Here is a 70895-nt window from a genome sequence, read left to right as displayed (position 1 = left end):
CTCTGCTTGGAATTCTGTTGTGCAATCCCATGCTCTCCGCAGCCACGGAATTTACTGCCTCCCCGGGCGAGCTCCACCGTGACATTAAGACACAGCTGCATCTACCTCCCTCCTGGGAAGCCCTGTACGTGTAAGGGGAGTCGATAGACTCAGGAGTCAGAGGCAAGTCCAGTGATGCAGGACAGGACTGCGCTGGAGAGGCCGAGGGAGAGTTAGATGGTGCCATCTCAGCACAGGGAGATGGGAAAGGAGCTCTGCTTTGTAAGAAAACTTCAACAGTTTTCATTTGCTAAGAGGAGCGAGTCGGCAGAACAGGTACAGAGAAGCGTTTCGAACTGCTGCTCTAAAGGCCGGAGGGGCTCGAAGACACAATGCACTCATGCGGTGCGGGAGGCAAACACACCTCCTCTTCCACCATAGCCGCGGCAGAATCACAGCAGAAAGAACCGTGCCAGACAGCAAAGTGGTTCATTGATCTGGGCTGCGCAAACCAGAGGGCCCGCCCAAGCCCCCGGCATGGCAAAGAACTCTCAGCCCGTCTGGAAGACATTTCACTGACAGGAGGAAAGGACGCCCCTGGCAGAAGACAATTACCAGGCCGTGACACACAGTTCTAGACGGATGGCGACGGAGGCGTGTTTATACTACTCAGCCACTCCTCAAGGTGCTGCCCACCCACTTACCAAACCTTGCGAGCGTCGGTACTTTTATACCCCCACTGATCCCCTCACAATCTCTGACATACGTATTTATCCTCAAAACACCCCTGGGAGGTAGACGGTGCTGTTATCCCCATTTTACTGCTGGAGTGGATGGAGCAGCTCACACCAGACCTAGGTAACGGTGCGATAAGCAGCTGCCCTGCATCCCCAAGAGGCCTGAGTTCTGCAGGTATCCATCCAATCCTCCCTCTTTAAAATCTACCAGAGACCCCATCGGAGAGGCGGGGAGAAGCCACAATGCACTGACAGCACCCAGCTCCACGAGCGCGCAATAACTGACTGGGATGGCAAACTGTTTGGGGTGGGGAGTGTCTCTTTACTGCGTGTTTGTACAATGCCCAGCACCATGGGGCCATGATGGGGGTCTCTAAGCGCTAATGCAATACAAATCATAAACAAGAACCATGCCTGCATAAGGTTAGCCCCTCGATGAAGAGAACAGCCGGGTCAAAGGGAGCTGAAGCAAGACTGAAGTGGATCCAGCCATGACATCAACCTCTCCCCTCCATTTATCAAAGTAACTCCAAGTACAGCTTCAGCGTGGCAGGGAACTATGCTCCGTCCTCTCAGATGGGAATCTAGCCTCAATGATTCACGCACTGAGCATCTCCTTTCTGGAGTCAATGTATCTCAGGCTGATGATGGGGCAACGGAAACTTCAGTTTGGGAAGAATTTTGCAGCCCACTTCTTTAGCAGGAAAAGCCACAGAGAACACACTTTCCATAAAAAGCAACAGAGGGTCCTGTGGCACCTTTAAGACTAACAGAAGTATTGGGAGCATAAGCTTTCGTGGGTAAGAACCTCACTTCTTAGCCCTTGCATCTGAAGAAGTGAGGTTCTTACCCACGAAAGCTTATGCTCCCAATACTTCTGTTAGTCTCAAAGGTGCCACAGGACCCTCTGTTGCTTTTTACAGATTCAGACTAACACGGCTCCCCCTCTGATACTTGACACTTTCCATAAGCTCCCAGGTCATTTCTGGGCTCAGTCCAAGCCCCTGGGACAGGGTGGATAAAAATTTAGGATTTTTTTTTTTGGAGGAGCAGCGGGGGAATCAGCTTTTTTTCTGTTATTTAAATTATAAGAAGTTTTTCTTTTTAAAAATAAACCTGCTTAAAATGCAATTTGAATTTAATACAAAATGTGTTAAGGCCTAAATTTATTATGATCTTTTAAAACAAATAAAAAATATGCTGAATCCGAGTCTCTAGGAAAAACTTTGAGTTAAAGGCTGCTTTTCTATATAAAGAAAGAATCTGGGGAAAACTTCCAGCTTTTGAGGTCAAGCTTTATAAATATGGCACACTAGGTCATGTACTGTATTAAGGGCTTGTTTTGTTTAATAAAAATAAATTGTATATGCTGTTTTGTGTGTTTAATTAAATTTCAGTTACCATCCTAATGCAACTTGACACAAATCATGAATAAAAAATTATCTAGTAAAAAAGCAATATATCCTTCACCATGTTCTGACATACTCAAAAGGTACAGTTAATAAGAATCTGAAAATATTAAGCTAAGTAACTGCACAAATAAATGTATATAACTATAATAGCATATCCTCCTAGGGAGCAAAAAGATGTACCAAATCTAGTGTAAAGGCTCTCTATTTAGTTGTAAATCAACATGTTTGAATGGTTATATCAATGAATGAGAATGCATCTTGCTTTAGAAAATTACAGAAGTACAAATGGAAAAAGGTGAAATCAAGGCTTTCGATTTGGGGATTTAAACCATGTTTAAATCAATCCAACCTACTCTGGGGCTGGAATCTTTCCAGGCAAAATTTACCCGACACCTTCTAGCCAGGTAGCCTTGCTGAACTGTCACGGCAGCCCTGCCTCAACTCAAAGACTATTATCTTACAATGCTACATTTATCCCTCCTTCCCCACAGCATCGTTCAAAGGCTGCATGGCAATCCCATCCCATCCTCTATAGTCAATCCTGAACGGTAACGCTGGTTAAACCAGCTGTTCAATGCTTATTTATGGATGTTGTTGCTTTTACTTTAACTTTGCATCATGGTACACCTCTACCCCGATATAACGCGACCCGATAGAACAGGAATTCGGATATAACGCGGTAAAGCAGCGCTCTGGGGGGGCGGGGTTGTGCACTCCGGCAGATCAAAGCAAGTTCGATATAACGCAGTTTCACCTATAACGCGGTAAGATTTTTTGGCTCCCGAGGACAGTGTTATATCGGGGTAGAGGTGTACCTCATTTAAGGGCCATGTTCCATCCAGGCTCATGTCTTCCACAACTTTCCAACTGAAAAGTTTACGGCACAACTAGGCTCCAAAATTTAAGCTTTAATTAAAATTAAACACCATGATTGCAAAAAGAATCTTCATAATGTAAACCAAACGGGACCCAATTCAGCCATGCCTGGCTGCCTGCATTTGCAAATAAGACAGCCTGAAACCATAGTTCCAAGAGCTGTAAACCATCCCTGTTCACTCTGGATCATAACGACAACAATTAATATGTCACAATAATGAATTTTTTCACTGCTGATCATTTTAGCAGAAACATCCCGCTAGCGTTCTTAGCCATCATTTTTGAATGCAGCAGTGGATACTGGGACAGTGAGGAGGGTGGTTGCTGTCAAGGATGAGGAACTAAGAGTTGATGCCCTTCACCAAAATTACACATCACTTCTGCCACTGCCCATTACATGAAGGTAAAAGCAAAAACCTCTCCCCAAAAGTAAAACCCTCAACTGTGCTCCTTGGTGCTCAAACCAGCAGATTCACTGGGCACCAATGCCCCATGTTTTCACCACCTGTGTGTCGAAGCCTCCAATTCCTCACCCCTCTGATAACTCCTACAACACAGTTCTGTGCTGCCTGTACAAAATCCACAGCACAGTAAACTGAACGCTGGGAGGTAGCAGAAAATAGTTTGGTTTGGTTAGTCAATTTCCTACTCAATAACCACACTTTTAAAAACGTTTGGTGCTTGCCACAAACCTGTCAGGCTGCTGCATAATTCAGCACTAGGATGCCACCGAAATCAGGAACCATTGTGCTAGGAGCTGTACAAACATAGAGCAAGAGACAGTTCCTGCCCCAAAGATCTTACAGTCTGACAAGCTAGGACAAAGGGTGGGATGAGAAACAGGAGCAGAGAGCCAAAGTTACTTGCCCATATCACACGACAGAGTAGTGATAAAGCTGGGAATAGAATCCAGATCTCCTGACTCCCAGCCCAGTGCACGCTATGCACTAGTCTATGTTGTCTCTCTACATTCCCTTCCCTCTATTTCACACAGGGCTGCCTGCAGGATTTAGAAAGGATTGGACGAGAAATTGTCTCATTGCTGATGATTGTGGACCATGTGGAAAGGCAGGAAAACGACTGCAAGAATGGGAGGTGGAGAGTGAGCTCGGTGGCGTGTCCACTCTTTTGCACTTTGAGAGACACCCCGTTATAACGAGAATTGTTTGTGAATTGGGATGTTACATGAGGCCATTTTTTCAGACCTGTCACTGTTATGGTGCTTTACAGCACCCGTCTGTCTGTGTACAGCCCGCTGCACTGGGCTGTTACCCTGTGTACATTTTTTAGCAGGGCGTTAATATGGAGTGTAATTTGTGCGTTCGCACACATCTAGACAAATTGCATGAGGCACTCGGTACGCCCCAGGAAACACAACGCAGCAATCCTCCTTTACAAGGGTCAGTCACAAATTTTGTTTTATTTGATTTTTAGCTGCAATATTTATACATTTCTCTCCCGGCCCTTTGAAGAAATTCCACTGTCCAATACATCTCACTGGAGCTGAAAGGGAGCGTCTCTATTTCTCTCCTCAAATGTACCTATTTTTAGATTTCAAATGCTGGCAGAGTGCCTGTGACCTTGTTAACCTGCTTTGCAGCAATCTCGGCTTCTCTTTAAGGGGGCTTTGCAGTCAGGCAACCTTTGAAAGCCACTCTCTTTTTGGTTTGCTGGTCGACTGAACCTTTCCCATTGCGATGGCGGCTGTTTCATTTGACAGTGAACTCGAGCGGCAAACACCTAAATCCACGCAGCAACCCAGACTCAATCACTCGCTAAGCTGTACCAAAAACAGCTCCCGGACCCTACTCTTGAAACCTGATTGTTCCAAGGAAAAGGAAGCTGCTAACCACGGAACAAATGGAAATAGGGGATGGCCTTATAGACAACCTTGCTCAGCTCTCCTGTCCTTGTACATGCAATAACTAAGCCAAAGCTTCAATACGATGTAGAAAAGTAATTATCCACTAATACAAATACGTTGCTTCCCAACAGGGTAGCGGCTCCCAGCAAGAATGCAGCGCTCAGACCCTCTAATTACAGCCAAACGGGATGATGTGCAGGAACAGAGTAAACACGAGGAAACCCGGCTAGCCCAAGTACTTGGAAAGCTTCCCCTTTAATCCTAAAAAAGGCCTAGTCAGCTACGCATCTGCCCAGCTCCACTCCTCAGTGGGCCCAGAGGTGCGTGGGTGCGTCAGAGAGCAGGGCATAGAGAGGAGAGCGCCGTGGCTGGAGAGCATGTGAAGAGGAAAGCTGCTGGGAAAAGGAAGAGAGAGGGGAAGATGGCATTCGATCCTTCTGGGCTGTGCTCTCCTTCAACCTCCTGGGCTAACTCCAGCCAATGGCTTTTAGCGTAGGCCTCTGTTTACACTTGCAATAACCGAAGCTACCAATGAACTGAACGCTGGGCAATCACAGACCCTCTCTTCATCAGCTCCCGCTTCTCGGATTCGGGGCTCTCCAGAGATCCCTCGTCTCGGGCTCGTGAATGAGACGAAGCACGTAGAACCAGAGAGGCCGAGAGGGAAGCAGAGTGTGTGGGTGGGTGGGTGAGGGTGGGGCTGTAGAAACCCTGCGTTGGTTAACCAGAACCTGGCTCCCAAGGGCGGCGAGCATAAATGATGATCAGACCTGGCTGGCGGGGAGCATCGGGCAGTGGGCAGGAAAGCTGAGGAGAGCCAGGGGAGAGGCAGCTGGGAGTTTCCTCTCTTGGGTGAAAGGCAGAGAGAAGCCTGCGCCTAAGGGGCGTTTGAACTGAAGCCTGAGGGAAGCTGTGCTGGCAGTTCCTCAAGGGACTAGAGAGAGCAGGTCAGGCTCCTGCACGAGGCCCGGAGGGAGGGTCTGGGAGAAGCAGGGAGAGACTCAGCCCAGGCACAAGGGGAGACCCAGCGGGGAGCCGAGCAGGGGTAGCACTCCCCGATGGAAGGGCCAGGGGTGGAATGCTGCCGGGGACTGGCTCACAGGAGCCCTCAGGGGGGAATATGGCTGGTAGGAAGAGGGGGTCAAGGGAGGCAGCAGCAGGACTCTGGCGGTGCAGACCATGGCTGGTCAGTAAAGGGTCTTTGGCCTCCCAGCGTAGTGGGAGGGCCTGGTTCCCTGGCCCGCCCTGGGGGAATGTGGCATGAACTCTCCTGATATAAGGGACAAGGACTTTTGAAGGCCCTGGGATGAGAGGCTGTAAGGACCACAGGGCCCAGAGTCAGGAACAAAAACCTGATGGAAGGACTCTGGACTTTGTTACCCTGGAAGAAGTCGGATATGAATGTGTGTTGGCTAAAAAGGTCGAGTCGCAACAGGAGACAGGCTAATGTTGGACCGCCATGAGCATCGGCAGGGGGCGCTAGAGACGGAAGCGCTGCCACGCTCCACCCAGCCACGAGGGAGCACGCCTATGGTGAGTGCAACTCTTCCACTAGGAGGTCCATACTTTTAGAACTCACATACATTTAGTATGATTAGTACTGCAGTGGCCAAACAGGAACCCTATTACGGCCCATTGTGCTAGGCGCTGTACAGACCCTGAACAAAAAGGTGGCCCCTGCCCCAAGCAGTTTACAACCCAGGTAGAAGCAAAGAGACGACCGATGGATACAGACAGAGGGAGGGAGTACAAAGAAACATAGAGACAACACTGGTCAGCACGATCGGGTCTGGGCACATCAGTGGTCTAATGGCAAGAGAGCGTTTTCCGGAGGATAAGCTTTGTCTTTGCTGATATCCGAACAGGTACATGGGCTAGTGCAGTAAAACGAGTCCAGTTCTAAACCCGTCGGATTGTAGGACTCAAAACTGAGCTTCCTGACTAGACGACATGGGGTGGAGAAGGGCCTGGGGATACTGAGAAACAACAATGCTGAGGAGAGCCAAGAGGAAAGTGTCTTAGGAACACTGAAAAGCATTAGGGACTTTTTTAGCAGGAGAGTCATGGTATATTTAACCCCTTCTGTGCTGCACGATGTACAAGCTACAGCCTACAAATATGTGATTCTATTGCCTGCTGGATGGCGCCGTCTAGCAGGGCTGGTCAAAAGATTTCAACGTTCTTTCACCAACAAAGGCGGGGCGAGCGTAGGGTTTGGTGGGGGTTTTCGGACTAGCTTTATTCTCGTGTGCCGACAGGGTGGGCTGTTGGCAAAACATTCACATGCAAGATCCCCACGTTCCTAGAAAGTCAAAGCAGGTGCAGGAGCGAACGGGTCAGAGTAATCCACAAGGGAGCACAAATCTTTGGGAACCCCTCCGTGGGCATCGGGGAGCCCATACACTCGTACAACAAGGCAGGTGTACAGAGCTCACTTGGAGGCCCTGTGCAATGCTCACACCCATGCAAGACTCTTTCCAGACCTGTGTCACACTGTGCTGCACATGGAGGGCAGAAGATGACTATTTGCTTTCGTTAGGTGGCTCAGAAGAAACTCCTCAAGCCACCTGCAGAGGAAGCACTGACTTGCTCTCAGCGGAGCCCTGCTACAGTCCCACCAGGAGCAGAAGAATAATGGCCGCTGGGAATGGCATGGGACATAAAGATAGGAGGAAATTCGGGGATGAAGAAGGCCTGGAGGAGGAAAAAAAGTGCACTACCCATGTCAGGTCACATACCGGTAGTAACAAACCAGATTCCCTCCTGTCCCCATCACATGGAATTTGGAAGGGTAGCGGTGTGGCATCTGGAATCCCATGGAGCAGGCTGCAATGTCATCGGTGTACCCTAGTGTATAGCCCCTGACTGGTGGGGGGTCGGAGGGGAAGGGAGGGATCTTGCTTTGCAATGCAGCTGGAGCGTTAACTCCTCTCACAGCAATTGCCGGCACATATTTTACAGGGTGTTTATGGACATATTACACAGAGCTGGCAAAAGGCACAATATTAAGCAGTGCAGAGACACTAGTGCAATTCATAGAGAGAGGCCACACTACAGCACACAGAAGGAAGTTCAGCTAGGATAGCTGATGCCAGCAGTTGGAGTTGAAATACTTTGTCTCAAGAGCCTAGGAGAGGGAAGACTGTGGGCAAGAGACAGAGAGAGATAATTCTGAAAAGAGGAAGACTTGAACAAGGGAGATTTCCCAAGCAGACAGAATAAAACCTCCCTTAAAGGGGCCCTTGCTCATTTCTGACAAAGCTTCCCAAAGCCCAACATAACTAGCCTTTTCCCAGCAGTGCTAGCTACCCAGCTGTGTGTCTGTAAAGCACCACTTCTGCCTCTCATACCCTTACTTTGCCATGGTCCCCCGGGCTCAGGGACGTCAGAATCTAGTGACTCTGAGCATCAGAATTCACTGCTGAGGGCCCAGTTCTGATGCCAGAAATTCTGAAGTGTGAAGAGGAGAAGGAGAGCGTGTGCATGTCTGCATGTTTCTGGAACAGATTTTCAGGAGTTTATGAGTTTCGGTTTTGGTCTTCAAAAGTCCACACCAAAGGGTGCCCCCGCCCACAGCTCTGGGTGTACAAAGTAAATTTAAAACATAACAGCGTGGGACTTGGGCATGTAACCGTCTTTGCAAGGTACGCATACAACTGCATGCTGAATTTGGGTGAGCTGTTACCACACATACATTTGCAGTGACTTAAGTGTGCAGCCAAGTGGCTAGTTAGATACATTTTGTATGAACAACTGCACATTCTGCATTGGTAGTCACAGCAACTGTGCACCTGAACTGGGACATCTGGGTCTGTATCTCAAAATACACGTGTCTTGGTCATCAGTAATAAAAGGGAATAAAGGGGTCATGGGTGGAAAATGTTTTTAATAAAGTCTGGGAGCACACGGGACCTTGACACTGTCCCCTCACCATTTTTAAAGCCTAGAGAGGGCAGGTCTTTACAATTTAAAAATTCAAAGTCGACCACTACCACTGAGAAATACTATTCCTCCCCAAGAGCCACAGTTTTCCCTGGGATATAAATACAATGTGTGAGCTTCCCAAACAATGAACACTGATGCCACATGTGTGCGCATTCCTACCTCTATCTAAGACAGAAGAGTCTGGGGCACAGACACAGACAGACAAAAGCCATGTTAATTTCAATTTCATCAGGAGAGAAAATTGTACTTTTGAACGATACAGAGGAAAAAAAACTGTATAGAAAAGTTATGTATTTCTTTTTTAACTAGAAGCAGATAAATGAGAACAGAGTTCTGCCTTTCCACAGAGCGTTTTCCTGTAAATTCACATAGCAGACTACTGCTAAGTCAGGTGTCCCAAGTTGGGAATATGTCCGTTCGATGATCTGTTTGTCCAACACCGTTGGGAGGATGCAAATTTGCCTCCAAAGTCACCATTATTTTACAACCCACTGATGTTTTGATGCACCGAAACATCACTCGGCAAGGCGTCAGTGCAGTCATGACATCAGTTTGTCCCAGAGAAAATGACAAAGGTGGTAACTGTAGACTGAAATAAACTTAATATGGCACCCACACACCCTCCATCTATATTTTATGGCTTGGGGTGGACTCCTAGATTGGTACCAAAGAGCACACAGTTGCTATCTACAACATTCACAATCCTGGAGACTAACAATCAGTCCACCAAGTTAAGTAGGAAGGGAGAAACTACACTTAGAATAGAAGCAGACCGAAGTATCACCTTCGGGTGTCACATGAAGAGAGAGAGTATGAGAACTTAGGGGGTTACCAAGGGGGAACCGAGAGGTGGCCGAGTTGAAAAGTTTTGGGCTGACTTTATCTGCCAGGCAGGGATTTCACATGAGCACAGGCCATATGGGGAGTCATCACATGGGAAATCTCTAATAAAGTGATCTTTTAAGAGCGAGTCCTGCACATCCCGGGCTCCTGCAGTACTGCACGAGTCGAGAAAGAGCAAACTTAATTCTAAATGATCTAGAGGAGGAACTGGGTGCTTCCAAAGAGCAGTCATGAGATCAAACAGCCCTTCCCCCCTCCCCAGGTTGTTGGTTCAAACCTCAGCCCCAGTTGAGTTCTGAGTGCAAGTCATTACCAGATGCTAGCTCTATCTGAAATCAGCTTGACAGCTTTGGAGGCACCAAGATTTGGATGGGCACAGAGAGTGATTTGCACCCTCCTTGTTGCTAGAGGTGGTTAGGTCTGATTCTCAGTCTTTTTGTGCAAAGCAGCTGGGAAGTTGGCTTCTTGAGGGCTGCCCCTTTAAATCTCAGTCATCCAGAGCCACCTCCCAACATAGTCATGACATAAGAACGGCCATATTGGGTCAGACCAAAGGTCCATCTAGCCCAATAGCCTGTCTTCCAACAGTGGCCAATGCCAGGTGCCCCAGAGGGAATGAACAGAACAGGGAATCATCAAGTGATCCATCCCCTGTCGCTCATTCCCAGCTTCTGACAAACAGAGGGACACCATCCCTGCCCATCCTGGCTAATAGCCAATTGATAGACCTATCCTTCATGACAGTGGTTCTCAACATATTACACATTGCAGGCCACATATGCGGCCTGCAATGTGTAACCTGGGCTGCAGGGGCCGGGTGGCAGGGCAGTGGCAGCCCAGACCCCTCCCCTGGACCCCCGCCGCGCGGGCTGCCGTCCCTGGACCTCGGAGGCCAGCCGGCCGCCCCAACACCAGCTGGGAACCTACGACACCGGGCATACCCGCGGCCTTTAGCACACATGCTAAAACAGCATCCCTGCTCCATGAATTTATCGGATTCTTTTTCAACCCGTTATAATCTTCGCCTTCACAACCGTCTCTCGCAAGGAGTTCCACAGGTTGACAGTGCGTTGTGTGAAGAAATACTTCCTTTGGTTTGTTTTAAACCTGCTGCCTATTAATTTCATTGGGTGACTCCTGGTTCTTGTGTTATGAAAAGGAGTAAATAACACTTCCTTATTTATTTTCTCCACACCAGTCATGAATTTATAGACCTCTATCATATCCCCCCTTAGCCGTCTCTTTCCCATGCTGAAAAGTCCCAGTCTTATTAAACAACAAAACACAACACAACACACACACACACACGTCACATACAGCTAAGAACAAGAGAGCAGGCCTGTCACTGCTCTAAATTATGTTCGCCGGGGTGGGGAGCTGCAAAGAGGACGTAAAGCTACCTTTCCCCGCTCCTCTCGGATCCCGTGCTGAGCACAGCTCGCCCAGACCAGAGAATCTGGCGGGTGTTTTGAATCAATTCAGCAAAGCAGCAAAGGAGACGCCTGTATCACTGCTGTACCTGTTCTGTGGATGGAAACCTTCAATCTGGCCATTCTGCGTGCCCCTCCAGCAGCAGCCCAACTATCGTTCCTGATACAGCATCTCAGTTTACGTGAAGCATTTAAACAGACTTGCAGATCTGAAGAAAGGAATAAAAACCTGAGTACCTCCTCTAACAGGAAAGGGAGTGGCAAGGGAAGTGGCAGAATCAAATGAAGAGTTCAGACCTTTTTTGGGAAAGCACCATCAATGAGTTCTCCCCTCCGGTGAGCCTTCCTGTTCAGAGTGAAAGCTGACAGGCCTGTCCCCGGATTGCTCCCATCTGTGTTGACGTGGTCCAGGAAACTCAGAGCTTGTGTTTCATACATTTACTAGACAAATGTTTTGCTGGGGAGTGGAAAGATATATACCCCGATGGAATTACTGCCTGAGTTTTTGCTTTTCCTAGGAAGGATTATGTTAAAAAAACAGCGCTGATCAAAATCAAGGACAGGAATGGTGCAAAACTTACTCCACTAGCATCTCACAATCATCTTTTCTTCCCACTTCAAGCGCCTCGGAAGGCTGAAGTTTGTGCTCCCATTAGGGTGACCAGATGTCCCGATTTTATAGGGACAGTTCCGATATTTGGGGCTTTTTCTTATATAGGCTCCTATTACCCCCCACCCCCGTCCTGATTTTTCACATTTGCTTTCTGGTCACCCTAGCTCCCATGTCTGTCATAGACTGTCACTGCATAGCCAGCGATGGGCATAGCTATAAAGACAGATACTCTGAGATAACAACATCCTGTGATACACAAGCAACTTCCCAAGAGTTGCCGCCATTTAAGCTAAAAGCAAGGTGTTATGCCTGAGAGCTTATCACCCCCAACAACTGGAAACCAAGAACAATCGCAAAGTTGCCCCTACCTGATCTGACCCACAGACGCACAAGTTTAGTGCTTTCTGGAGATACCTGGAATGTCCTGGCATTCCTGCTGGTGAAATGGATTTACTACAGCTGCTGAGGATGCACCAGTATTAATAGGGTTAATGATATGTTGATTTTCCTCTCCTGGAATGGGCATTATTGAATGATCGGCAAAGGTCTCTGGTAGTCACATGGCCACTTTCACAGTAACAAGCCAGGGTAACTTGTAAGAGCCAAATTTTCAGCCCGAACATACCTTATACATTGCCTGTCCCTTCCACAAGCAGCACACCTAACAGCTAGGCGTGTGATACTGCTTCTAACCTTCTGTCACTCTAAGCTGCGGTCATGAATCAAGGGTCTCTCACGTAAAGCACCCGTTACCAACAAAAGTGAAAGAACTTTGTTCTCAGCCTACGCAAAGGGCCGTCACTTTCTGATTCATCCCAGACTGAGCTGAGTGCTGAGTTACAAATTGTTACCTGTGTATAACCAAGGAGGAGCCATTCCCGCTTTACACACAAAGTAAGGTTGGTTCTTTAGGGTTTTCTGGCCAAGACTGACTCACAAAGTAAAACACAATCAGAAATGCAACCTCAGTTTCCTTTTTTCAATGAAATGCTCCACACTGTCACCGGCTGAGAGCCCTGCACCCAGAGTGTTAACCTAAGACTGAAGCAGAGTGAAAACTGATTTGAGATTGCCACGCTTGGGCTTCCCCTACTCTGCTGATGTCACCTATTCCAGCATTTTCCAGAGGGGGAGGCATACCCAGAGGGAGACCCTGAAATGCCAGCACCAACCAAACCCCATTTTTTCAGTTAATACTGGGAAGAAGCAATCCCACAGCACAACGGGCAAAAACAGGATTCAAATGAAAGTGAATGACACAGAGGTTTGTGAGCAGGAGAGCGCATGGGGCATGGTATTTCTAGTTTTTCAGGGGTACGGGCCCCTGAGCGATGAGATCAACAGGGTGGGAGTGTGCTGGGGAGTGGGTGTCCTGATCTGAATAGCCAAATTAAACCTGGGCTGATTCTCCAGATCTCCAGGTGCCTGTGCTTGGAGAGCACCTCCCGCAGCGCAAGCACCACTGGGTTATCAGTCAAGTGCAAGGCCTAACGCCAGCTGTTTTCTTCAGCTTCAAAAGGGGGCGAGGGAGCCCAAAGGCCAGTTATCTCCCCTCTACTCCATGACACACCCATGCACTTAAGACCCAAACCAGCTTGACAGCAGCCATCCCACGGCTCAGCCCAGGCAAGCTATTCAGACAAAGGGTTCCTTTTGCAAAGTCATTCTCTTTCACTGCGCCGGAAAACCAGGGGTTCCCCTTTTCAGTGTGACAGCTTTCCGGTTAGGCCCACCCGCTTCTTGCATTTGCCAAGAAGGCACCTCCCTTCCCATGGCCATAAAGCGCCGCACCCATCCCCCAGGACGGCACTGCCTGTCCTTGCCCCTTAAGGCAAGTATACTCCTGCTTCTCTTCCCAAAGAGACGCCACTCAGATTATGTCTACAGTACGGAGACTGTACCAGCACAGCTACATCGCCGTGGTTATGCTGGCTTAACTCCATCATGGAGACGTAACATAAACAGAGGGGTTTTCTGTCAGTGTAGTAACTTTACCTCCTTGAGCAACGGTAGCTAGGCTGACAGAAGCATTCGTCCATCAACCTCCCTGTGTCTACAAGGGGGGTTAGGTTGGAATAGCGACACTGATCAGGGGGTGGATTTTCTCCATCCCTGACCGATGTAGCTATGTCGACCGTAGGCCAGCCCTAAGAGAGAAGCAGGACACTTCTGAATTAGCTGGTGTGGGGCAGAAGAGGAGGGAGCTGGGATTTTGGCCAGACAACTGAATTCCCCAGCCCCGTCACACAGACCACATGGTGTAAAACACAGGAACAATGGATGAGACACAACCCAGGGGAGTGGAGCTCCAGAGAATGTGTCTGGGAAGTTGTAACTGTGGCTCCCCCAATTCAAGCCAGCAGAGACCGCTTCATACATCATCAACCACTGTTTACACAGGGGAGGGACCAGATGAACCACTGTCCCCCCCGCAGAGGAAAGCAGCAGTGTTTAAAAAAGGACTTCTCCTAGAGGACATCTATTTTTTTGCCAGTGTATCATAAGCATGAATCTAATTGCCTTTCGTGTGGGTTTCCAGGACTTCCCTGGCTGTTTCTGCTAATCATCAGAGACATCCATTTAGAGCAGTGGTTTTCAAACTTTTTTTCTGGTGACCCGTTGAAGAAAATTGCTGATGCCCGTAACCCAATGGAGCTGGGGATGAGGGGTTCAGGGTGTGGGAGGGGGCTCTGGGCTGGGGCAGGGGGTTGGGGTGTGGGAAGGGGTCAGGGCTCTGGGCTGGGGGTGCAGACTCTGGGGTGGGGCTGGGGGATTGGGGTGCAGGAAGGGGCTCTGGGTTTGGGGGGGGGGTCAGGGTTGGGGCAGGGGATTGGAGTGCAGACTTACCTCCGGCTGCTCCCGGTCAGTGGCACAGCTGGGGTGCAGAGGCAGGCTTCCCGCCTCTCCTGGCACTGCGGACCGCGCTGCGTCCTGGAAGTCGCCAGCGGATTCGGCTCCTAGGCGGAGGCACGCAAGCACCGCCCCCAACTATCCCAGACTATTATCTCTACCAACAGGATCCATGCCTCTCCTTATCACCAATTACAGCCCAATCTGAAGTCTAGTCCTAACCCCATCTGAAGTCGGTTACTACATTCAAGCAATTGAAGCTGTATTGTTCTATAACCTCCTTCAGTCTGGGTCTGTCATGACCTTTTACAGAGCTAGAAAGGACTGAGGTCAACACCAGACTCACTGCAGGATGCAGGAGAAGTTGAAACTACATGTGTGGGTGGGAGACTCTGATTCAAAACGCTGACACCTTCAGTGCTAACCAAGGAAACACCATAAGCGGCAAACAGCTGGACAGTCAGACTTCACAAGTTCACACCGCGGCAATCCGCAAACCCTTGCATTCACATGAAAGAAACAGCAACTCACAACAGTTCCAAGGACTGATACATTGAAGATCCCGGACGACCACTCTGAAATGCTTTCAGTTTTACATTGGGCACCTAGTGCTCTTGCTAAGTGCGTTTTGAACACATACTAACAGAGGAGGGAGGAAAAAAACATCACGCTGACAAAATGCCAACACCACGAGCGGATTCGTCCTCCGCCCTCCCGGCAGCAAAAAACAAAACAAAACAAAAAAGAACCTTCCTCTTTTACCCTCTGGCCCGGAGGAAGAGCCTGAACGAATAGGCTTCTCAAGGTGCCTGGAACATCAGCAAATCCGCACTCTTTTAGATCAAGTCGGGGGAAATTCTAGACAGAGGGTCTTCCCCCACAGCGGGTGGGGCCGGAACATGAGGGGAAACCCAGTTTAGACCTTTATAAAGCAAAGTCAGCTTCTTGAATTTCACCCCGAACTGAGCGGGAAGCCCTTGCAGATTACAAAGCACAGGTGTCTTATGCGCCACCATTAAACGGCTATATAAGCAGGGCAGCTGCACTCTATATATTTTTAGACTCAACAAATCCTGCATCTTGGCAGGGGGTTAGACTAGCTAGATGACCCTGGCGGTCCCGTCTAACCCTATGATATTGGCTGATGTTTTTGAACGGGACTGAAATGCGGACCCCAAGCAGAGCGCCTTCCTGCAATCCAGGGCTCTCAATCCAAGGATCTCAGTGCACTTTACCAAAGGAGCTGGTAATGTCCCCAGCACACAGATTGGGCAGCAAAGGCTCACAGACATTAAGTGACTTGCCCCAAGTCACACAAGTTAGCAGCAGGGTTTCACCAAGACTTCTCTACTCTGACCACTGAACGGCCTCCCACGCAGCATTTCAACGACGTTCAGCTATGCTCTTCACACCAATTTGCATTGTACAATAAAGGTGTGTGTGTGTGTGTGTGGGTGGGTGTTATGCCATACCCTAGGGAGAAGAGCTCTCGACACTCCAGTCAAAATGCCTGTTTGCTTACTTGCTAACTCGTGGCATCAGGTAACATAACCAGGCTCAGAGACATTTCTGCACTCAGGACAGCTTTATTAAGTTCCCCCACCCTGTCCCTAATAGGCAGGAAAACGCTGCATTTGCTCTTCAGATCAGTCCCGCGTGCTCTTGCCGCTTGCACAGGAACTGTACCTCTCCTCCGATCCCCTGCCCGGTCCCCTCGCAGCAGTCAGATTACTAGGAGCTCAGGGCCCATCTTCCAGGCACTCAGAGAGCGGTCCCACTGTGAAATGAATGGAGCAGGCAGAAGGTCGCCGGACTCAGCTCTAGGTTATTTTAGAACACTACACTGGGACTGGACTTGATGCTTTAAAAGACAGAGAAGCCACAGCGCTTGGAAACCGAGTGAGTCAATTTAAGGGAGGGGGAAGAGAAAGAAATCCCATATGATGGCAAAATTCATGCTGGTGAAGCCCGTTTGCTGCAGGACAGGGTGAAGCAGTTAGAACGCTCCAGGCTCTAGAGCAGTGGTTCTCAATGTGCGGCCCATTCAGCACACGTGTGACATCCTCAGAGAAGTAAGGTAGTATAGCTATTGTGTGGATGTGGCCCACACAACACACAGAGAGCTGCATATGCATCCCACAGTGGTAAATAGATGGAGAACCACTGCTCCAGAGGGACTCCCAAAGCCGCTCTCTGAAACACCTGGCACGTCTCAGCGCAGCCAACAGCGCTCTGCCTTCTCAGACGACGGCGCCCCACACCGTGACGGCTGTCTCACAGCCTCGGCACCCTGCGCTTGCTACCTGGCAGCGGTACAGGAAGTTGTACAAGCTATTATTAGGATTGGTGTTTTTCTTTAGCAATCTGGTTTAAAAAAAGAATAGAAGGTGGCGCTTGAAAACATACCAGACACTTACAGGCCAGCCTGCAGGAGAGAAACCCAGCGTGCTCCACCTTCTTGACTGCTTGGGGCAACGGTGCTGCCATTGGGTTGCGCTGTTCTCCTCCAATCCTTAGCGGACAGGAACTCCAACTAACGGCCCAGAATAGGAACCGATCATTGCCACGCTGCTGTCATTGCAAGGGATCCCCAACTAATACCCAAACCAGTCCAAGGGCCAGGCCCTGAGCTTCAAAGGCCACCATGAACAGGGACCAAGCTACTCAAGGGGCTGCCTCTCCCTACACAGCCATGACAGCCGTGCACCTCAGGAATAGTAGGTTGTCAGTGATCCATGCAAGCCCCCAACCACCATTCTGCCCCCAGGCCCGCTCAAGTATCTGACCCTTAGTGATCATGTAAACTCTCCGAGCCTCCATCTCCCCCCATTCCTTAGTGGGGAGTAATGCATCCCTGCCTCACAAGTTGAGCGGTGAAGCCTAATTCCTTAAGGTTTTTGAGGTGCTTTGAGATCCCCATATGACCAATGCAATTGGAGTGCAAAGCAGTATTGTTAATTTCCCCTCTGCATTTCATCACTCTTATAAATTCAGCTTCCAGCAACAAATGCAGATGAGTCTGTGCAGCTGGTGGGAGAGGAGAAACAGTTTTATGGGATCCTTTTACCATCCAACAATTGTGCTGGCATCCCAGAACACAAACTAAAAGGCAGACACTTATTTTAAACTTGGGGTTGGGAGGGAGGCGTAGGCCTTAACCAGAAAAGAAGGAGAGGGCCAAGTTATTTCCAGTCATTGCTGGTGATAAAGAATGGGTGTTATTTCTCACTGTACCTCCAGCCTCTCTTGCTGCCCCCTCTTTTCACCTAATGAACCAGGCACTGGGACAGAGCTTGCTTTAGGAGAAGGGGGAGCCAAGGAGACCAAACCTACCCAAAATGAGCACGTGGCATCAGAGCTGAGCCAACAGTGGAACACGTTTCCCCATGAATATTCACTGACATCTGAGAGTAAATTTTGATTGGGCCACGACTCTAAAACCCTTTCACTTTCTCATCAGCAGTAGAGCTTTCTCAGCGGTGAACACTTGTGTTAATCGCAACTTAAGCAATAATACTTGTCAAAACTACATAACTAATCAACACAACAGGGACTGTGAACGTCCAGAGAGCAACAAAAATAGTACAAGGTTTAGAGAACCTGACCTATGAGAAAAAGGCATGTTCAGTCTTGAGAAAAGAAGACTGAGCAGGGACCCGTTAATAGTCTTCAAATCTGTTAAGGGCTGTTATACAGAGGACGGTGATCAATTGTTCTCCATGTCCACTAAAGGTAGGACAAGAAGTAATGGGCTTAATCAACAGCAAAGGAGATTTAGGTTAGATGTTAGGAAAAACTTTCTAACTACAAAGGTAGTTACACTCTGGAATTGGCTTCCAAGGGAGGTTGTGGAATCCACATCATTGGAGGTTTTTAAGAACAGGTTGGACAGACACCTGTCAGGGATGGTCTAGGTTTACTTGATCCTGCCTCGGTGCACGGAGCTGGACATGATGCCCTCACAAGGTCCCTTCCAGCCCTACATTTCTGTGTTTCACAACAGACTGTCCATAAGTGACCTTATGTGAATCTGAATAACATAAAGCCCCAAAATGTTCAAGAATTCGGACACCCCTCTGTGAACAGAAATAAACAGGCGGAGGTTTCAATTTTCCACCACACCAAGCATTGTCATGTATGCCTGTGCAAAGGGACATAAAACACTACCAGATCAGGATTCTACACCACAGGCCATGTTCAATGCCTGCTTTGCACAGGTTTAAGTGACTAACCAAATTGCAAGGCAGTGGAGATTGATGCTCAACAGTCTGTCCAAGAGGTTACATGTTCCAAGTTATTTGTTTCCCTCCCTTCCACCTGTCTAAACACCCTCCTGGCTTGTTAGTTCACCTAGAAAGCCAAGACATTTCCTACTTGTTCAGTGATTCTAGCCAGGTGACTGAGTTTGCAGTATTCTGCCTTGGCTGAAGCAGGTAGTGACCTTTTGTACCTTCAGTGACCATCCCCTCACTAGCCCTAGTCGTTCCCCGGACCTGGCAGCATGACTCTCAGCTCCACTTCTTCAGTGGCTGCCGTCTCTACATCAGATTTTCAATCTGCAGCACAGATTTCCCCCCGGGTTTCATTCTTACTGACGTGTGTTCCTGTTCATCGTTGGATCCAGGCTTCAGCACCATGGAAGATGAGAAATCGAGAGATGGCAGCAGGGAGCATCATGGGCCGGGGCAACCTGTAGGACTCAACGGCAGACTCATCCCGTGAGTAGGCAGCCGTAAGAATTGCTGCAGGCCTCTTCCTCAGCACAAAACCCACAGGGATGGCTGGATCCGGGAGGAATATGAACCCAGAGGCTCGGCAACCCGATCTGTGTTAAAACCAACAAAATCTATGGAGGGGAGAGAGACACACACACAGACTCCCTGGGGTTGGGTGTACAACTGCTGCTAGTCTACCTGTCTGCTGGAAAACCAGCCCTCTCCTTTGCGCTGGTAGCAGACCGATCCCAGCAGAGCTGTTAAAAGCTCTTCTCTTCCTACTCAGGTGTCTCCTCATCAATGATGTAGCTCAACAGCCAATGGCCAGATTTTAACCAGGAGAGATAAATGCTTCTTCCTTCCAGCCCTTCACCATTTGGAACCCTCATCCAGCGGGGGGCGGGGAGGGGAGAGCGCTCTGTCATCGGATCCATCTTTCCCAACCCAAATGTCTACGTTGGTCTGCTGATAACGATCAGATTGCTACAGGGCTCCCAGCCATTTTCACCGGCTGGATTTGTAGAGGGCATACGGCTGTGGGAACAGTCCAACACACTCACCCTAACCTGGCCTCTGTTAACCCTTCGCTAGCACAGTCTCTGTGTGAGGATAGCACAGCATGATAACTCTCTTCCACGTGCTCACAGCTCCACCGCGCAGAGTGCTGCAAAGCAGATATGCCTACCTGGGGGGCTTTACCCCACATCCCACGCTAGGCAGCACTTAAATGGCTAAAAGCCTGGAACTGATTTGCACAGCTTGTGTGCTGATGTGAGGGCAAAACCCATCGCTCACCCTCATCTGTAGCAACTTTCCCAGAGATTCCACCTGCGCTGATTGAAAGCACAGGATAACAAAGTATATTTCAAACCACATAGATTCTCAGCTAGTGTAAATTACCACTTTAACAGAGCTGGGACAATCTACCCCAGCTGAGGAGGGGCCCCAAATATTTTTTGTATCCATTGGCGTGGTGGGAATTTAGTCGCATGTTTTACTCATCCCACTTTGAACTCCTTCAGAATAAAAAGGAAAGGAATTAGCTGCAGTTTGCTCATCAGCAACTTGTAAAAACAGCTTGTGAAGTATCAGCATGCAACTGTACTGCTGTATGAACAACACACCCAGAGGGGGCGGGGGGACAAGTTGTAATCGACTGCCTTGTCCTAAATCTGTCCACAGCCATACAGGGTTATATAAAATGCCAAGTATCTGAGCCCTTTTTAGCTACAGTAGCAACAGAACAGAAGCACCAAACTTCTAAGGGTAGCAGGCAGGGAAAGGGAATGGCTATCTTTAAAATCTACCAGAATCTTGTAAGGGGTGAAAAGCTACAAGTGTGGCTAATATCTTGCAAAACTGTTTCAGCTGGGGTGCCAAATTTCAGAGCGATCCTGTCCCCTGAACCAGCGAAGACTGAGCAAACAAGAGGAGGTGTACAGAACTTCCAAATCAAAAGATCTGTCTTAGCTGAAAGGTCTCAGCCATAAACATGTCTCAGCACTGCGGAATTTGTTTTCCTCTGGGGACTTGTTGGGTTTCCTCAGCAGCTGTGAAATTCTACGAGGTACCCACATATTAGGTTATATAGTTATTAACTGCACAGGGTCCCCAAAGGTATTTTGATCCCTCTGCTTAACACTATCCAGAAAGCTGTGACATCCCTAGAGTTCGATGAGCTCCAGCCAACTCAGGGCACAGATGTGAAGTTAAAACAGTGGCCCAAAGAAGTAGGTCATGTTATAAATTCACTTCCCTACACACATCGAATGGGAATCTCATAAGGGAGTTACAGTTTGTTAAGCGTTCAATAGAAAAACCATGTACTGCAGTCTAACGATGCAATCCATACATGGCTGTTACAGCGCCTTCCCATAGCCTTACACTTCCATAAAAACATAAGTCATTATTAAGTAGAATAAAAGCAGCACACACAAGAACCAACCCTAACGGAAAATTCTAAAAGACTAGTGGTGGAGGTTAAAGAGCATATGTATAGGAGGAGTAATACCACCGTGATACACAGGCAGCTATTAAACAATCCTTGATGCCGCATAAAAGATGCCTAGCAAGCCATAATTATTTGTTTAGCATCTGCTTACACCTGAGTCGAAGGCATACTCAAACTCTCTTCCAAAGGCATGGCACCATCTACCCATGCGGTGGTCCACAGAAAGAGAGAAAGGAGAAAAAATGAAAAACAGGATGCCCAAGATAAATGTGGATCCAGTTAGGAGACAATGGTGAAAGCTAAAGCAACATGCAAGCTAGCCACAAATAACCCTGCTCCTTCAAATCAATCCATCCCCCAAGAGAGGCTGAACTTGTCTTTTAGCTCAAACAGTACAGGTGCAGGCTTTGAGACCCAGAGAAGTTGTATACTATCATTGAACGGCACTTCCTATTTCCCCTCAGGGTTTTACTTCAATCCAGGAATGATCAATTTGAAGAATTTAATACCTATATAATGTTACTGCATGTACTGTGCACAGACTGGAAATGTGGGATGTCATTTGCTGTAGGATTTAGACCAGTGGTTCTCAAACTAGGGCTATCGCTTGTTCAGGGAAAGCCCCTGGCAGGCCGGGCCGGTTTGATTACCTGCCGCGTCCGCAGGTTCGGCCGATCGCGGCTCCCACTGGCCGCGGTTCGCCGCTCCACGACAATGGGGGCTGCAGGAAGTGGCGTGGGCCGAGGGACATGCTGGCCGCCCTTCCAGCCCCCATTGTCGTGGAGCGGCGAACCGCGGCCAGTGGGAGCCGCAATCAGCCAAACCTGCGGATGCGGCAGGTAAACAAACCGGCCTGGCCCGCCAGGGGCTTTCCTTGAACAAGCGGCGGCCCTAGTTTGAGAACCACTGGTCTAGACCTTAAGAAATCAATCAGAGTTATCCAGTAGTTAAATCCTGGACATCTCGTTGAAAAATGAAGGAGACCCAGTTTTTATTCAATTCTTCCAGTCCTGGAATTAATATTTTGGGGGTGAACCCAGACACGCATTGCCAATTATAACATTCTCAACGTTGGTTACAATTGTAAATATTCGGGGCAAGAAATGGATCTGACATTGCCACTTTAAACCCACCCCCTGCCCCCAACAACCAGGAGGGGGAACAAATCATTAAGACCGATTTTTGTCATTTGAACTCAAAGACAAGAAGGTGACTAAGCGCACCTTCCAAGGAAATGAGCCACCAGTGAGAGGGAGACTCAACCCATATGAACGTTTAGAAAAGCAAACCCCACATGCAATTGAGAAATGCTGACATCAGGCAAGAATGCCAGAAACCACTGACATTTTGGCTAAGCTGCTGTTATCCAAGTACGCGAGTTTGATCAAGGGTTTTTTTTTTTTTTTGCTGGAATAACAGTGGGCTTGCACTCTCTCTGAGATAAGCAACATTTGTTTTCTTTCTTTAAACATTTATGTGGGGCTGCGTCCCTTTTAGGTGATTATTTCCAGGATAGTCAAAGGAACCTAAGGGGTTGAGGCACCTGATTCTCACTGAATTGCCAAGGGGTGTTTGAGGGCCAAACTCCTTTTGATGCTTTTGCCAGTTGAAGAAGTTTCCCATCCAGTTTAACCCAGGATTTGAAGCACCCGGAGAGCATACCTGAAGTCTTCATATCAACACTGGATGCCTTTCCCGAAGATACGCTTTAGTCAAACACTCGTTACTGGGCTCAAGACAGGAATGACTGGAAGAAACTCTATGGCCTGTGTTCTGCAGGAAGTTAGACGAGATGACCTAATGGTCCTTTCCGGTCTAACTATAGGTTGGGGAGGGGCAAGGGGCTTTGAACAGGGGCCTGCTCTTATTAATTCTAAGAGGTTCTTTTATTTTTTAAACATGCACAAAACAGCGCCCGTCTGGCCCTTTAGAAGGAAGTCACACAATGACGAAAAACACTTAATGAAGAGCCTCCGGGAACTCTAATCCCTCCTCCAAGGAAGAGGGCGCAAATTCAAAACCGTTCGCAGTGAGCACCCGCTCCAGAGGGAGCACCTTACACAACACTTCCAGTACCTAGCGAGGACAACACTCTGCTCTCAGAACCACGCCACCCCTCTCCACTCTGCCCCCTTTCCAAGGGGCAGAATTCCCAGCCATCACCGCTGGGTGCTCGGCATGGAACACACCCAATATGTCAGCCCATGGGCCAGACAGCAGAATTCAGCCCTGCATGCTGCTTGGAACGCCTGCTCCAAGCAGCTTGCAAAGCAGGTTAGCAAATGGTGCTGTGGGTTGTTTAAACAGGACGGCAATTCCCCTTCTCCGGACATGTTAGGGGATGCGATCATTTCTTCAGGGACTCTTTGGTTTAAACACGTTCAGTTGTATTAAAGCCTGCCCATGCCCCCACAGGCTTCCGTAATGGGATGCCCACCACCCCCCGCATCCCTAGCATAACCCTGACCAGTCCTTCATTTCCCTCTTCTCCCCACGCGACTAGGCAGGATGCTGGCCTCGTAGTGGGTCTTCCCTACCTTGATCAGCCAGAGGGGTCGCTGTTGAGCAAAGAGGCGCTCCCTCCCCTCACAAGGGGAGAGTTAGGCGGCCCAGACCCTGGCACATCTTGCTTCACGCAGAAGGCAGCAATATATAAAACATAACTTGTATGCCCCACCCCTGGGCAGTGCAAGGAACGGGATTAGCCTGAGGTGACAAAGCTCCCTTGCTCAGTGTGTCTCTGATGACTACATTCCTCGGCCTGCTATCACCCAAACATGGCCAGTGTGTGACACACCCACCCTGGGGGCCATGCAATACATGAATCCTGCCGGGAGCTGGACAAGCTGCGGGATTTGCGTAGGTGACTCTTTCCTGCAGCGGTAAGGAATTCTCAGCGATGAAAGCAAGGGGACGCAAAATGCATGCAGAACATAGGGGACCGAAAGGAGGGTGTGGGGGGTTGTCACACCCTGGGGTGCAGTGTGGGAGCTGTGGGAACTGCTGTGTCTCTCTAAGACACACAACTGGGTGAGGCTGGCTGCGTCCCCAACCCAGTTGTGTGTCTTAGAGGGGAGCAGCGGTTTCTCACGGCTCCCAGACTGCACTCCAGGTGGGACAACCCATCACAGAGGGGCACTGCACAGGCATGCAATCAGTGACTGTGTCCAAGCATGGGAAAATTTCATTTAATAGGCTGAAATGAAAAAAAAAAAAACCCCACCACAAAAACAAACACATCCCAACAGCAGACAAACGGGAACTCTTAAAACTTAGCTGAAGAACACTGCCCCAAATCTCTAATTAAACAAGACCATCCCATTATTCTCTCCAGAACAACGAGAACCAGAACTTCGATTGTCAGCTCTTTGGGGTGCGGACTGTCGTTTGGTTCTGTGTTTGTACAGCATCTCGCACAATGGGGTTCTGGTCCACAAATGGGGCTCCTAGGTGCTATTGTAATACACATAATAACCAAATAAAATCTCCCCCATCAGCTCCATATGGTTAAAGCTATCTGCTTAGCTTCAAGCTACCGCAGCCTGACACAGGAGCTCTTTTGCCCTAACATCTCAAGTCTCCTCTTTTGTCACTGATGTTTTCACCTGCCAGCACCCATCGTTAGTCCCTGAGCCCGTGTTTCCTCATCACAGCAGTTTTCGGCGGGGGAAGTCAGAGGGAGAACTGACAGACCGGGTTTTCCCAGGTGCCCTCTTACTCCACAAGGTGTATTGTTGCTGCAGGCATCAGAGCTCTCCCCTATGTCCTCAGACAGCGGAAGTCTCTCTAGGAGAGGGTTTCCCTGACTGTTAAAAGAAAGGCCAGAGGGCAGCTGAGGTTGGGGAGGAGAGGTCAAGCCAAACTCTCTCCAGAAGCAAGAGACGCTTGGAAACTTCCAAGAAAGATGCAGGCTAAATGGGTTATTTACAGTTATCTTACGCTCATAGCTCACAGATGCACAAACAGTTCAGGAATATAGATGGCGAATATCATCCTGGGGTGTGTTAACAAGAGTGTCAGACACGGGAGGTAAATGTCCTGCTCTACTGGTGAGACCTCAACCGCAGTCCTGTGTCCAATTCTGGACAAACTGGGGAGAATCCAGAGGAGAGCTACAAAAATGATGATAAAAGGTTTGGAAAGCCTGACCGATGAGGAAAGGTTTTAAAAACTGGGCATGTTCAGTCTTGAGAAAAGACAACTGAGGAGGGACCCAACAACAGTATTAAAATATGTTAAGAACTGTTATAACGAGAACCGATTGTTCTCCATGTCTACTGAAGGTAGGACAAGCAGCAATGGGCTTAATCTGGGAGATTTAGGTTAGATATTGCGAAAATCTTTCTATCTATAAGGACAGTTCAGCTCTGGAATTGGCTTCCAAGGGAAGTTGTGGAATCCCCATTATTGGTTTTTAAGAACAGGTTGGACAAACACCTGTCAGGGATGGTCTAGATTTACTTGGTCCTGCCTCAGCGCTAGAGGCTGAAATAGATGGCCTCTCAAGGTCCCTTCCAGCCCTGCACGTCCATGGTTCCATGTAGGTGGGGTAGAAAGAAAAATGGAGATTTTATTCCCGCGGGAAGATGCAGATTATTTTTGTTTTTTCTCTTCTCTTCTATCAGCATGTGCTGCTCAGGGGAGATGAACTTCTTCTCTTCACCATTCCTATTTGTATGCATCTGTTCATTCCCCACCTGCTTTTGCCATCACTGTGACCTCCACAGAAAGCAGCAGCAATGTCGGAAACAAGGGGATTGTAACTTTGAGCAGCGGAAACCGATTAACTAATTCTTCATAACTAGGAACAAGCGAAGCAAAGCACAGAAGATACACAGGGCCCCGCACGGGCATAATGGCTCTGTACTCCACAGCGCTCTTTCCCAGGAGACATCAGCTACTCTGTTAAAGGGCTGTGGTTAGCACCAGATTTGCAAGAGCCTAATACTATACCCATGTTCCGGAGAACCTTGCTGACCCTGAATCAATAGGTCCAATCTCCAGCATTTGGTTTTATTCTCTATTGCTCTCCACTCAGAGGCTGCCTTTCAATTCACTGGTGGTGTTAAGCGAATCCAACCCTCTGACTTATGGAAATAAACTACACAAAATACTCCAAGTGGACTCCCTTGCAACACCACCATTCCCAGACTAAGTGAGACTATAGCAGTTAGCATGGGCCCTGCCTCCGGGAATGTGCTAGGTCGGTTCAATGACAAAAGCACTCCCTTCTGTGTCTCTTCCCCATCTAGGTCCTGGCAGCATTAGCAACATTCAATACCCCGGGTGGAATTCTGGCCTCCGTTTACACCTGGCCATGTCTGCAGCCTCCGAGGATCTGCCCTCCAGTCTTCAAAGTGTTTCCCTTTCATCAGGACAAGGATGAAGGGAAATTAGAACGGACAGCCACAGGCTTAAGGACCACCCCTTCAAAAGGCACCCCAAGCCGTCCAAATGGCCTTTCCTTCTCTCACACTCAGTCGGAAACGCGCGGCGTATGCTAGTACCTCTCTTGATTAACCCAAAGGCCTGGATGCGAGTCACTTCTACGCTCACCAATCACAGCACAAGCACCTCTTCACTATCACCAGCACGTGCAGGTATCAGTCCAGCTCCCAAGGGCAAGGATGAAATAAGAGCCCTTCTAGCACCATGCAACACCCCCGTGTGCAGAACTGAAGGTGGGGGACGCAATCTTATGCCACTTCTCCTCTTGTAAGAAGTTAGAGCCATGGGTGGGAGAGAAGAAGGACTACTGGGCAGCCACTCTTTGTACACTGCCGTGCGATGTGTTAGTAAATGCTGCCTCCTCTGCTGACATGCTGCTTTCCATGGAAAATTCTAGTTACATTCACTTTGACTAACACATGGGAGCTGTTCTGGAAACTTGTTGTAAACATCCAGGAAAGCATCCTCCATGTTTAATCATACGGAGGAGTACCTAGTTAAAAACACTTGGGTCTGTTTAGCATTTAAAAGGCTTTCTGATAACAACAACAACAACAACAAAAACTAAGCAAACCACTCAGCTGGTTTGAAAAACAAAACAAAACAAAATAATGGACCAGGTGGCAACCCCAAACTCCCTGCAAAGGAGAAGGAATCAGATCTCATAAAAAGTTTTGAGCACTGGCTGGAGAAAAAGCTCTCTCTACAAGGGAGGTCACGTTTTAAATAGAGCAACTGACTGTTTGGCCATCCTCCATCCCAAATCTTGTTCTCAATTAATGCCCAGCTCACTAGTCCCCCGCACACCACACCTTTTCCTCTTGTGATTGCTATCTGTGCATTTTCTAGCAAACGAACCGTTAGGAACATTCACAGACAGAACATGTTTTAAGTGAATACAAGCAAAAGTGAATTGAACTTGTAAGTGTCAGAATGCACACCGAAAAACAACAACAACTAGTTCTCAATTATAATCAGTCCAATCACAATGTAACGAATGGTTTAGAGAAGGTAGATTGTTCATTAAAAGGTGGCAAGTGCATAACTGATGAAAGGAGACAAGTTTCCCAAACAACACAAAATTAGCCTGTGGAACTCACTGCCACAAGTTGTCTGAGGCCAAGAGCTCAGCAGATTTCAGGAAAAGACTGGACATTTCTATGCATAACAAGAGTATCCAGAGTTCATAGCAAATATTAATGAAACAAACAAGAGTTTTGGAAGTTCTATAAAACCCCACATTCAGGGCATAAATCAACTTCTAGCTCCTGAGAGTTCAGAGGAAGATGATCTCCTAGGTTCATCTCATCTGCAAGGCTTCTTCCTCTGAAGCAGCTGGTGCTAGCCACTGTCAGAGACAGGCCACTGAGCAAGACGGAACTTGGGTCTGATCCTGCCCAGGAATTGCTACGTTCCTAGAAAGAAAAGCTCAACTGGCTTAATGAGTTATTTGCTATGGGGGAGTCTCTTGGTTCTCTGAAGGCTGCACACAGGAGTTTAACACACAGGTGTCATGAGGATGTGAGAGTTAACCTCCTGCGAACCACAACCCCTAGAAAGCAATAAGACAGCAAGCGAATTAACCCAACACCCAACTCCCTCCTCTATCTCTATCCTCGTTCATTTTCTACCTAGACATGTACGGGGGGCGCCCATCGCCAGAGCACGTGAGCACATGAGGTAGGGAAGCATTATCCACATTTTACAGGTGAGGAAACCAAGGTACAGAGACCAGGTGACTTGCCCATATTCCCACAGGGGCTGTGGCAGAGCCAGGAGACAACAAGACCATTCTTCCTCATGTTTTATGGTGCCAGGCTCTCCACCCAAGACCATCTATCCAGACGGATCACATGCCCCCCATATCACCATAGTTTCTGAGCCCCTCCCAAGGACTGAGAGCGAGCGGGAACATCTCTGCCTCCTCCTGCTTAGCCTGCAAACACATACCCACGGGTAACTGAGGACCCTGCCCTCCGCTTGCACCTCTGAGCTAGGCAGGTCGTCAGACACGACACTGTTATAAAATGCTAGTACTGAAAAGGGAAGAGGCACCATGGTTTAACTGCTGCCCAGGTAACAGGAGTTGGGAGTACTACAAAGGCATCAGCCTCCAGAAGAGGACTGCCGCGCCGGTCACGTCGCTCAAGCGTCTACCTGAAGGCGATGAAAAAGCAGTGCAGGTGGGTGAGAAATGGCCTCTGGCCACTCCCGCCCCGATCTTGAATCTTTTTGCAAATGTGCAAGTGGTTGGCTCGGGGGATGGGTGATGAATGGCACAGAGAGCTTTCGACCCCGAGCGTCATCTGTCTCGCTCCACCTCATGTCGCTAACGTCTGGAAGTCGCTGCTTGCTACAGGCCTGAGCGAGACGATGGGGGAAAATGGCATCAGTATCACCAACGGTCAACACAAAGAGCTGTGCTCTGGGCTGCACGGGTCTCAGCCCATGTTCCCAGGGGACGGGGGTTCACACTACAGTTGCAGCCCTTTCCGGCAGTCTCAGTGGAGGCCCAGGATTTGATAGGCCACGAAGGGCCCTTCACAAAGAACTGAGAGGGGCTAGGTCAGGCTGGAGAGTGGTCTTGAGGAGCTGACACTGCCCGGGCTGCACCAGTTCTGAGTTCAGTTTCCAGGACTGTCACTAAAATACCTCTTGCTAGCACTGAAGTCACTCTCACAGCAAGCAAAAGAAAGTTCTCTGCCTTGGAAGCTGCGTCCGTATCACCGAGTTCATTTTCAGACAACTAGCTTCAAACTTTCCTTGCCGGTGAACACTATAAGTTGGGGGGCTACGTACCCATCGGCTCGTCTCTGCACTTTAATCCAAAATAGTGCTTGGACATTTGCTTCCTGCTGGAGGAAACTGTTCAAGGACTAGTCAGTCTTGTGTCTGTGCATGAGACAGAGAAGGGGAAAAGAAACCCTTCTTGTTGGCTGTCTGACTTCCCTTCTGATACACCGCGTTAACAGCCAGGCTCAGCTCCCACGGAGCAGGCTGTCTACACCAGCCTCGCTAACACAAACCTGCCAGCTGCTTTTCCTTCGTCGGGGCTATCACCATTAACATGGATTTTGCAGCCCCACACAGCAAGAAGAGGGTGACTTCCCACTCACAATATAGTACCAGCGTGGCAAACTTTCAGCACTGTTGAAAAGGAGAAAACTTGGTATTTAAAATTTTGCATGACATAGTCTATGCAAAAAACTTTTAAAAACACACAAAAGCCCGTGGTATGTGAACGAAGCACCTTCCAAGGGTCAAACCACACCTCTCAAACTCTTGTCTGAGGATGGAGGATGGCTGGAGAATTGGATGGGCGAGTTGTTATATAACCCAAACCCCAATACGCAGTTTCCCAAGGTCAGGAAACCCCTTTTTCATTTCTATGGGTCCCAATAACATTTTTTGTTCAAGCTAAATCCTTTGATTTCACAAAATGTCCAAAGGCACAGGCTTGGCAGGGCCAGGTGAGGACTCGAACAGTTCCCTGCAATTTAGGGCTAAACCCATTACTGTCGGTAACCATGACATGACTTGTTTTCTATGAGCCAATCACACTGAGTGAGAAGGTTTCACTCTCCGGAATGCCCATAACCCTTAGACAGTGGCAGAGTCAGTGTTCCACTGAAATAACAGTCCAGCTGTGAAGCATCCGTACCATACAAGCCCAGAAGTTGGAGGCATCTCCTGCAGAGCTTGGGGGAGGAAGAAAGCACCTAAGAAATGGAAAACAAGCTTCAGAAAGGCTTAATATTCCCAGTTCACAGTACCAGGCGGATCACAGTTCACCAGACACACCTGTGGAGGAAGATGCCTCTTCCTGAGCCAGATTTGTGTTTTGCAGCCATATAAACAAACAATCTATCAAACAATAAGGCCTTCTTTTCCGTATCCAGCCGGGAGGACGCAAAATCCCCCTACCACATTTGATGTGTTTCTACCTCTCTTTCCTGAAGCAGGAGGGAGAGGGGAAACAATGGATTTCTAGCTGAACACAAGTGGAGAAAAGATCTATCCCCCATCACGCCGTGGGGATCGAGAAAGATAGCTGACTGAGCCCAAATTCAGAGACGACTTTTTATGAACTGCAAGCTGCGGAGTGTTTTAATTACCAAACGTTTTTCATAAGTACAGTTTTATCCCCAGTCCCATTTGACTACATACTACTGACTCTGACACAGTATTGCTAGATACATTTGATAACACAAGCTAACTCGCTAACAACTTTAGGAGTGGCATGAGCATGTTTGGCTTCCACATTAATGCCCTAACCTGGCAAAATTTAAGTGCATGCATAATTGATTTCAACGGGATTACTCACTTGCAAAAAGGTTACGTGTATGTATAAGTCTTTGCAGGGTCAGGGCATTTTCCATTTAGTCTGGAAAAGAGAAGACTGAGAGGGGACATGAGAACAGTTTTCAAGTACATAAAAGGTTGTTACAAGGAGGAGGGAGAAAAATTGTTCTTAACCTCTGAGGATAGGACAAGAAGCAATGGGCTTAAATTGCAGCAAGGGAGGTTTAGGTTGGACAATAGGAAAAACTTACTGTCAGAGTAGTGAAGCACTGGAATAAATTGCCTAGAGAGGGTGTGGAATCTCCATCATTAGAGATTTTTAAGAGCAGGTTTGACAAACATGTGAGGGATGGTCTAGATAATACTTAGTCCTGCCATGATTAAGGGGGTGAAGGATAGCTCAGTGGTTTGCACATTGGCCTGCTAAACCCAGGGTTGTGAGCTCAATCATTGAGGGGGCCATTTAGGGATCAGGGGGGAAAAAAAAAGTTGGGGATTAGTCCTTCTTTGAGCAGGGGGTTGGACTACCTGAGGTCCCTTCCAACCCTGATATTCTATGAGTGCAGGGCTCTAGACTAGATGACCCCTCAAGGTCCCATCCAGTCCTATAATTCAATAAGATGGTGTAGTAGAAATGCATGTTATACACAGTGAATTTGAAACATTCAGAATTGTTGCTTTTCATTCTTAATTGGCAATTGCTCTCATTTTCATAGTATGTCAGTAGAAATTTCAAGGAGAAATGGGCCCTGGATGTTAAAACTGCTTTGTCCACAAAAACTAGTGATGTATCATAATTTCCCTATGTTTTTACAGCCAAAAGTTACCTTCCCAAAAGTGTGAAAATTTCAGGCAGGCAGGCAGGCGGGCGGGCGGGCAGGGGGGGGAAGGAAGTCATCCGGTGTGCAGTATGTTGAATAGAACTGGAGAAAGGTCAGGTTTCTGGAGGAAACTACTTCGGTGTCCTCCAGGAGCTCAGTAACACATACTGAGCCCAGACTGCTAGCTCCCAAACTCCGGAGCCTCAGCATACAACAGTGTCCTCTCTGCATGCTCAGTAAAGATCTCTTTCCTACAACTCTGCCTCATTACTTATTGCTAGTGAAGCATCGTGCTGGCGATCTGTGTATGAGACTCTTCAGAATGCAGCGGCTACCCTACCAGCCTGAACCATGGCCCATGGCATGACGCCTCTAGGAACTCTGGATTTAATTAAACACTCTGCAGCCCTGGTGTCTAGTGACACCCAATGAGGGTACTGAGCCCTAGCAAAAGCACAAGAACTCCCCAGCGCCTGCCTGGCTTGGATTTAAAGAATTAAGAAAGAACTGACCAAAATGAGCAGAATAAAACACTTCTGTTGCCAATCAGAAGAGAAAAGGCAGAAGCGGAATGGACTGGAATGAAATACAAAGCAGTGACAAAACCGTGATGGAGAACACTAAGCAATCAGGAAAATAATTTGATTGGCTGCCACAAATAATTTAAGCACGTATCTAGAGCTAGGAGGGGCCCTGGTATCGTTCATAATGGTTACAATTCTGAATGCAGTTTGATCTTAAAGAGGATACTCCTCAGATCAGAATTTTTCAGAAGTCTTTGGCAATGGTAGGGTGATGACAGTTATAATTATCCTGGGCAGGTAGGTGGTTCAGATATTTCACACTTCAAGTTTCCTGGTCACTGGCCACCAATAACTCCTGAAAGCTTGCTAGAATTCCTATAAAGTTACTTGGTGCACAATCCGGCTTCCAATTTTACACCACCATGAAATGTTTGGGGGATTCCCACCCTGGTTTATCCTCTTCCTCACCCTGTTTCTTAGTAATTACTGGTACCATCCAACATTAAAAAATATATATATTTACTGAAGTATCTAAATCACTCGCTTTAAAATACTTCCTGTGAACAGCTCTAAGAATGCAAGTGCCTATGCAAAGCCAAGTAAGGAACCGAACAAGTGAAAGGAAGCCTCGTGGACGAGGAGTAAACTCTGGAGCATACAGAGTTACAGCAGGGTGGAAAGATGCCCTGAACCCCAGGAGAAACTGAGTGCAAAGGGAACAATAAAACTGCATTGCCTCCCGCTTTCCTCTTCATAGGCCTTGTGACAGATCTGGAGCTGCTCTGTAATAATTTATGAATAGTGTATGTTGACCTGGTTATTGGCATGTGGACACTCACACATTGGTTTAGTTTAATAGGAAAAACAAGCAGGAAGGAAGAGAATGACTCAAGATCAGCGCTCCTCAGCAAACATCTGAAAGTGAAGGAACAAGGCCCAGACTGTCAGCTTTGAAGATTTTAACCCCTTCCCAGCCAACCTGCAAAACTAGTTTTGTCCTGAAGGGCCCAAGCCGGGAAATGCAGATGAACTGAACAATTCTGGAAGTTTAAAATGGGTTTCTCTCAAGAGAAGGGGGAGTTGTTCAGGGAGCAGCCACTGGCATGGGGGGTGGGGGGAGTCTGAAGAAATTAGGCCTGTCTAGGCTGCCATCAGGGACAGTACACCTCTCGGTACGACAGACGTGTGCAAGTGCAGACCACACGTTGTATCAAAATCCTGTTTCTCTAAATGCTTTGTTCCTGTTGTCAAAACAAACACCACTTGGGTTTTAAGAAGGCTGTTCTGGCCACTGAATACCACTGGTCACAGACTCCCACAGGAAAGAACCCCTGGGACCCAAACTCAGGTGGATCTGCTGGGTAAGCACCATTGATACGCAGAGGACCCTAGCCCAGACTTGGTCTCAGCATGGGAGAATGGTGTAGTTGCATCCCAGGATAGGCAAAGACACGAGGCCTGATACCCACGGGGGTGCCCTCAGAGCCCAGGAGGGGAGAGAGGTGCAGCTAGCCCTGTACCTGTGATAGGCCTTATTGTAAGTGACTACTCCATTATATTTTTCACTCCCACCCTCTCCAGGCTTGCTTTGGTGCCATAATATGGAAACAGCCAGACCTTTCCTGAACTATATACCAGTGACCACCCAGGTCAGTTACAAGGAGTTCGGTCAGTTACTGCAGAGCAATGCACTCTTTTATTAGCCCGCAGCTCCGGTCATTTGTGGGGAGGGCTGGTGGGCAAAAGGCCGTGTAGGGACATCTGAAGCTGCATCCGCCCCCAGGAAAACAGCCTGGAAATACCTGCTATTTGGTGCACAACACTCCCAAGGCAGAAAGCAGCAGCACCCGGCTCTTCACACATTCGATGGTGATTAAGAATCATTCCAAGAGGGCTGGCTGCCTTGTATTCGGAGAGGGAAATGAACTCCCCTCCACGCCGGGAAATCCCTCCCACTCACTCGGAACACTTTTTGTTTAGTTTCTTTAAAAAGGCCCTGGCTCTGTGCCAAACCAACAGCCCGAGGAAGCTTCCTGAGACATCAGAGCTTCCCGGAGGAACCTGCCTGTTCCCAAGGCACCTCCGCAGGTGATGCTCGTAGGGATGAAGCGACAACAACAGCCTGCGCTTCTCTAACCCATCTGAGATCCACACAGCTCCTTGAAATATTACTTACACTCCTGTAGGGCCCAGAGCCCCAATCAAAGATCAGGGCCCCACTGTATCACCCCCCCCCCCCAAACACACACACTCCCCAGGTATCCTTGCTTGAGACATGGGGAAACTGAGTCACAGAGCATGTAGGTGATTTACACAAAGGTCACACAGTGCATCAACAGGAAGGGAACCCAGGAGTCCTGACTGCCACCTGTGGGGGGGGGGGGGGGGGGAAGAGGTTGGTCACTGGGAGCCACCCCTCCCCCCAGCACTGCCTGAGGCTATCACAGGCTGTTCCAGGGGGAAGCCTCCTAACAGCAAGGCGGGGAGGGGATCCTCCCCCCCCCCTTGGCTTTGCATGGCTGACGGGCAGTAGAGCCTCCTCCCGAGGCCACCGCTGCACGCCCCCAGCAGAGCCTGCAGCTGCCAGGGGCCCGGCCTCTCCCCGCCTCGTGCGAGCTGACAGCGCTGCCACGCGACATGCAAGGCAAAGCCCTGGGTCAGACAGCCAGCAAACGCCTGGGGCAGGAGGGGCCGCGCCTCCCCCGAGCTCTTCCTCCTCCCTGGGGCTTCCCCCACCCCATTAGTCGGCATGCAATTCAGTGACCCCCCCCCGCTCTTCCTTTCCCCCCCCCCGTCCAGCTCCCTCTAATCAGCCGCAAGCCATTGCACATGGGTTTCATTAGAAAGGATGCACATGCAAAAGGGCTCAGCGGGAATGCATGCTGCCCAGGAAGCCGAGCGGCTCTCGGGGGCTTCCGCCTCTCCTCCCCTCTAGACAGACACACTCCCTCCCTGAGCCGCACTTCACAAGGCTACCAGCGGCACTTGATGCATTTATTGGGGGGGGGGGGGGATAAAAAGGGGCGGCGGCAGCCAGGGGGAGTCCAGTGAATACAACGCTGGGGAAGGGGCTAGGTGCCAACGAAGGGGGGGGGGGGATTTAGCGTCTCTCTCCCAGGAGATACAATCCCGAGCAATGCCCGGGGAATGGAAGATTTGCAAGACAGTGCAAAGGGGGGGGAGGGGTGCAAGGTTGGGGTCTCCCCCCTCCCCGCCTCTATGCTGTGGTCTCTCCTTAGAGGAAACCCCTCTCTTCCCCGGCTCCTGCACAGAGGCTGCCGGGCCGCTCTCTCCCCACTCACACAAAAGGGAAGCAAGAAGATTTTTGCATCCATACTCGCACATTTCTAGCACCAGCCCGGGCGGAGGGGGGGGGGAGCCTGGCTGCAGAGCCAGGGTGCAAAGGGGAGGGGGGGTACTCACAATCTGTGCATCCGAGTCCCCCGCAGCCGCGCAGCCCTCCTTCCCTTTGCCGAGGCACATCCGTTCCCCCCCAGCCCCCCTTTTTTGTTAAGCTCCAGAATCGACACCCTTAGAGAGACGAGCTTGGAGAGGCTGGCAGGGGCTGCACTGCGCACGCGTCCCCCGGCCCCTGCGATTGACTTCCTAAAGCAACTGCCTGCCGTTTCTGTACTTCCTCGCAGCAAAAAGCAGCCGCCCCGGGCAGTGCCCGGGGCAGGGGCGAGCCCCGCTGCTGCGCCTTCTGCAGCCGGCCCCTGAGCCGCCGCCGCTCTGCAAAATCAACGCACGGGCCGGGGCCAAACGGGGCATCCTCTGCTCTGCCCGAAGTTGGCGCCTCCATCCCTCGCTGCTCCAAGGGTTGCAAGCCACTAACCTCCGGCTGGACCACGCTGCCGCCGTCCCTCGGCGAGAGATGCATTCATTTTCTGCTTGCATTGGCCGCCCGGGGGGGAGAGCGCATCCTTCCTTCCCTCCTTGCACGGTTTGCAAGTGCAAAGGTTGTGATCAGCGGGCATGACTCTGGGGCAGCAGTGGCTGGAAATAGGGTGGGGGGGCGGTGAGGAAGAGTGGGTTCCCCCTATCAGGAGGGTGGTTTGGTTCATGGGGAGTGTTTGTCACTCAAAATCGGATCATTAAACGCCCGGAGAAGAGAAAAAAAAAATCGTGCCTCAAAACTGCATCCTCCTTCAGCGGTAGAAATGGGGCCCTTTGATTGTTTTAAACCCCTTTCCCTGGGAGAAGCTAGGGACGGCGCAGGGAGTGTTTTCGATGCACCCAGAATGTGCTAAGAGAATGTTTCACATAGGCCTCGATGGGCCTGGTTCAGTGAAAACCCAACGCGAGCCCCCCTCGATTGAGTAACAGGACCCCCAGCTCCCACGCGGGCACTAGCCACTCAGCCCTGCTACATGGACCAGGCTTCTGGAGATTTTCGACGGAGTGTTCCTAGCAGAATCTACCTGTTCCGCCTTTCGCCCATCCGCTCGCACGCCTCCTCGTTACACTTGGGGAATCTTTGGTCCCTTAGGGCCCGATTCTGCAATCAGTTGCAAAGCCCCCCTTGATCTCAATGGGGGCAGGATTGGGCCCTTCCAACATAAACTTTCCCAAATCATCAAAGCCCCCCTGTTTCAATGATGCAGCTGGCGGCCTCTCTGTTCCCTGCCACTCCCCATCCCCCCGCCATCCAATTCCCAGTCGCCGGATTTGCTTTAGGATTTCATTTCAGCTGGAAGCGCTGACAAGTCTGGTCCAAAGCTCCGTTAGCAGCTTCAGGACTTGGTGGCTTTTCATTTCCCCAACAAGTCCTGTTTGTGTTTCTTTGCTGGGGGCAGCTCGTCCATAGGCCCCCTTCCCCCAGTTGAAATATTAGTAAAAGGAACAATAACATTTGGTTTAAAAATGTCTTTAAAAAAAAAAAAAAAGGAAAGCACTCGCTGTAGACAGACTGTCGGACGGGGTCCCAAATTCCATACAATGGAGCATTGTGTTTGAATAGCTAACCTAAACTGCAGCCTGTGGGTTTTATGCTTCAGGCAGCTTGTCCTTATTATCTACTTCTTGAACATAGAGTCTGGGGAAGGAAAGTATCTTTGTTAAGTTACAATCGCCACGTTGAATAACCAGGAGCCCTGAGCTGCTTCGGCTTAGATGTTTTGCTAACCATTTCCCACTCCCCGCCCCTAACTATAACGGAGTAAAGTACATTTTTCTACCCTTAGAAGGGTACAGCACCAATTCGAACATTTGGTAGTAAATTCTGGGACAGCCAAACTGAAGCTGACCAGGGTTTTGAAAGGGAATCAAGGAAGGAACGGGACATCTCACCTGAGCAGGTTTGGTGACAGGTTATAACAGTTTACTGTAGTTTAGACACATGTAATGACTCAACTGCACTGCTCAGCTTTTCAGGGGTCTTAAAAACAAATCTTCTCCAGTGTATCTAAAACCAAATCTTCTCAAGTGGCTAATTTTACACAAATCAAGTGTAAAGACCTAAAAAAAAGTAGGTCTTTTGTTACCTGTATTTTTAGACATGAGTCTTGTCATAGTCCTGCAATGAAGTTTCTCAATGCATTTGGCTGACCTGGGGGTTGAGGTGAGGAATTGCACAGTAACTGAATTAAATACCCACCACTATCCACACCCCACACCATGTATGGAGGGGGACGCATTCATTCCAGGATTGGTTTGCTGTGGGCTGTAATATGGAGTACATCCAGTAGGTGTCGTCCAACTCCACCACTAGACGAGTCTCCCATTGTATCAGCCAAGAGAGTGATCCCTGTGAGGGATTTCCTGATGCCACTGGAGATTACAGCTTTATCATCTGCTCTGCACTGCATCTCCAGGTCATGCTGGCTAGCTGGCCGCTTCTAATATATGAGGATTGGTAAGACTTCAATGTTCATTAAAACAACATTCACAATGACATAGTTTTAGCCTGAGTTGCAGGTGGCACTGTTTAGATTCTACCGTTTTGCAGGCAGATGTGCTGGGGCCATAGACACCCATGACCTTGCCTAGGAAAAGGCAAACGGAACCAAAGGCTTTAAAGGAATAGCTGAGGAAAGCGTACGTGATGTGTAGTGTTGCTGTAGGGTATCTATCTAACAGCTATAGATACCCGCCCCAGAGCCAGCTGCAGTTCCATGGTGGGGGAAGTGAGCCTGTTATTATTCCTGTTGCAGCCATAATGTTCTAGGCGCTCTGTAGACATCAAAGAAGGGACAGTCTGTGCCCCATGAGGGACTTGCCATCCAAAGAAATCTCTTATCTCCCCCCACGGGAGTGTTGTGAAGCCTCTGGCAGGGTCTAATTTTGGCCTCCGTCACTCTTATTTAGTGGAGTGTTCCTGGAGCTATTCCAGAATCACACTGGGTTTTTTTAACTGAGGGTGGAACCTGACCTTTGAGATGCTTTGAGATCCTGAGAGACAGGCGTGCTAGAGAAGCACACCATGTTATCATAACAATAACAGCTCACAGAAAGAGCATCTGAACCTTTGACTTCTCCATATATAGAAAGAATTCCAGTAACTCCAGGCAGAATGTCTATGGACAGGGAAGCCTCTTTCAATGAACACCTGAGAACAGACTCAGCCAGTCTCAAGGCTGAATTGCATGGCGCCACTCCCTACTGAATCCTTTCCCCCCTCATCTGCAAACCAGCGTGTGATGGAGAAAGAAGCCGTAGAATGGTTGCTCCAGATACCTCTCCAGAAGAAGCACTGCGATACCATCACCAGAGATGCCGAAGGAGCAAACGTCTCCAAGTTGCTATCCATTTGTTTCTAAGTTGTGCACCCACAAGCATTAAACAGTTAATTACACAGAGTGCTTTTGCTCTGCTCTGGAAGGTATTTATTGAAAAACCCTCCCTCCACTTACATTTACACATCCTACCTGGATGATCCAGTAAGATCTTTCCTGCTGAGTGCATGCCTGCGGGGGATGGAGGCTCTTATCACTTGAGAGGAAAGATCCCTCATTTAGACAATGTCTGCTTACTCCTTACTCATACGGAAGCCAATGGAAGTTTGGCCTGAGAAAAAAATTGAATAAGGGCTTCAGGATTTGTCTCTTTGATGGTAGCGCCTCATTTGAGTTAATGCAACGATAGTGGAAGTTATAGAAAGGACTGGAGAAGTGTGCACAGGTTAAAATAATTAAATGGTAGATTAGCTCTCAGAGACAGACATTGAGGGTCAGATTCTCCCGTGTCTCTGTGTCTGAGATCCACTCAGTGCAGGGGAAGCATCTTTGCAGACTAGCCGTTGGTTGGGAGGATACTATCTGTACGTCTCCGTGTAACCCATTCCTTGTTTATGGATCAAGTGTCCGCTAGGGAGTATCAGAAAGCTTCCGAGTGCTATGTTGGGCATTTGGGGTTCTGATTTAGCCATCAGATAGATAAAAATGTATGTAGCCAGGCAAATCCCTGGCGACTACTCGTGTGGAGACTGAGGAGCAGAGTTATTCCAGCAAAGGTTGACCCTGACACTCAAATGATTCCTTCTGTCTGCCTTTTCCTGATGGTCTGATGTGACTTAGTGTTGGATGTTTGCACCCAGGCTTGGCCAGGCCTCATCCCCCCTTTTTGTCTCCCTTCAACACAGACACAGATAACATAGAGCTCAGGACAATCCATCCTTTTCCCAGGATAGCATCATAGGAGCAGAGCTGAAATTTGGTGCAGAGATTGTCCTCAGGCCCTCAAACACATAGATAATGCCACAGTTTGGAGCTCTGGGGTGCAGATCTCATATAGGCCATAGAAGAAAGAGGATTAAATGAGGGTCTTTGCGTAGCCAAAGGCTTTGTCTCTGGGGGCCTCTAATAAGACCAGTGGAGACTTACAAACACTGACAAGATTTTTTTTTCTCCAATGTTTTCTGAGTCTTGCAAAAAATAGGTATAGCAAAAGTTGCAGAGAGAAGGAAGGGCTGGTCATTGTGTGCCAGGAATGGGATTAAGAACAGACTGTAGGGCTGTGGCCCCAAAGCACTGTGTTTGGCATGGCAGAAACAAGATTATCAGCTCTGCTGAGCAGTAGCACAATCAAACCCATGCTATGTTCTCCAGAGAATTATTTATATATTGTGACTTGCCTAAGAATTGCTTTCTGTGTTGGGGAGCTTCCAAACTGTATTCTGTTTGCAAAACAAAATCAAACAGAAGTAACACTGGTCAGTGCAAGTCAGAAATAGAAGTAGGGCAAAAGCCTTCTTCCAGTATTACTTTTCAGAATTTAATTGATTTTATTGCTAGCAGGGGCAGTAGTGAATAATGCTCTGCATGTCCACAGTATCTTTCACTTGAGGATCTCAAAGGGATTTACAAAGGTAGGTGTTCTTAGCACTGTTTTACAGCGGAGGCGATCAAAGCACAGAGTTTAAGTGATTGACCCAAGACGACACAGGGAATGGGGAATAAATGAAGTTAGAAATCACAGAGATGGGGATAGAATGCAGGGGCCAGATCTTTGGGTGTGGCGAAGCTGCTCTTTGAGCAGGACCCCAACCGGGGGAGGTGGCTTAAAGACAACTTTGTGCTTCTCCAATCTTTGAAGCAGATAGGGACCAGTGCAACCCCTGGCGAAATATGGAGAGACTTCACAGCTGCTCTAACGTTTGTCAGCTGCAACAGCTCCCTGCTGGCCCAGAATCACCTTGCTGACCCGCACAGCCAGATGAAGAGAGGAAAGCTGCTCCGGGAGTCGTATCACTCATACAGACGAGGGGATTTTTGGTTTGGTTTCTGAAGTAAGATATGGTATCTTCAGCTAGTGTCTCCCTACAGGTGAAATGGCCCCAGTGGGTATGTAGGGGGGAAAGGGGAGTATCAAAGGTCTCAGTGGGAGGAAGCAATGACATGAAATATTGGTGTTTGGGGGATCTATCTGGGGTGAAGGTCTTCTGAGGGATCAGAGAGAGGAGCCCATCAAAAATTTCAAGAGAAGGAATTCTCCGGCACAAGCAGGGAGGGAGCAGAACGGCCTGGTTGTATAAACCAGCTAACACATAACTTATTGCAATATGCTTTGATTTTTATTCTGCTTCAATGAAAAGAAAATCTCTCTGCATCACTTCCTCATCTTTAGTCACTTTGTTCAATCTGATGACTTTTATTTCTCTAAAAAAAAAAATCCATCCCTGTTTGATGGTAAATGTTACTAACTGCAGTCTTTTCGTTCCTTCGCTTCCATTGAAATGAGGACTTTTCTAAGCTGGCATTACTTTTCACAGATGGATCTCAGTCTATAGCAGTAATAATGAAATCACATCTCCTTTGTTGCATCCATTGTTACCTTTATTGCAGGGTTTTTACAGGGTGATATTTGACACACCTCAAAACATGCAGGGGTGTCCTGCTGTCTATCAGTTGTGGAGGCTAAAGGACATTACAGGCATGACTATATAAGCAAGCAGTATTTCAATATTTCACAGTTTTAAAATTACAAGACCAAGGACTCATCACAAGAAAAGGCTGGTAATGGCACTGAGGTTTCTCACTCATGTATAGTAAAGGCTGAAAGTCATTGTTAGACATACAATTTGGCTTAACACTAAAAGGTCCCTATTTCCAACTAATCAAGTAAGTACCTTACTGAGGAAGGCTGTAGGGTCAAATTTTGACCTCAGAAATGCTGGGGTAAATCCAGAGGAAGAGGTGTCAAGTCAGTCGAGTAATTCTGGATTTATAACTGTGTAAGAGAAGTTAGAATTTGGCCCACCATGCTGAATCTTCCATTCCTTTAGCAGTTTCTTGGTAAGTTCTGTGGATCTGCCCATCATAGTTTAAATTGTTGCACGTCTTTGGATGCCCATGAGAAGAAACTGGTGTGGTTTATTGAACAGTAATTATCAGAAGCTGAGACAACTTGTAGCTCTCCTAGGGGCTCACTCCCAGTTCAGGCACTATGGTACTTTATTCTAACTACCTCCTCCAAGGTTTCAGGTTCTTCTAATGAATATTTCGCCATTTTCATCTTCTAGTATCGCTTCAACTCTACTCCTCTGTAAAACGAAGACAAAAAGAAGCTGAAAGACTGAACAATAGCATACAGCTGTCCACTGCAGCAATGTGTGATCAAATGCTATTTCAAAAGTTACACCTGCAAGCAAGAGAAATGCCAGATTTGGGGGGGAGGGGGGAAGCTAATAGAAATGAAGTGTCTGTATTTTTCTATCTATTTGTAATGGATGTAATGCTTAGAAGGGGTTATTCTGACAGTAGACATCCTCCTTGTTCAACCTCAACACAGATTTAATCATAGGCTTTCCTGCTGACACTGCCAATGAAGGAGTGAATGTGGAGGAGAGGTGTGTGGGAACTCATTTCCTATAGATCACTAAACAGCTGTCAGATGGCAACTAATGTCAGTTGCTACCAGCCTGAGCTGAATTCAAACCACTGACCTAGCGTGAAAGTGCCTGTATTCCATAGAATCATAGGGTGAAATCGTGGCCCCCTTTGAAGTCTACGGCAAAATTCCCATTGACTTCAATGGGGTCAGGACTTCACACTCAGAAATTAAGAGATGGAAAAAATGTTTTAGGTCATGTGGTCCATCCCTCTGCCAGTGCAGGAATCTTTTAGCGATCTATTTTTTGAGAGCTTTGTCCAGGCTAGTTTTAAATGTTCCTAGAGATGGTGCTCTTGTAAAAACTGTGAGAGCCATACTATCGCTTCTTCAGCTGCATGTTTCAGGTGAAGGTGAAATGACTAATTTGCTCTTACCCCTGCCCCGGTGCTTGGAACCATCACCCAGTTTCACTGACACAATTCTGACACCGATGTGGGCATGCAGTCTCTTCCTCTATTCTGACGAAGGGAGGGGCAGTTTCCTGTTTTTGTGCAGCAGTTACATTGATCCAGAATGCTCTCAGGCTGTGGTTCCCTGGTACACATACAAATTCTAGCACTGTACAGTACTTCATGCTTTTGTGTCTGTTACTCCAGATTTCCCCTCCCAGCATTAATGGTGAGCTTTGGTACTTGGCCCCAGCGCATCAATGCTACCAATCTCCCATTCAGTTGTGTACTCCAGCCTGCAAGGGAGCCTGGGTTTTTCAAAACACTCAGTCTTATGACTGCAGGTTGCTGCTCCCAATTGAACGAGAGGTGGTAGGTACTATCTGGGATGGCTAAGGCCAGCCTTATAAATTGGTACAATTGCCTGGAAAGGTTGGGGTGGGCTTTCCTAGCAGACTATTCCATGATGTTCACATGCTCTCTGTGCTGTAATCCAGTTCCATCTTGCTACAGCTGTGGGACTGTCTGCCCTTCTCAGCACTCCAAGGCCTCTGCTGTATCTGGCATTAACATCCCAGGAATCTGCTCAAGGCAGTCGGAGTAAAGCAGAAAGACATGTTTACAAATGCTGGCGGAGGGGGGAGGGGAGTGCAGGCAGGAAAGTCAGAGGCAAAGCCAGTGTAAGAGCCTGTATTTTAGCTGTCACTCTAAAGAAACGGTCTTTAATAAACAGCCACAGACAGCAAGCAGCAAAGCCACTTTGCTCAGTTTTCCAAGGCTTTTGCCACAATTATTAGTCGGGAACTGGGCAAAGATCATTTATCATGAATGTGTCTGATAGCAATTTTATGCAGAACTGTAATGTATTATATATATTGCCATGAGTAACATTAATATAGCACCTTGCCTCCCAAGGGATCTCAAAGTGTTTCACAAACTATATATACCCACCTAAGCTGCACCCATCCCTAGGGTGGAGTGTGCAGCCAGGCAAACAAGTGGTGCTTAGTGCACTGAAAAACAGTTGTGTGGGAGATTAGGGAGAGCTTCTGGCCAAGGACAGTGGCCTGCTGAGTCTTATGAAAAGTGCACAGAGATCGTTGCTGTTAAAGAGAGCAGACAGGACCTAAGCTTTCCCTTTTCATCCAAGAGACTTTGAGATGGAGAGTTCCATGGAACTCAGTTCATCTCCCTGGGACAGCTGTGAATTTTGCATGGGGGGAAACCGAGACAAAGAGCAGTTAAGTGACTTAGCTTAGGTCACATATTAAGACATTTGCAAAGCTAAGAACAGAACCCAGATATCCGGACTCCAAGTTCCCTGCTCTAACCAATATAACTTATTTGGTGCTAAACTTAGTTAAATAATATGTGTGTACCTCTGGCTATTTCTGTTTATGATCTACAGTTCAACTGGCCATGGGTTACTGAGTACATTCCAAGAGTAACTTGCCTGCTAAGCCCTCCTCTCCTTTAAAACTAGAAATGGACAGATAAGATAGTGAAAGAAATCAGTTTAACTGCTGGTATGTGCTCAGACATACCTGAACTCTGTCCAAGTTATCTGCTAGTTTCTGAATGTTCTTTCGGGGTGGGAGAAACACCTCCAGTCTCACAGCGCCTCTGGCAGTTTTCTGGCAGGCTATCAGATGGTTTATTTCCTGAGCCTGTGGTGAAAAACAAACAAACCCCAAAAGACAAAAGGATAAAGAAAGCAATCACGTTAGACCAAAATGGGCCAAATAAATCTGTAGGGTAATTGCTGTGAAGTCAACGGGATGAATCTGGCCCGGTGGGTTAAGGAAACTGATCTTCAGACTGTAAAACAAACCTATAAACCTCACAATACCTGCCATATCCCTCCTCAAAAAATCTTTTTATGGTTCTGGTGTTTTAGAAAGCCTGATCGAACTCCCACTGAAGTCTCAGAGAGTCTTTCTATTGACTTCAAGTGGAAGTAGGTCTGGGCCCAAAGCCAGCATGGTTGAAAAGCCCCAAAATATGGGTAGGGATTTACTTTGGCTAGCAGAATCCTACTGCTCTATAGACAGGCTTTTCGAAATTACAATGAAAGGCATTAAAAGGTTTATCGTGCTATGGAACTGCAATGAAATGAGAGTGCTACCCCGAATGAAAGTGTGTACATGGAGGGGGTATTGAAAAATGATCAGCTATGTCCAATCAGATCATGATCCAAAAACTGCCCTTGAGAACAGAGGGTGTCTTGCCTACTTTGTTACAGGTAACCCCTAAGACTGCTCAAACTGCCCCATAAGGAGAGGACAGAGGAACTGGGCAGCCCTTGTGCCCCACACAATGTACCCCAGCAACGTGTTCCAGCCTGGCTTCTTTGTGCTGCCCAATTTCTCTGCCCTTTCCTTCTCTCTCTCTCTTTGGTTTTTCCCTCTGATCTTGTTTTGCTTCTCTCCTTTTCCTTGACTTTCCCTTCTGTTGTTGTTGCTGTTGCCCTTTCTCTTGTTTGATATTCCTCCTCATGTGGCGACTCCCCATCCTCATTCTGTCCCCCAGGAGAAGACTGCACACCCTATGAGCTACTACTGCTGAGCTGAGAGTCATAGGAGCAGAGTGAAGTGGCTTGGGCCAACGGGCTGTGCCTGAGTATGCAGATCTGAGCATGAGCTGTTCTCCTGGCTGGCTGCTGTACGGGTCACAGTGGAAGCAGGGAGCTGCCTGACCTCATCAGTAGCATATGTCCAGAACGGGATTTAGCATCGTGCAGCTTTCTCTGCTCCTCTCCACTTTGCTGTGTTCTATTTGGACTTGTCTGGTGCCTCTGCAGAGGAATCAATTTGGGAGATATTGGTCCAGTTCTCAGATGACCTCACTCCCAATGGATCCCTTGTAGGCAGCTTTAGCCGAGTGTCCCAGACAGAAGATTGAAATCCATTTGCCTCCCTGCAGGAGGTCCCCCCAGGTCAGGGTAGAGGAGCAGTGTGGAGGAAAGCTTGCCCAGCTGCTGCCAGTCCTTGTTCTGTGTCCCATCATTCCAGGGTCGTTCATGGACACTAACATTCACTTTAAAAAAATCTAAACTAAAGCAAACAAATCTCCCAGCAAAATGAAGATCAATAAAAACACGGCCAAGCACTGTCTTATGTTTAGAAGATGCATCTTTGCACATATTCAGTGGTGGGTTTCCAAGTTTTGGAAATCAGCAAAAACTTACTTCAGTTACTGCAAACTAGAGACCCTCTGGAGACAGTCTGTCTTGCTTTCCAGAGTAGCCTGGGGTTGGGGGAGAGAGGCAGCTGGACAGTAGTATAGGAGAAACCCTGTTCCACGGTTACTAACTATAGCATATATTAATTTCAGAGTCATAAATAACTTCAGTACCATGGTTACAGTGCTAGCCAAGTATGATATCATGTAGTTTGGGATTAGGGGAAAATATCTTCCTTGAGGCTGTAGGGTCTAAAATAAGCAACTTTTCCAGAATTGGTTTTCTCATAGGGAATAAACAGAGAAACTCCAGTCTGCAGTTGTAAACGGGAAGAGTTACTTTAGTGCACTTGATGAGATGAGATGTATTGTATAAGATGAATGGTGAGCTTTTACGACAGGATTTTCAAAAGCACCCAAGTGAGTTAGGAGCACAAAGCCATATTGACTTTATTGGTGCATGTGCTCCTAAATCACTTGAGCACTTAAAAAATGCCATCCTTAGTGAATGACAGTGTGCTGACGTGATCTTTTCCAACACCAGTTTGATATATGAAGCAACACATAAACCCTCCTCCTTCTAGGAGTTAGAATCGTCTAATGACAATTAGAAAGACAATTGTGCAGACAATTTTCATGGCTGCATGCACAAGTGGAAACTACACAAGCAAATCATCAGCTAGAGGAATAGTTGGTTATTTGCATTCACAGTTGTCATGGCTTCACACACAACTGTGGTAGGTTTATTTTAAAACTGGGCCTGCAACCACATGCACGCACAATTCTGCAGGTCCTGGCCAAAATTCAGCAAAAGGATTGTTTTCATTTTGCAAATGGATCCTAAATGCATGTTCTCCTGCACTTGAATGTCATGGAGCATCACAGGGACCACAGAAGAGAAAATGGGCTCGTTTTAGCGGTCAAAGCTGTATATGGGTTATGTCTACACTGGAACCGGAGGTGTAATTTCTAATTGAGCTAGCACGCTAAAATCAGCAGTGTGGCCACACCACCACAAGCCGTGGGATAGGCTAGCTGATTGTGTGTTTAGCATCTCGGGTGGCACTGTACTCAGCATGGCTAGCCCATGCCACTGCTTCTGCTGATCAGTCTAGCAGAAGTATGTCTACCTGAGCTGGAAATTACATCTCCAGCCCCAGTGTAGACAAACCCTCTAAGAGAAGGCACTATGGAGAAATAGCCATATCTCCATTGTTAAGATTGCAACTGAGGTTCCATTATAATCTTCCTTTCCCCCCCCGTTCTCTATATTAGGATGAGGAAAAGTTTGTCAGCTGAAAAAATGGATGATGACTGTTAGAATTTTCCCCACACCTTTCAGGATGTTTCATGGAACAGGTTTGAAGGTGCAACTGGATAAAAATGTCCTCTCTTTTGAACATGAAGGAGAAAAACTAATATTTTGTTTTTTCCCCTTGCTCAATTCAAAATATAATAATTTGTATGCATTAGAAAAGTGACATTTCAGGGGATGATAAAGAAATTATCTTTGCTGCCTACAATTCCTCAGTCCCATCTCGCACACTGTCAGCCTGGCCTGTTGATGAAAGGTCTTTGAGGTTAACTTACTCTCAAGTTCTGAAATCGGAGTCTCACGTTTCGAAGGCGGTTCCGGGCTTCTGCAGCCTTGAGCAGCCCAATGACCCTGGCCTGCTTCTTTTGCTCTGCGTCTCTTTCGCGCATGGAGTGCTCGTGTGAAATTTTATCCATCATAAGAATGTCTGAAGCCAGCATGGATTTCACTGGTTCCTCAGTGGGCTCAGCAAATGCCAGATACCTCTCTCTTTGCTGTGGAGACACTGCATTTACATCAAGTGAAAGTAAACTCTTCCGGGATTTAGGAATAATTGTCCCTTTGCGCGTAGCTGTTTCTCTTGCAGTCATCTTTATTCTAGGTTAGGACTGAAAAAGAAGAAAACAATCCAGAGTTGTAACAATGTGAGGTCAGGAGTACTTGGTGCTTTGGGAAATCCTACACTCTTCAAGTGCTGAAAGCCCCATCTGGCTTAGGAAGTGTCAGGCTGAGGGCAGGATTCACACTCAGGTTTCTTAGTTGGTGCTGTGTAATGGTACCAGTAGGTTACTTAGTGTGGTCCAGTAAATAGTGCACTGGACTATGACTCAGGAGATCTAGGTGCTATTCCTGGTTCTGTGGCTCACCTACTCTTTGACCCTGGGTAAGTTAACTTTGCTTCTTTTTCACCGTATGTCTGTCTTCTCTACTAGGATTGCAAGGTCCTTGGCAGCAGAGACTGTCTCTTATTGTGAATCTGTATAGTACCTAGCACCATCGGGCGCTGATCTCAGTTGGGACCTGTAGGCACTCTTGCAAAATACATCTTCATCATAATGGTCTAGCCCTACTTTCTTTTTACACATTTTTCTTTAATCAGTATTATTTCAATTCTTCAAACCCTTTGCTCCTCAATGAGAAGATTCACACACTGTGTTGGCCACTACAACATATTTATGGCTACTCATGCATTAAATGTCCAACTGCCTGATCTGTCTTTTTGGTGGGTACTTTTCTCTCTCCTATAAAAGAAAACCATCTGTCTAAGCTACACGTGCATCTCCAGTTTCCTTGGCAGCTCTTAAATACTGTACTTGAGTGTTGTTTAGAAATGCTCAACGAGTTGCACATCACTGCTGTTATACTAAGAGAGCCAATTGTGGGGTCAGGACAGTCCCTTTTGTTTTCCAGTATTTACTATTCTTAGTTCAGTTTTTAATGCAGTCTTAGAAACATTTTAGACCAGTGGTCCTCAATGCGGTGCCCGCAGGCACCATGGCACCCGCCAGGGCATCTATGTGCGCCCGCGTACTGGCTGGCGGATGAGCATCCGCCGAAATGCCGCCGACAAGCAGCGTCATCCAGAGGCGTCGCCCCCGATTTTCGGCAGCATTTTGGCGGCGACGCCTCTGGATGACGCTACTTGTCGGCGGCATTTTGGCAGTGACGCCTATTGACATTGCTGCTTCTCGGTGGCATTTCGGCGGATGCTCGTCCCCCGGCCATGGTCCGCGGTGGCTTGTCTGGCGCCCCCCAGACGAAAAAGGTTGGGGACCACTGTTTCAGACCGGCCCAATGGCTGTGCTCTTCTGCACTGCTATGTAGGAGACACGTTGAGCTTGACAGCACTACAGAGCCATGTACTGGACCTCTGCAACTCATGTCACTCAGTGATCCCCTTGGTTGACTAAGGACTGAAGTTTTCAAGCTATGAAGCGAGTCCTTCCTAGGCTGGAAGAATGGGGTCTTATCTGAATTTGGGTGTGTAAACTGGGCAGTAAAATGGGATGTTGGTTAAAGATCTAAGGATCCCTGGGAGAAAATGTTTTAAATATGTGTTTTAATAGTTCATGTCATATCTTACATCAGCTCATCACGTACATCCTGATGGACTTCCCCCCTGTTTCATCAGCACTCTGCAATCTGTACAAGCTTGTACTGATGGATGGATACAGGGCATCAGATCCTCAACTGATGTGAATCATTGTAGCTTCACTGAAATAATGGAGCTACCCCAATTTACATCAGCAGAGAATCTGGCCCAAGAAGGATTTCTGGAACTTCAGTTCAGTTTCAGTCCAAGCACTGAAGTAAACAACAGCCATCTAGATTGCAGTGTGAATGAAACACGAGTCAAAGCCTCAAAAGGCTGTAATTACATGTAAAACATACAAATCAGGATTTAGATAATCCTGTAGATTAAAAGCAATGAATAAAGTACAAGACATTAGACATCAAATCCAGTTGTGAAAAGAAATGTACAATATATCTACCTGTGATAATAAAATGATAATAATTAATATCACTCATCAAACACCATACATATTCAAACCGTTCCACAAACATTAACTGATTGATGATCATTCAAACAACCCTGTGAGGTAGGCAAGCATCATTATCCCTATTTTACAGAGGGCTTAGAGGTTAATTGACTTGCTCAAGATTATAACAAATCAAAAGTGGAGTTGGGATTACAACTCAGAAGTCTTTACTCTAATTACTAGCTAGCACTGATCTGTATCTATGGTATTAATAGGAGCAGGTAGAGATGCTGTGATAGAATACTTGACTTAGAGACCCCTCACTTCTCAAAGAATCTACCATGAATGAGAAGCTCTCATGTTTAATGCGTTGAAAAAGAAGTTCAGAGAAACTAGGACATTTCAACAACTTCTGAATACAATTTGAATCAAACAGAAGCTCTGATATGTTCAAGTTAATCCATAACTACCAAACCCAATTCACTAGATTTATGCAAATGTTTTATAATGAAACTCTTCCAGTTTCAATTTTTATATAAAACCTAGTTGAATTTGGAGCTAATCTGGGCCAGTTTATGATTCCAGGTGAGAATCATACCAAATGCAGTGATTTTCTATGGTTTTGACCTGTAACCAGACAGAATGGGGCAGTTTCGGGTGAAACATACAGTGAAACTGAGGTAGGCATAAAAAAAAAAGGGGAGGTGTACCCATGAACCCACATGTCAACCAGAAGTGCAAAATGTTTTACACCAACCCATGTGAACCAAAACTAGCACACAGCTCTATAATGAACAAACAAAGGGCAGTGTTGATTAGTGCTCATTTATTTCTCAGAATGTGGAATTTTTCCAGCAATTTGTGCCAGTCTGCAGTAACCAGAAGCTATTCTTGTCACAGGAAATAATGTCGGTAAGGAGCAAGTCTGCTTCTGGTGCAGACAGCCATGTGACTAGAATGTAACAAGCCTCCACTTACCGTATGCAGATCCAGAAGTTTATTTCAGAAGATGCATTTTCATTAAACTTTGTTTTGACTAAAACAATCAAGCAAACTAGATAACCCCCACTATATTGAGAACAAGAGGCATATCCAGAGGTATAGGGTGGTGTATAATAGATTCTGTTGCACTCCTTTAAATTTACCTATATGCAGACGCTAATGTGCAAGTGAGTGTAAGGAAGGTAAAATGTTTTAACTTCCATGCTAACATGGTGGAAGAATGTTTAAAGAGGTGTAAGTTACTGTGGAGTGGGGGCTACTTTTCTTACTTATTTTACACTTATTGTTTGTAGGAGTAACAGGAGCCGTTGGAGGTGCTGTGCCAGGATTCTTGAGTTCCCACTCTTTTCAAATGAAGAAGGCTCAATATACTCAAATTAAGTGGGCTAAATTCAGATATGATTTGGGGATATAACACAGATGGGAATTTAAGTCATTAAGTAAGTCCAAGGGAATCTAATTAAGGCAGTCTAAGTGTGAGTAACATGTATGTTTAGGGAACCAAAAGAAGGGGTCAAGTTACAACAATTTAGATGAGTAAACTCACCTCAGAATTTGGCCCTAGGTCTTGAAGGAGCAGCCTACTGTGTCTGTATACAGGAGTTGTGTCCTAGCAGTAGCAGAAGTGTTACATGGTAGTTTCAAATTACTTTATAGTAATTGGCAAAATTGGGGGTGGAGGGAATTTTGTAGTAGCAAAAGGTGAGAATTCCTTGGTGAGATAAAGGCCAATACTTTTGCAGTCAGTAAAACCACTGAATTTTTTAACTCTGAAAATTAGTTCCTATTCATGTAGTAACAACATAACTATGCTGTATCCCATATATACATATAAATATGTATATATACGCTATATATTCTCTAACAGGAACAATGTATTTTTGCTATACCTCTTGTATCCTGTGTACTATCCTGTGTACGCTGAACCTGGTCATATAATAATAGAATAGAAAGTTAGGGGGAAATATTTTGACTGTAGAAAGAAACCAGTCTGACTCCACAGGAGACTGCTCAGAAAGTCTTTTTTTTTTTTTTTTTTAAATAATAAAATAAGAAGTTAGAGAAAAGAAAGAAAAGAAAATGAACTTCTTGAAAGAAAGATTCCTTTCATTTGTACTGCTCTTACAAAACCATGGCCGGAAATCACACAGGATGCTACTGACAAGAAAGAGGAACTGGTTTTAAGGATGGTACTGGATGCTGCAAATGGGATTTTAAACACATACAAGTCTTTTTCTTGTTAATATATCATTACTTCCAATGCTTTCTTGATCTTCTGATGCCAGGAGAGCTATGCATATTATGATGAACTGTTTGTTGTTTGAAGACTTTATGGCTTATGACCAAAACTAGACAAGCTGTCTTGTAATATATTACTTCAGAGTTTTGCTCTTACAAAACCCTGTTCAGGAACTGAAACTTTTGAAGTCTAGCTGACAAATTTGGTGAAGAACCCACCCACTTTGAAATCTCTTTGGCTCACTATACTCCATGTGTGAAACATAGAAAATAAAGAGAAGGCAAGAACTCTTGTAAAAAAAGGGCAAAGTTCACAAGTCCTTCAGAATCCAAACATTTCCCTTGCCATTATTAAATAATAACATGTTACAAAATTATTCATTTTTACAGAGGTAGTTGGCTTGTTTCTTTCCCATGCATTATTGGTATAATGGGTAGGTTCAATGGTTGTTGTACTTCGTGTATTTACCTTAGTGGAAGTTGCACGCTAAACCTCTGTTTTGAAAGCACAGAATTTTTAGAATATTATGAGATAGATTATAAGAAGACAGTGCACATAAGTGCATGCACAATTACCATGGTTGTTTGTGTAACTGCAGTAGCTGCACATGCAGACAATCAGTTTCAGATATAAATGGTTGTTTGTGTGGTCAATGACTATAGTTGTATGTACACTCACAGTAACTGGGCACACAACCGATACATGCAAATATAGACACATATTTTGCATGTGCATTTACATATACACGTGTGCAAGGACTTCAGAAAACATACTTATGTATTTTTTAATTAAAAAATGTAGGTCTCAATATAGATTTTATTTTCCAAGTTGCTCTACTATCTAGCTAATTTCTCTCTAATCATATTTAGTTAATGTATATAGTTATTTAACTTAAGCAGTTTTAGTTTACAACATGAATGTTCTTGATTATAATTATTCAAATGTATAAAAACTTAATTTCTGTCAATTCCCTTAAATAAAGTCACACTCATTTTGATCACAGAAATACCCTAAAAATCCAATCACTAAGCATAAACTGTTGATTAAAATTTTATGATGGTGGGCCTGGATGGTTTATATGGCCTCTGACAAAGACTTTCACCTCCAGGTCACTGGTACTCATCAAATAGAAATTTAGGAAACTGAATCCACAAGACATAACATAGCCAGAGTTGGTACAGATCTATATGTTTATGTATTTTAATGTTCCAATGACAATGATACATATGTGCCAAATCTCAACCTTTGCTACAAGATTGAAATATATCTGTCCTCTAAGAATGCCTGCATGTTGGAGGGATGTTTCCAGGGTCCTATAGAATAAACTATGAATGTGCTCAATGTTGTAGCCCTAAAGACTCCATGAGCCTTTTCAAAAGAATATCAGCTCACCCCAATGTCACTGGCCCAAAATGTCCCTTCTTCCCATCTTTGTTGTGGAGTGTGTTGCATGCCAGCTGTCTGCGCTCCATCCCAAAGAGTCTGCATGTAGCACAGCAAGAATGTGCGTTGAGATCTTAGATGGTGAAAAGCATTGTATCAATAAAATAATATTAACAATAATAAAAAATAATAATGAATACATGTTACTTTCTAAGATCTCTAGGCACCTAATAAAATATAACTACATGCAACATCTGCTAAAGAAAGGACACAGCCTAACAAACTTCAATTGCAATTTTTCATTTTGGGTTCAAGTTTCTACTTTTTTGACATAGGTTTAGTGAGGGTTAAAACACATATTTCTCGACCTATATAATGGCTGCACTGTGCGGTTTAATGCTTAGCCACTTTCTTAAGAGGAGGTCAGGCTTGGTCACTGTGTGTATTCCTGTGGTCCTAGATAAGACAACATTGGGTTTCCTGTTCATAAAAATTAGACAGCAAGTCAAGTCCCTCTTTCTGGAGGTATAAAAGCATCACTCACAGTCACCAGATTAAACTGCAACAGAAAGATCTTCTGTCGGGGTTATTTTTGTAAACTCTTTTATGATGTGAGTCAGATGGGCTGAGCAGTGGTTCAGTGGGAGCTGTGTGTCCTCAGCAAGTCTCAAATTCTAGCCCTATACACATAGGGCCAGATTTTCAAAAGAACTCAGCTCCCATTTAGGCACCAAAATAAGTGTCCAGATTTTGAAAAGAACTCAGCCATTTGGGTGTGAAAATATGGCCAGAAGGGTCACAATAGGAGCTGCTGCATACTGAACCCTTGTATCTTCTCTGGAAACTTTTCAACCACAGATCTGGGCAAAACTTGAAGCTGGCTAGCAGGTATTCATTAAAGTGACTGACTCATAAGTCCTTTTTATCCCCATCCCTTCTCTAATGTTTGTGTCCCTCATTCATTCTGTCATTTCCACAAGTTAGAATATAAACTCTTTAGGGCAGAGATCATGTCTTAGTCTTCTGTGAAGTGCTTAGCACACTTGTTTGCAATACAGAATTAATTATTATTAATAAAACGGTAACACAAATTAGAAGATGTAGAAGTTCTATTTTTGTGAAACAACCCCCCTGACTCCATATAGCAAAAGGACCCTCTTTAGTACTGTACAGGGAACCTGTTGGATGAGCACAGCTGTTAAATGAAACGTGACAAACTTTGTGCAAAAGTTCTGTGCAATTCTGTTTAGTTGTCTGTATCGGCTTTGGAGAGTTCACCTGCTGTTGCCTTTAAGGGTGCTTGCTTTGCCTCAGTATGGAATTGCCAAATCCAAGCATTCCAAAATCATAAGTCAGGTCCCCAAAATACATAAGATTGACTTAAACATAATTAAAAATCCAGCCTCCCTGAAGGGGGATGGACTACATTATCTAAGGAGGTCCCTTCCCGCCCTACCTGTTTATGATTGCTATTAGATTTTAAAAAAATAACTTGGATTATTTTTATTTGCCTTTGGGGGTTAAAGTCTTTAGGGCTTACATCTTCAAGCTTTTCTCCACAACTGTGATTTAAACTTACTCTTTTAAAAAATCAAAGCTGATATTCTCAGGTAATCATATAAGTCCAGGAGCTGGGGCTGTAAGAAAAACACCAAATACTGTACCACAGAGTTGGCCACACCATCAATATTCAGTTGTGCTGTCTTAGTTTTGGTACCTAGGATGCTGCAAATAATGTCACCATCTCACCACAATAACTACAAAACTGTGATTCTGTTGTGACTTGCATTGCAAAGTGCAGATCCAGCTGATACAATGACACACGTGAATACAATAGGATATGTGGATACAACAGGAATCAGCCTCATAAACAACTTGAGCTGCATCTGAATCAAACCATATTTGAGATTCAAAGAAGTCTGGAATTTTTTTCCTATTTCTTTCTTTTCCAATTTTACACATTGCTCCCACATCAATGGAATCAGCAGGCTGCCAAGGTATCTGCATGACTTCTGACCCAAGTGGGCCCAGGCAGTTCTCTTGTGTGATTTGTAGCCTGATCTCCAGACTGCAATGGTTTGGAATTGGGATATGTTGTGACAAGCTTCAGAGAAGCATTAGAATTTTTGGCAGGTGGCGACCCGTAGCCTGTTGGCTGAAACAGGATAGTGGGATCTGCAGTCGCTGTGCAAAATATAGCACCTGGGGAGCTGCAGCCTCTGCAAGGCCTATGCAACACCCTGCCTGTCTAGTTACCCAGTTGTACCACACCCATCACCATGGCATCTGGGCACCTGGGACCAGGGCTGCACGGCAGCAGCATGAGGGGAGAGCCACACGCAGCTCTGGAAGGGTGTGGGGGGAGTTCAACAGGAGCCATGTGGGGGGCTGCACTAGACCCTGGGATTGGTGTGGGGCCTGTGCTGGGAGAGCGGCTTGGGGTTCTTGCTATGCCCAGTGGGGAGGAGGCAGGGGTGCCCTGAGGGGGAGCTGGGAGACTAAGGGGCAGTTCTGAGGGCAGGGTGCCCTGGGTCTGCGCCGGGGGGGCAGGGATGGGACAGGATCTGCGCTGGGGGCAGGAGCCTGGGGGGAGGGGGCTGGGGCTGCGCTGGGGACCGGGGGGGGGGGGGGGAGCTGGGGCTGTGCTGAGGGCAGGGACCCGTGGGGGGGCTGGGGCTGCACTGGGGGCAAGGACCCTGTGGGAGGGGCTGCACTGGGGGCAGGGACCCAGGGGGTGGGGTGGGGCTGCACTGGGGACCTGGGGGGGGCGGCTGGGGGCAGGGACCCTGTGGGGGGGCTGGGCTCGGGGCAGTGACCTGGGGGCGGGGTTGGAGATGCACTAGGAATGGGAGGGGGCGGGGAGCCCCGGGGGAGTCTGGGGATGCGCTGGGGGCAGGGACCCTGGGGGCGGGGCTGGGGCAGCGCTGGGGGCAGGGACCCGTGGGGGTGGGGGGGGGGCTGGGGCTGCGCTGGGGACCGGGGGGGGGGCGGATCCAAGCTCCCCGGCCCCCGCGGAGCCCGCTCTTACCCATCCCCCACCTCCTCCCGTCGCGTCTCCTCTTCCCGTCAGGGCCCGGCCCCGCGTCCCCCTCGCGGGCTTTACAAACGTTGCCATGGCCACGGCGCTACCGGGCAACCCGGCCAAGCGGCTCCGCCCCTCCGGCCCGCGCCCAGCTCGGGGACCACGTGACAGGCAGACGGCCTCCGCGCGCCGCAGGGGCCGGGGTGGGCGGGCAGCCGCTCCCCTGGGCACGGGCGGGGCGGGGCGCGGCGCGGCGCTGTGCGCGTGGGGCGGGCGGGGCACTTCGCCTCCAAGGAGCGCGCGCTCAGAGGGGTTGGAGGAGAGCTAGCGTTGCAATACCAGGGCACAGCAGTATGGGGGTTGCAGTGTAGGGGTGGCTGCAAACGAAGAATGGGGGTAGAGCGGAGCAGTATGGGGCCTTGGGTTGCACTAGGAGACGGTCTGCAGGGCAAGAGTCGCGGTGGGGGCTGAGCAATACTATATAGGGCCTGGGAATTGCAATAGCAGGGGGTTATGCCTGCAGGCTGGAAGTGGGGATGGAGGCAGAGATGCCTGGGACCTGAAACTGAAATAGTAGCACGTGTGTGTGTTTGCAAACTAGGACTGGGGGCATATGCAGAGAAGTATGGGGTCTGGGATTGCACTATGGGAGGGTGCAGGCCAGGCCTGGGGGGTATTGGCATTGCTCACTGGAGGCCTAGGGCTGAAATAATAAGAGGTATTGCTGGTCTAGTTTGTGGGGCTTGGGTAGGGCTACGTGGGGAGTTTGCACTGCTTCTGCTCATAATGTGCGTGTCTCCACCCAGCGCTAGAAGTTCCTTAATTTGTGTCTCTTGTAAGTTCTTTGGGGACGGTGACACTCTTTTTGTTGTGTGTTTGTACAGTCCCTAGCACCATGAAGGCCTGGTTCCTGATTGCGACTGTGAGGTACTACTGCATTACAATTGATGTATATAAAGGCTAATTGTAGACATATCTAACCTATGCAGCTTAGCAATCTTAGCTCTGCTACCCTCACTATCCTCCTTCCAGCCCTACTGCTTTATGTTCTACCGTTTTCACCTCTAGTTTTAAATTAGACAGTTAACTCCTTGGAGGAGGGATGATCTCCTACTATGTGCCTATAGAGTGCCAGGCCTAGTACAATGTGACTCCATGCCTGATTTGAGCCTCTGGACACTGCTGCAACAACAGTGATTTTCACAAAGATGCAGTGTTTTCTTGGTCAGCTGTTGGATAGTCATTCTACTTTTTCCCACTGATGGAGATTTTATTCTTGATTAGTTTGCTGTGTATTAGGCCTTGTCTACACTACGAGAGTAGTTCGATTTTACTTGCATCGAATTTTTGTAATCGATATTGCAAAGTCGAACGTGTGTGTCCACACTAAGGACAGTAATTCGACTTTGTGCGTCCACACTAACGGTGATAGCGTCGACATTCGAAGCGGTGCACTGTGGTCAGCTATCCCACAGTTCCCGCAGTCCCCTCTGCCCATTGGAATTCTGGGTGTAGCCGGCAATGCCTTCTGGGTAACAAAATGAGTCGAGGGTGCTTTTGGGAAACTGTCGTCATCCGTCCATCACTCCCGCCCTCCCTCCCTGAAAGCGCCGGCGGGAAAACAGTTCGCGCGCTTTTCCAGTCATTGACAGCGCGGACGCCACTGTACTCCGAGCATGGAGCCCGCTGCGACCATCGCTGCAGTTGTGGCCGCTCTCAACGTCTCGCAGCTTATCATAAAGGTTTCCCTGAGGCAGATGCAGAAAAGTCAGGCAAGGAGGCTACGGCACCGCGGTGATGTCCTGAAGTCTGAGAGTAGCACAGACCTGTCAGAAAGCAGGCGACCCAGCGCCGAGGACATCACAGTGGCAATGGGTCATGTTGATGCCGTGGAACGGCGATTCTGGGCACGGGAGACAAGCACTGAGTGGTGGGACCGCATAGTGCTGCAGGTCTGGGATGAATCCCAGTGGCTGCGAAACTTTCGCATGCGGAAGGGAACTTTCCTGGAACTTTGTGAGTTGCTGTCCCCTGCCCTGAAGCGCAGTGACACCCGGTTGCGAGCTGCACTGAGTGTACAGAAGCGAGTGGCCATAGCCCTGTGGAAGCTTGCAACGCCAGACAGCTACCGGTCAGTCGCGAACCAGTTTGGGGTGGGCAAATCTACCGTGGGGGTTGTTGTGATGCAAGTAGCGAAGGCAATCGTTGATGTACTGCTGCCAAAGGTAGTGACCCTGGGAAACGTGGAGGCGATCATAGATGGCTTCGCAGCGATGGGATTCCCAAACTGCGGTGGGGCCATAGATGGAACTCACATCCCTATCCTGGCACCGGACCACCAGGCCACCCAGTACATTAACCGAAAGGGATACTTTTCCATGGTGCTGCAAGCACTGGTGGACCACAGGGGACGTTTTACCAACATCTACGTGGGATGGCCGGGCAAGGTTCATGACGCTCGTGTTTTCAGGAACTCTGGTCTGTTTAGACGGCTGCAACAAGGTATTTACTTCCCGGACCACAAAATAACTGTTGGGGATGTGGAGATGCCTATAGTCATCCTCGGGGACCCAGCCTACCCGCTAATGCCCTGGCTCATGAAGCCCTATACTGGCGCCCTGGACACTGAAAAAGAACTCTTCAACTACCGGCTGAGCAAGTGCAGAATGGTGGTGGAGTGTGCTTTTGGCCGTCTCAAGGGGAGATGGAGAAGCTTACTGACTCGCTGTGATCTCAGCGAAACCAATATCCCCATTGTTATAGCAGCTTGCTGTGTGCTCCACAATCTCTGTGAGAGCAAGGGGGAGACCTTTATGGCGGGGTGGGAGGTTGAGGAAAATAGCCTGGCTGGTGATTACTCACAGCCAGACAGCCGGGCGATTAGAAGAGACCAGCGGGAAGCGCTGTGCATCCGGGAGGCTTTGAAAGCAAAGTTCCTGAGTGAGCAGGGTAACCTGTGATTTTATAGTTTGTGTACTGAGAAGCTAAACCTGCCCCCGTTTCTTTACCCAGGTAATGTTGACTATCCTATCCAGTTACATACCCCCTTCACCCCCCCTCCAACACACGTGTCGAAATAAAAATAGTTCTACTTTGTTAAAGCACACCGTTTTCTTTAATACTGTTTTAGCGGGAATTTTTTAAAACTGGGACGCAGACTGTGGTGCGGGGCGGGTCTAGTGTTGTGATGCGAATGCAGCTTCTAAACTCAAGGATTGACAGGCTCCGCTGCGGTGGGATGCTTGTTTCAACGGAGCCTGTCACCCCTCCTGATCGGGACTGTGTGTATGGGAGGTCTATTTGACTTTGTGGCAGGGGGAGGACGGTTACAGATCCCATGCTGTGTGGCTCTGTGATCCTGTCTAAGGACCGGCGCTTAAGATCTGTAACTGCCCTCCCCCGCCACAAAGTCACAGAGCAACCCACCCCCCCCAACATTACATCAAAACAACCTCCCAGACTAACCGGGGCAACTAGTCACTGCATCACTGCACTGTGTATGTGCCCTGCTGCTGTGCCTGCCCCCGACTATGTACCCTGCCAAAGGAGACTGTCCTGTCCAATTTCCAACCCCCTTTCCCCTCCTCCTCCAAAAGAACATGATTGAAACAGTAGTTAACAGAAATGAATTTTTTATTATCAACTACACATGGCATTGGGAGGTGAAACTTGGATGTGGGCTTGTGTCAGGCGGGAAGGAAAGAACTTTTCAAATTTTGGGAAATGAGAGCCTTCTGCTACTAGAGCTCTCTGCAGGGGTGGAGTGAGAGTTAGCAGGGACTCTGCCGCCTCTCCTTCTTTGCACTTTGGGTGAGGTGGGTATGGGACTTGGTGGCGGGGGAGGGCGGTTAGAGATGGACTGCAGCGGGGCTCTGTCCTCCTGCCTCCGTTCCTGCAGAACATCCACAAGGCGCCGGAGCGTGTCCGTTTGCTCCCTCAGTAGTCCAAGCAGCGTTTGAGTCGCCTGCTGGTCTTCCTGCCGCCACCTCTCCTCCCGATCCATGTTGGCTTGGTGCATTCGGGTCAAGTTCTCCCGCCACTGGGTCTGCTGTGCTGCCTGGGCTTGGGAAGAGGCCATAAGCTCAGAGAACATGTCCTCCCGTGTCCTCTTCTTCCTACGCCTAATCCGCGCTAGCCTCTGGGAGTGTGATTCCAGGCTAGGTTGTGAGACAGTCGCAGACGGGGCTGTGGAAATGGGAAAAAGGGAGTGAATTCCTCTGAAAGATAAATGTAGTTGTGAACAAAGAACATAGTCTTTCTCTGTGAACAAGACCATGCACAGCACCTTTCACATGCGCACTCAGCACAAGGTCGAATTCTCGGCCTTCGCATTCTGTGCCTGGGGTCTTGAACAGCACATTTGAGAAGCGAGGCAGCACAACGGAATTTCTGTTGCAGGCAGACATGGTAAGCCGTACACTTGTGGCAGTTTAAAACTTTTATATTACCACTGGCCTCATTTCACATTTAAATCAATGTCAGTCCCTGCTGCCAGCAATCCGGCAAGCGGGAACTCTGCCCCTGTCCCACCCCCTCGCGGCTGTCCCCGGGAATGATCCCTTTCGGCTGCCCCTCTCCCGCCTCCACCGCGTGGCTGCAAACCAGCGGTGACAGTTCTGTAAAGGAACGGGAAAGCAGTCCCAACACTAACATTCCCCTACCTAATTAAAAGCAGGTCACCATGGCCGACATCACCCTGATGAGGATCTCCGAGAGCGACAAAGAGAGAATGCTCCGGGAAAGCCTCCAAAGACCAGGGCCGTATGCCGCCCTGCTGTGCAGAGCAATGATCCCCGAGTACCTGATAATCTCGTGGCGCGGCAACGTGTCGTACTTCGGAGGACCCAATAAGGCCGCTCTCCCCAAGAACCTCATGCAACGGCTTTCAAGTTACCTCCAGGAGAGCTTCATCGAGATGTCCCAGGAGGATTACTGCTCTATCCCCGCACATATAGACCGCATTTTACTGTAGCTGCAGTAGCAGGGAATACACAGTAGAGCGGCTTGTGCAGGACAATCACTGAAAACCGGACATTGCTAGATTTCTTTTCAAAACTTGCACTGCCCCTTACTAAACCGTTAAGCGCCTAGGGCACACTAATCATGAACAACCCATTCTTTTAATTGTTAATATTCCTGTTTTGTTAAAAATAAATGTTTAGATGTTTACAACACTTACTGGCTGATCCTTCACCAGATTCTGTGTCCGGGGTAATGGCTGGGGACGCTTCGTAGGGGATCTCTGTAAGGGTGATGAAGAGATCCTGGCTGTCGGGGAAATCAGCGTTGTGAGATCTGCCAACTGCCTCGCCCTCCTCATCTCCTTCCTCATCTTCCCCGTCCCCTAACATGTCTGAGGAACCGGCCGTGGACAGTATCCCATCCTCAGAGTCCACGGTCACTGGTGGGGTAGTGGTGGCGGCAGCACCGAGGATGGAATGCAGTGCCTCGTAGAAACGGGATGTCTGGGGATGGGATCCGGAGCGTCCGTTTGCCTCTTTGGTCTTCTGGTAGCCTTGTCTCAGCTCCTTGATTTTCACGCGGCACTGCGTTGCATCCCGGCTGTATCCTCTCTCTGCCATGTCTTTAGAGATCTTCTCGTAGATCTTTGCATTCCTTCTTTTGGATCGCAGCTCGGAAAGCACGGACTCATCGCCCCACACAGCGATGAGATCCAAGACTTCACGATCAGTCCATGCTGGGGCTCTCTTTCTATTCCCAGACTGCATGGCCATCACTGCTGGAGAGCTCTGCATCGTTGCCAGTGCTGCTGTGCTCGCCACGATGTCCAGACAGGAAATGAGATTCAAACTGGCCAGACAGGAAAAGGAATTCAAATTCAAATTTTCCCGGGGCTTTTCCTGTGTGGCTGGTCAGAGCATCCGAGCTCGCACTGCTGTCCAGAGCGTCAACAGAGTGGTGCACTGTGGGATAGCTCCCGGAGCTATTAGCGTCGATTTCCATCCACACCTAGCCTAATTCGACATGGCCATGTCGAATTTAGCGCTACTCCCCTCGTCGGGGAGGAGTACAGAAGTCGAATTAAAGAGACCTCTATGTCGAACTAAATAGCATCGCAGTGTGGACGGGTGCAGGGTTAATTCGATTTAACGGCGCTAACTTCGACATAAACGCCTAGTGTAGACCAGGCCTTAGAGTCTAATAGGATTCCTTAGCAGCTCCCACTTACAGGAGTTGGCTCTGTACAGCATTTCTGGTCATCTGATAGGAACATGGGACCAAATGAATCTATGGTGTATCTCACTCCATTAACATCAGTGAAGTTATATTAGGGATGAAGTTGGCTCATGGTGTTTATGGTAGTCACTGTTTGTGTCCCCTTTGAACTAATCCCAGCCCTTGCATTTTTCCTGTACGTGTTAGAATTGCAGACAAATGAGGTGCATAGCAGGGGAATGACATTTCTTATATCAGCTAAGTGCTATTTTATAACAGGACAAGTGATACAGTGACACTTCAGAAAACAAACGATGAAGAACATTGCTTCACGAGCCCCTCGTTTTTACTCTAAAGAAAAATACATTCAGAAACTCCTATTTTTATTGCTCCAGCACCTGTCTTTCCTTTCCAGCAGTTTCTTCTGCCAAATGCTAGTGTATATAATAAACCACAAATGTAGAACAACCAGTTTTACCTGAGCAGATGTAAAATTGCACTCATTAAAGAGCACATTTATTTGAAAAAATGCAGTTCTATAGAACTTTGTAAGTGCTTGTTAGTGAAACGATTGCTTTGACCTTCAGAGCCTGATGTGATATAATATGCTTATTAATAGTTTGTAGCAAGAAAGAGTCTGTATAGGAGAACATCTTGCCTTTATTCAAATAATTTCAAGAGCATTCTTACCATTTTCACATATCCTACTGAATAGATTTAATGAAAAATTCCCCTAATTCTAGGTTAATGAATTGGCCACTTGTGTCACATTAACACCAGTCAAAAATTTTCTTTTGTGATGTCCTGATGATAAAGGTAGAGCTCAAACTATCATGCGTTCCTGGGTTCATGTCTCATTCATTCAGTTTCTGGGAAGGCGGGGGTACATAATGTCTGTCAGCAGCAACCCCTCTCATTTATTAAGACGCATCATCTGAATTATTGTTCCATAATGGATTTTTTGGGAGCAGCATTTAGTAAAAATGTCACAGAAAACATAAGCCAACAGTACACAATGAGAAGGCTGCCGGTGGCATTGTAATTTTTAGGGCAGCAGAATGTTAAGGATCTAAGGGTTTCACAGACTGACTTGCAAAGCAGTTTAGTGCCTCAACACTAGCTTCCAAACTCTGAAATGTTCGCGTGAGCAGGTCAGTGTGTATGACGGTTCTGTACTGGAACACTCGCCGGACGGGCTCGTAGCATTTTGGGTCACATGTAATGTATGCCAGTGAAGTGAGAGGCATGCTACATACATGACTTATGGCTGTGGGAAGCGACCTAGGCTGTGTTATCACATATCTATATATATATATATATATATATACACACACACTATTTTGATCACGTGCACAGAATAGTGCAGTAAAAATGTGACCGTAACTGTTCAAATAAACCCTTAAAATCCAGCTTTGCCATGTGTGTCCTGGTGCTGTGCTTGAGAAGGCTCATGCCTGTATCTGTGTCGCTGCTCCTTCTTACGGTATTAGAGATGACTGGCAGCCCTTTCTGAATGTCTTGTCCTAAAAGTGCTGACGAGATTGCTCTTCTGCAAAACTACAAGAGTAATCTGAATCATACCTGCAAAGAGTTACAAATGGATCTCCCAAACCTGGGTGACCGGGCAACAAAATGGCAGATGAAATGTAATGTTGATAAATACAAAGTAATGCACATTGTAAAAAGTAATCCCAACTGCACCCAAAATGATGGGGTCTAAATTAGCTGTTACCACTCGTGAAAGAGATCTTGGAGTCATCATGGATAGTTCTCTCAAAGCATGTCCTTAATGTACAGAAGCAGTCAAAAAAGCAAACAGAATGTTAGGAACCATTAGGAAAGGGATAGATAAGACAGAAAATATAATGCCATTATATAAATTAATGGTATGCCCACACTTGAAATTCTGTGTGCAGTCCTGGGTGCCCCATCTCAAAAACGGTATGTTAGAATTGGGAGAGAAGGGCAGAAGAAGTGATTAAGGATGTAGAACAGTTTCTATAGGAGGGGAGATTAAAAAAGATTTGGACAGTTCAGTATAGAAAAGAGACGACTAAGAGATAGTGCAAAGGGCTATAAAATCATGACTGGTGTGGAGAAAGTGAATAGGGAGGTGTTTTTTGCCCCTTCACATAACACAAAAACTAGGAGTCATCCAATGAAATTAATAGGCAGCAGGTTTAAGACAAACATAAGGAAGTATTTCTTCCCATAGCACACAGTCAATCTGTGGAACTCGTTGCCAGGGGATGTTGTGAAGGCCAAAAGTATAACTGGGTTCAAAAAAGAATTAGATAAATTCATGGAGGACAGGTCCATCAAGGACTATTAGCCATGATGGTCAGGAATGTAACCCCCATGCTCTGTCTGTCCCTAAACTTCCAGCTGCCAGAAACTGGGAGTGGACAACACGGGTAGATCACTTGATAATTGCCTTGTTCTGTTCATTCCGTTGGAATGCCTTTTGGAAGACGGTTCACTGGGCTAGATGGACAAGTGGTCTGACCCAGCATGGCTATTCTTATGTTCTGATATGCTTGTTTTTGAACTCTCCCCTTTTTGTGCACTCTTTTTAAGGTGACCAGATGTCCCGATTTTATAGGGACAGTCCCAATTTTTGGGTCTTTTTCTTATATAGGCTCCTATTACCCCCCTCCACCCCCATCCGATTTTTCACATTTGCTATCTGGTCACCCTAACTCCAATAAATAGCTAATATTTGTGTTTGCACCAGTTACAAACAAATCATGTCTATTGATTCAATGGCTGTCTTAGCCATTGTAATAAAGTGTATTTGGGATAGGGAGAATGAGGAATAAGAGGGATTTTGACATTTATTAGTCAGTGAGAGATGCCTGGTAGTAAAAAATCCTACTTTTTGACACAAATACACTATTCATGTTGCACAATTACCTGAGAACAAAGTTTTGAAAAGCTGGTAGGGGCCATGTGCAAATTTCCATACCTTAATCAATGGAGAGCTACATTTGGATACAGCCTCTCAGAATTAATGCCAGGGTCAAGGATTTCTTGAGTCGACAGGATGCATGGCAGAGAGGTGGTTGTTGGACGTCCTAGCTCCAGTCAGGTCCAGGGGTAGATTTAGTTAGAGGCTATTGAAAAGCCATGGGGAGGTTTGTGGGGAGATATCCAGATTTCATTTAACTGAAATCTACCTGGGAGTTTACTGCTGCTGCTATCATACTGCTAGGGAGGGGGAAAGGACAAATGCAGAAAAAGAAAAAAAAAATCTATTAAGGCTGGACTTAACTATATTACAGTTTTATTATAGAACACCAAAAGAGGGTCCGAAAATAATATTATCGATCATTGAGGGGCAGCAGAGAGCTGCACTGTTTCTGGGGGAGAACTTGGAGACATTCCCTCTCAGGGAGGCAGTCCTCTCCCAGCTCCTTTGGGCACCGTGCTACTATACTCCTTTGTAGGGGTGCTCTCCAGCCTCTGCACCCGATTCCCCACTTTGGGAGCCAGAGCAGGGGTGGAGGGCGTGGCCCAACCTCCTCCCCAGTCTTCTCCCTGCTTTGGGGCAGTCTGTACCCCCTGGGTACAATGCCTGAGTTCTGCAGAGTGCGGGGCCTGGAGTTATGCCTATCCCTTCTCGTGTCCTCCCTCGTAACTGTGAATCTGTACAAAGGACAGGTACAATTGGGTCATAGAATCTCAGTGAATTGGAGCACTTGATAACCCAAATGTTCCTAGCTCAGAGTCAAACAGTGCTGTCAGCTACTCCTTGGGTAAATCTGGAGTTACTCCAGTGGTGTCTGACCCTCACTGGATCCCTCACCTGTTAGCTTCTCTCCCTCCTACAACCTGGAAGCAGAAGTATTCAAGAGTCACCTTCTAATAGACATAGCAGGATTCTCAGGGTACCACATCCAGTTATGCCATATAGTAAGCAGCGAGGGCCAGATTTTCAATGGGAACCTGCACAATTTTGAGCACAGGTGATTGCATGAGCGAAAACATACATTTGCCTGCAAAACAAAGGTGCTCCCAAAGCTGGTGCTTGCATTTTTCAAGGCCATTGAGAATCAGCTCAGAATATGTACTGCTCCCTAAACACAGGAATGAGATGCAGCAGTTAGTAATGAAGCAGGAGGTGGCAGCAAACAGTTTATTAGTGAAAGAAAGAGCACTGAGGTTTCCAGATTAACATTTTGCCCTAATCACAAAGGGGAAGTGTTGTGATCAGAGTTGCCACTTGACTCTGCTTGACAGATGAAAGGGGATATTATTTGTTGTTTTATTTCATGAAGGTACCACTTAAACATTACTTCTCCTTCCACTGCTCTGATTTACTTTGATGCCCAACCAAATTAATGCCTCTGGGAATGACTCCCCTTCTGTGCTACAAAGTACCTGCCACTTGCGAAAGCGACTTGCACAGAGGAAGGTTTCAGAAAGAAAACTTCCAGTCAAAAGAGTCTGCAATATGGCGAGGTGTTTAATATTTGCATGCTTTCCACAGGAGTTAGATTAATGCCCCTTATTCTTGATAGCCAATTTATGCAAGGTGGGAAAGCATCCACATGGAAAACATCCATGTCTGACTCAACATCCATTTCCTATCTGACTGAAATTCAAGCCATACAGAATCTGCACAATGTTGGTAGGAATTTCCTTGTCCCTTCATAAATGGTTTGACCATTCCTGCCTGCCCAGTTTCCACACCCTGCTCCCTCCTGGGATATGAAGAATATTTTGTACTTCTGGAGGACTCCATTTCCACCTCTGTCCAGCTTGGAGGTCCCTGGTCACAGCTACCAATTCTTTGCATTTATATAGTGCCTTTCATCCAGAAGCACTAGGCCGTTCAGGAGCTATATAGAATATGGGTGAAATCCAGGCCCCCCTGAAATCAAAGCGAGTTTTGCCATTGACACAAGTGGGTGCAGTATTTCATCCTGTCTGTACTAAATATTCACACACAGGGATCACTTCATCCAACGAGTGAGCTTCGCAGTGTCTGGGGATATACATACCTAAGGGCTAATCCTAAAGGGTCGTGTGTACCTTCAACTCCCACTGAAGTAGGAGAAATCTCATCGTTCCTACTAGGTGTTGCACAACCAAAGCCCTGTGACAGAGTTCTTCTTCTTAGTATATGCGCAACGTGGCTCAGGGGGCTCGTGACAAGGATTCATCACCACATTTGGTCCGCTGGTTGGATCATTAATTTCCCCGGCTTGGGCCGGGTACTGACTGGGAGTGCGACGTGAACGCTGATCCCTGCCTCCCGTGGCAGAGTTAAAATATATCACTCTAACGGGGCAAAAGATTATTAAACAGGAAGTCAACGTTTTGCATAGTTCTCTATTGGAAAGTAAGTGTTACTTCCAATGATAGTTTTGGAAACTGCAAATGCTATCTCCCATGGTATGGAACAACACATTGGATGATTTAAAATGCAGATGTATGTGCCTCTCTGTATAATCTCTTCACTGCTATTTATTGAGAAGATTAGCTGAGTGAAAAAATGTTCTAAATAGGCTAGCCCTGTCATTCACAACCAATGAGTCAGGCGTGCCGGTGTGTGACACACATTGGTCTGGGCTGCAGAATCAGCTCTCTAAGATGGTGGTAGCTTTTCAGAGATGCACAAATGATCTCTTTTTCCTCCAGGGGCTTCCTTGTGAGGTGGTAGGTTAGCATTCAGGGTACCAGGAATTTATTCACCATGCCAGACACGCAAAGGAAAGAGCCATTTATAAATGAGTCTCGACTGCCACCTGGTGGTCAGATACTCCAAAATAAACTAGTGCTGGGCCAATGAGGAGCCTTCCCCACTCTTCCCATCCCACCCCATCCTCATGGCTGGTGAAAATTAAAGGAGAACCAGAGATGCTGTTTGTGAAGGGTACACTAAAAAGCAATGCAAGAGCGACACCTGCTGAGGCAGCTAGCCAACATCCACTCTCTCAGCCCAGCCTCCTCCTCAGTGCTGCTCTGAGATCTAACTAGCTTTCATTCTTATCTGGACTCCATCACTGTAAGTAGCTGAGCACCTCATAGTCTTCAGTGTATTTCTCTTCACAGGTAGGGCCGTGCTATTATCCCCATTTTACAGATGGGGAACTGAGGCACAGAGAGGCAAAGGGCCAGATTTTAAAGGTGTTTAGACATCTTTCTGCAGCTGTAGGTGTTGAAATACCTTTAAAAATCTGGCCTAAGTAAGTTGCCTAGGACGCACAAAGGAGTCTGTGGTGAAGCAAGGGATTGAACCCTGGTCAAGCACTGAATCTTCTTTCCTCGTTGATCATGGCACACTAGCAAGGAAAGCAAACACACGTCAGTCATGTGGCTATTTTCAAGTGTCTAAGGCCTTGTCTGCACTGGGGGTTTGCCCTGGTTTCAGCCAACAGTGGCCCACTGGTATAGCTGCACTGATGAAGACCTCTAGTGTAGATAGCATGAGCTTCTGAAAGCCATCATTTGTATCCGTGCATCTCCCCTTGCCTGCCTACAGCTGTTTCCTCCTTCCCCTCTATCACAGATACAGAAGTTTCTTGGGTGTTCTCCTCCCCTCATCCCTCCACTTGCCCCAGTGATGCCATCTTTTGATCTCCCTTTTGCCCACTCTTACTCTTCTCCGTAACCTCTCACTCTCTTCTGGCTCCTTCCCCTCACAATACAAACACATGCCAGTCTCTCCCATCTTTAAGAAAACCCAGCCTTGACCCACTTGCCTCTCCAACTACTGCCCCATCTCCCTCCTCCCTTTCACCTCTAAATTCATTGTAGGTCTGTTTATAATTGCTGGCTGGAGTTCCACTCCTCCAATTCCATCCTAGACTCTCTCCAATCTGGCTTCTGCTCCTTGCACTCCTCTGAAACCACTCTCAGCAAAGTCTCTAATGACCTCTTCCAAGCTAAAGCTCTGAACCAGTTCTCCATCCTCATCCTCCTTGACCTGTCCGCTGCCTTCAACGCAGTCGATCATTCTCTTCTTGAAATCTTGTCCTCCTTTGGAGTCCATGATTCTGTCCTCTCCTGGTTCTCCTGCTACCTCTCTAATTGCTCCTTCAGTGGATCCTCCTCATCCACCTCCAACTTTATGTCGGGGGTTTGTTGCACAGGGCTCCTGTCCTTGGTCCCACTCTTGTCTCCCTCCCTCTCTTGTCTCTGGGTAATCTCACCTGCAAACACAAATTCAACTATTCTCTCTATGCCGGTGATTCACAGATCACCTGTCTCCTCCTGTACAAACTAAAATCTTGACCTGTCTCTTTGACATCTCCTCATGGATGTCTAGTCATCAACTCAAACTCAATATGACTAAAACAAAGCTCTGAATCTTCTTCCCCGACCCATCTCTGTTACTTACTTTCTCAATCACTGTGGACAATACCGCCATCCTGCCTGTCAGTGAGGCCCATAACCTGGGTGTCCTCTTTGGCTCTGACTTCTCTCTAGGTCTGCAGATATAGGCTACGTTTACACCGTGATGATTCTCTCTGCATCACATCTCTAAGTTACCACTTTTCCTGTCCATCCACACCGTTAAAAGGCTCTCATCCAGGCTCTCATCATCTCACATCTCGATCACTGCAACAATCCCTCTCTCTGGGCTTGAAAACTACAAACTTGCTCCACTCAGATCCATGAACAATGCTGCTTCCAAGATCATATTCCTAGCCTGTCACTTTGACCATGTCACCCCTCTTTTTGGATCCCTTCACTGGCTTTCCCTTCTCTGTTGCATCAAGCATTCATTTTTTGTCTTCACTTTCAAGACCCTTCCTCCTGGCCTATCTCCACACCGCCTTTCATCTCTCATTCACTTCTGAGATGTTGACTCCTGCCTCTGATCTGCCCATGACGTCATACGGACATAAAAACAGACATACTGGGTCAAACCAAAGGTCCACCTAGCCCAGTATCCTGTCTTCCAACAGTGGCCAATGACAGGTGCCCCAAAGGGAATGAACAGAACAGGAAATCATCAAGTGATCCATCCCCTGTCGCCCATTCCCAGCTTCTGGCAAACAAGAGGCCAGGGACACCATCCTTTCCATAAACATCTACAAAGCTACCTCATTATCCTCCT

General features: G+C 47.5%; 3 protein-coding genes across 11 annotated transcripts in view; all 3 read right to left on the bottom strand.

Moving 5' to 3' along the window:
• Positions 1-14461, bottom strand: part of RGS19 (regulator of G protein signaling 19) — a 30902-nt gene extending 16441 nt beyond the window's left edge. Inside the window, exon 1 of the mRNA XM_065566187.1 lies at positions 11176-14461. The gene's annotated coding sequence lies outside the window, so the exon portion shown is untranslated. The remainder of the gene's footprint in view (positions 1-11175) is intronic.
• A 27099-nt stretch (positions 14462-41560) lies between these two features.
• On the bottom strand, positions 41561-56876 carry LKAAEAR1 (LKAAEAR motif containing 1). 8 transcript variants are annotated; one of them, XM_005309879.5, is made up of 6 exons: positions 56657-56850; positions 55208-55265; positions 53638-53761; positions 47799-48131; positions 44573-44695; positions 41561-42289 (listed from the first exon to the last, which is right to left on the bottom strand). In XM_005309879.5, exons 4-6 carry the CDS (start codon positions 48111-48113, stop codon positions 42227-42229), a joined length of 501 nt encoding a protein of 166 aa, XP_005309936.1. In that variant the 5' UTR covers positions 48114-48131; positions 53638-53761; positions 55208-55265; positions 56657-56850; the 3' UTR covers positions 41561-42226. The 8 variants fall into 8 exon arrangements, with proteins under 8 accessions (XP_005309936.1, XP_042714409.1, XP_005309935.1 ...); XM_042858475.2 differs by having other exon boundaries at positions 56668-56797; XM_005309878.5 differs by lacking the exon at positions 53638-53761 and having other exon boundaries at positions 56657-56847.
• A 2162-nt stretch (positions 56877-59038) lies between these two features.
• On the bottom strand, positions 59039-62809 carry LOC135975378 (myb/SANT-like DNA-binding domain-containing protein 2). 2 transcript variants are annotated; one of them, XM_065566186.1, is made up of 2 exons: positions 61830-62809; positions 59039-61622 (listed from the first exon to the last, which is right to left on the bottom strand). In XM_065566186.1, the coding sequence occupies exons 1-2, from the start codon at positions 62404-62406 to the stop codon at positions 61588-61590; spliced, it is 612 nt and encodes a 203-aa protein (XP_065422258.1). In that variant the 5' UTR covers positions 62407-62809; the 3' UTR covers positions 59039-61587. The 2 variants fall into 2 exon arrangements, with proteins under 2 accessions (XP_065422258.1, XP_065422257.1); XM_065566185.1 differs by having other exon boundaries at positions 59039-60835.
• Between the last annotated feature and the right edge of the window lie 8086 nt (positions 62810-70895).

The sequence above is a fragment of the Chrysemys picta genome, chromosome 13, assembly GCF_011386835.1.
Source record: "Chrysemys picta bellii isolate R12L10 chromosome 13, ASM1138683v2, whole genome shotgun sequence".
NCBI classification, from domain to species: domain Eukaryota; kingdom Metazoa; phylum Chordata; order Testudines; family Emydidae; genus Chrysemys; species Chrysemys picta.
This window is presented reverse-complemented; position numbering and strand designations above follow the sequence as displayed.

What these genes read in the sequence shown, in the direction of transcription:
- LKAAEAR1 (XM_024111296.3), bottom strand. Translation starts at nt 48,113, where the DNA reads ATGACTGCAAGAGAAACAGCTACGCGCAAAGGGACAATTATTCCTAAA. An exon ending in TCCGATTTCAGAACTTGAGA is followed by an intron (nt 44,696 to 47,798) that starts GTAAGTTAACCT and finishes TTTTCACCACAG; the next exon opens with GCTCAGGAAATAAACCATCT. An exon ending in ATAACTTGGACAGAGTTCAG is followed by an intron (nt 42,290 to 44,572) that starts GTATGTCTGAGC and finishes TTCGTTTTACAG; the next exon opens with AGGAGTAGAGTTGAAGCGAT.
- LOC135975378 (XM_065566185.1), bottom strand. Translation starts at nt 62,406, where the DNA reads ATGCAGAGCTCTCCAGCAGTGATGGCCATGCAGTCTGGGAATAGAAAG. An exon ending in ATCTGGTGAAGGATCAGCCA is followed by an intron (nt 60,836 to 61,829) that starts GTAAGTGTTGTA and finishes CCATTTCCACAG; the next exon opens with CCCCGTCTGCGACTGTCTCA.